At 32.2% G+C, this 72,089-nt stretch overlaps 3 protein-coding genes, 6 long non-coding RNA genes and 1 pseudogene across 21 annotated transcripts in view; 4 read left to right on the top strand and 6 right to left on the bottom strand.

Annotated features, from left to right (window-relative positions):
- LOC112707567 (naringenin 8-dimethylallyltransferase 2, chloroplastic) overlaps positions 1-7,524 on the top strand; it is a 14,457-nt gene extending 6,933 nt beyond the window's left edge. For both annotated transcript variants that reach the window (XM_025759351.3, XM_025759352.3), the window contains 8 exons: positions 973-1,056; positions 1,220-1,309; positions 2,251-2,352; positions 3,879-3,974; positions 5,681-5,752; positions 5,841-5,936; positions 6,279-6,386; positions 7,123-7,524. In XM_025759351.3, coding sequence (XP_025615136.1) covers positions 973-1,056; positions 1,220-1,309; positions 2,251-2,352; positions 3,879-3,974; positions 5,681-5,752; positions 5,841-5,936; positions 6,279-6,386; positions 7,123-7,164 — 690 coding nt within the window. In that variant the 3' untranslated portion in view covers positions 7,165-7,524. The remainder of the gene's footprint in view (positions 1-972; positions 1,057-1,219; positions 1,310-2,250; positions 2,353-3,878; positions 3,975-5,680; positions 5,753-5,840; positions 5,937-6,278; positions 6,387-7,122) is intronic.
- Positions 7,525-15,944: 8,420 nt separating this feature from the next.
- On the top strand, positions 15,945-21,089 carry LOC140174861 (uncharacterized). 2 transcript variants are annotated; one of them, XR_011864869.1, is made up of 2 exons: positions 15,945-16,034; positions 20,453-21,089. It is a non-coding gene; the product is annotated as an uncharacterized lncRNA (long non-coding RNA). The 2 variants fall into 2 exon arrangements; XR_011864870.1 differs by lacking the exon at positions 15,945-16,034 and adding an exon at positions 17,273-17,654.
- A 758-nt stretch (positions 21,090-21,847) lies between these two features.
- On the bottom strand, positions 21,848-23,307 carry LOC112707565 (uncharacterized). Its single transcript, XR_003156106.2, has 2 exons — positions 23,054-23,307; positions 21,848-22,373 (listed from the first exon to the last, which is right to left on the bottom strand). It is a non-coding gene; the product is annotated as an uncharacterized lncRNA (long non-coding RNA).
- Positions 23,308-27,770: 4,463 nt separating this feature from the next.
- On the top strand, positions 27,771-30,543 carry LOC112707564 (uncharacterized). The gene is made up of 2 exons (XR_003156105.2): positions 27,771-28,342; positions 30,071-30,543. It is a non-coding gene; the product is annotated as an uncharacterized lncRNA (long non-coding RNA).
- Positions 30,032-32,073, bottom strand: LOC114924328 (uncharacterized). The gene is made up of 4 exons (XR_011864868.1): positions 31,687-32,073; positions 31,441-31,480; positions 30,568-31,359; positions 30,032-30,258 (listed from the first exon to the last, which is right to left on the bottom strand). It is a non-coding gene; the product is annotated as an uncharacterized lncRNA (long non-coding RNA).
- Positions 32,074-41,685: 9,612 nt separating this feature from the next.
- LOC112707563 (serrate RNA effector molecule) lies at positions 41,686-49,575 on the top strand. Its single transcript, XM_025759348.3, has 12 exons — positions 41,686-42,461; positions 44,239-44,363; positions 44,927-44,978; positions 45,598-45,672; positions 45,780-45,854; positions 45,968-46,015; positions 46,196-46,264; positions 46,357-47,157; positions 47,244-47,289; positions 48,153-48,418; positions 48,537-48,716; positions 49,104-49,575. Exons 1-12 carry the CDS (start codon positions 41,998-42,000, stop codon positions 49,162-49,164), a joined length of 2,262 nt encoding a protein of 753 aa, XP_025615133.1. The 5' UTR covers positions 41,686-41,997; the 3' UTR covers positions 49,165-49,575.
- A 1,723-nt stretch (positions 49,576-51,298) lies between these two features.
- LOC112707562 (uncharacterized) lies at positions 51,299-51,791 on the bottom strand. Its single transcript, XR_003156104.2, has 3 exons — positions 51,654-51,791; positions 51,437-51,495; positions 51,299-51,345 (listed from the first exon to the last, which is right to left on the bottom strand). It is a non-coding gene; the product is annotated as an uncharacterized lncRNA (long non-coding RNA).
- A 2,252-nt stretch (positions 51,792-54,043) lies between these two features.
- Positions 54,044-63,130, bottom strand: LOC112707560 (uncharacterized). 11 transcript variants are annotated; one of them, XR_011864865.1, is made up of 9 exons: positions 62,349-63,130; positions 61,258-61,425; positions 61,062-61,160; positions 60,761-60,859; positions 59,152-59,283; positions 58,680-58,817; positions 56,934-57,006; positions 56,275-56,451; positions 54,044-54,506 (listed from the first exon to the last, which is right to left on the bottom strand). XR_011864865.1 is itself a non-coding variant. In XM_025759339.3 (8 exons), exons 1-8 carry the CDS (start codon positions 62,847-62,849, stop codon positions 54,138-54,140), a joined length of 1,701 nt encoding a protein of 566 aa, XP_025615124.1. In that variant the 5' UTR covers positions 62,850-63,130; the 3' UTR covers positions 54,044-54,137. The 11 variants fall into 11 exon arrangements, 8 of the variants coding, with proteins under 8 accessions (XP_025615124.1, XP_025615125.1, XP_025615127.1 ...); XR_011864866.1 differs by lacking the exon at positions 56,934-57,006 and having other exon boundaries at positions 56,275-56,446; XM_025759339.3 differs by lacking the exon at positions 56,934-57,006 and having other exon boundaries at positions 58,680-58,835.
- A 111-nt stretch (positions 63,131-63,241) lies between these two features.
- Positions 63,242-68,833, bottom strand: LOC112705383 (mediator of RNA polymerase II transcription subunit 33A-like; annotated as a pseudogene).
- LOC140174616 (uncharacterized) lies at positions 64,504-66,792 on the bottom strand. The gene is made up of 3 exons (XR_011864353.1): positions 66,651-66,792; positions 66,504-66,558; positions 64,504-64,574 (listed from the first exon to the last, which is right to left on the bottom strand). It is a non-coding gene; the product is annotated as an uncharacterized lncRNA (long non-coding RNA).
- Positions 68,834-72,089: the final 3,256 nt, after the last annotated feature.

Raw genomic sequence — 72,089 nt, 5'->3', positions numbered from 1 at the left:
AAAATTAGTTTTAGTCGGTTTATATATATATATATATATATATATATATATATATATAATTGTTTTAACTCATTGGTGAAACAATCAGCGTAAATTGTTTAATAGTCTTGGTTGGTTTGATTGTTAGGCCAAAATCGATTCAAACAATTGAATCGACTGACATGATTGGTATGATTAGACTGTGGAACTGGTAGCCCAATGTTTTAAAAGAAGAAGACACTATTTTGTAAAACCAGTTTTATTTTATTTGAAACCAAAATCAAATCACAACACTGGTTTTTATAATTTTGTTTATAAGAAAAAGCGTGGTTTCAATTCAGTTTTTTACTTTTAAAAACCTATTTCTTTAAAATGGCTTGGTTCCGTTTTAGTTCACTTAGTTAAACTCAGTATTTTTTAGTACCCCGAACGTATAGTCATAAATAAAGTAATATTTTAAGAGTAAACACTTAATTTGGTCTTTGTCTATTTTTATCAAGACCAAAGTGATTTTTGTCTAAAAAAAATGACATTTCGATTTTCAACTTTTTTATTTTGGGATAATACAATTTTTTTGTTAAAAAATCTGTTAAATAATAACAAAATATTAATTTTGTGGGAGGTTTTATTTGTATTTTATGAGAATTTTAAATTTTCACAAAATTCTTTTCAACAATATAACCAATTACAACCACTATTACTGCCTTCTTCATCCTCATTATTATTATTATCACTCATACCTTTATTATTTTATTACTTTATCATCATTATTATCTCTTCTACCATCATCATCATTAATATCAATATTATCAATATTAAAGTTCTCATTTTTCATTTTTTATTCGATATTATTTTTTTCCTTTAAAATATATTTGTACTACAATTACTTTTTTCCGGCATCATTTTCATTAATATTTTAACCTTATTGCTTGTCGCGTTGCATATTTTGTTTTCTTATTATTTATTTTTACCTTTGTTATAAATTTTTTGTAGATTAATAAACCAGATCTTCCTTTGGCAACTGGAGAATATTCCTTCACATTTGGAGTTATACTTGTGGCATTATTCCTACTTACGGTATCTTATGGATCATCACTTTCAACAACTTATTATTATTTCTCATAAATCATATATATATTCGTTGTTAGTACATTAAAAAATGATTCAAAGATTGAATAAAATAATCTTTCAAAAAGATATTATTACGGAGAGAAGGCTTATTCTTTATGCTTTTGTGCAGAGTCTTGGACTTGCATGGATGGTAGGATCAAAGCCATTAATTTGGAGTATTATTGTTGCTGCAGGCCTAATGGCTGTATATTCAATTAATGTGAGTTTCTTTAAAAAGTTTTTAAAAAAATTGTTTTTAAATTTTATGTTCTGCTTATAAATATAAGTAACGGATTAAGGAGTAAGGACCATGAATCCCAAGTATTTAATAAATACTACTTATACATATGATAATAAGACATATGTCTTTATAGTTTATTTAGTTAACTACTTATTAAAGTTAGAATTTTCTTTTAAGAGTTTGTGTGGGTTCAAATCTCATCTCCACCAATTTTTAAATCATATAATTTTACATCTTTTTTGTCTTTTCTTAGTTTTTGCATTATTTTTAAAAATTTTAAAAATCAATTTTTAAAATACTTGTTGTCCCAATTTATTAATATAAATTCTTTTTAAAATAATATTGAGATAGATATTCTTTAATTTAATGAATTTAATTAATAAATATTATGCTTATAAAGATTTCTAAGGAATTTACAAATTGAATTTTTATTATATTTATTGAATAATTTTTTTTTAATCAAATTACTTTGATGCCCTCTATAAACCCTTGAAAATATGCTTTTCCACTATGTTATTGATCTCCTTTCTTGTTTTAGTCAAAGTTGTATCCAACCCATAATTGAGAAACAATGTTAATTATTTTTTCGAAGCATGTTAGAGAATATTAAAATATTTGTCTATTAATTAAATTAATATTGATTGATATTTTTTAATAATAAAATATTAAGTATTTATTATTTAATTATTTCTATAAATAAGTAATACCTTAATTTACATAAAAAAAACTACCACGTAACACAAATAACATTTTAATATCTAATTTATTCTTAAGTTATTATGATGAATTCTACTAGAGTCAATGGCAAATTTCTTTCATATGATATTATAATATATTTTTTTTATCATAATTTTATGTATTTCTTTTTCTAAAAAGAATCTTATATATGTATTTATGTATTTTATATCTATATTTTTCAGTTGCCTTTATTAAGATGGAAGAGATCTGCAATTCTCTCAGTACTATCTAATGCAATGTCTATGATGGCATCATTTCATATGGGACCTTTTCTGCACATGAAGGTATTCTCTTATAAACTATAATTTTTAGAGAGTAAATTTTGATTCAATTTTTTTTAAATATTATTAAACAGATGGGATTTTTCATCTTAAAATTTGTGATTTTACTGTAAACTAATTTTTTTTCAATTTTTCTCAATGACTAAAAGTTTTTAAAATAATGAAAAAATTTAGAGATACTTTGATTTTTTATATGGACATTAAATAATTATCTAAATATTTTTATAAAATTCAAATCAAACATTCGTAAATAATTTGCTAAATATAAAAGTTATTTGAAATTTATAAAAAATATGATATTTTTATCATATTTTTAAATTATTTAAGATATTATTTGTTATTTATATTTTCGAAGTTATTTTTGTTAATAATATGAATTTTGAAGTATCATTTGATAGTTTACTCATAACGCAACTTGGGTTTGATAGTAATATGATAATATCTATCTATTATTTATTTCGTATTACATAATATTAACTATACAATTAAAATATATCACATAATACTCTTTAATATAATTGAGAGAGAGATTGCCACAATGTTATTGCTACAATACCAGAAGATGATGCCTGTGGTATTTTGGAGGATTTTTTTTTTTTTCTTTTTTGTGGTCATAGGAGGACTGTTCTTAGACCTTTACGGATTTTTGTTTGGGCCTTAAACTTCATCCTCAAATCCAGGTAAAATGAAATAACAGAAAAAAGAAAAAGGGTTTTTTGGACATTAAAAATGGAGGTTCCACGACCACTATAATAAAAAAAGGTTCCTATTTTTTTTTGGTTTCCAAAAAAGAAGTTCCTATTTACTTACGGTGACAGTTAGTCTTTAATCTGTTGGGTTGAAGAATGCCGTAAAAAAATTTTTTTTTCTATTTATGAAATATAAACAAAATAAATTTGGATGTGTTTACAAATACTTTAATAAATTCTTGACTAAAAAAAAATACTTTAATAAATTAGTTCAATTTTAATACAATAATATAAAAAAGTATACATTATGAAGTTGGGTTAATGTATTTAATTAAATATTTAAGCAATAGGAACCGTAAGTATTTTTACAATTATATTAAGTGTATATTAAAATTAACTACTAAAATTATTTATTAATGTAAAATACATATTAAAAATTACTTAAATTACATATGTATGTATAGGTGACTGATTTGGTAACTAATATTTAGTATACAAGTAGTATTTTTATTATTTTTATTAATGTGATAACATTATTCGATATTTTGTGTAATTATACTAATAATACATAAAAATAAAATCTTTAATACATTATTCAATTGCTTCTTTAAATATGAATTCATACTTCGAAGTTGCTATCACATATTAAATATTGGAACACATAATTATTAAATAGATAACGTCTTTAACCAAAATTGTAGGTTGTCTTAATAGTTCATCATAACATAAACTTTAGTTGCTTTTAATATGGGTTCTAAAGACTATTCATTTAGTTTTGATTAATGCAATTTTCATGAAGTCTAATGCAATTTTTTTTTTTCAAATACATGCGATGCTCAGACCTTTGTGCTCAAGAAGGCAGCTACATTTCCAAGATCTATGCTTCTTAGTTGTTTCGTCGTAGGTTGTCTCTACACAGTAATATCAATATCAAAGGTAAAATTTCCTACAACAGAAATACTAGTATTTTTAATAATATAAAATTACTTTTAATAGTATGAAATTATTTATTTTTTTATTTACTGATTAAGTGTTAGCAAAATTTTAATAAAAATATTACTTCTAGACTTTTTCTTTTTATAATTAAATCCAACAAAATCAGATTATACATACGTCTATATATATATGGTGAATTATATGGTAAAGATGTAAGTTTATAGATTTTTCTTTTTATGGGATGAAGGAGAGATTGAAAAAGGTAGGACCCACACTTTGAATAACAATAAAATAATCAAAAATAACTATAAAAGAAATTTATTTTCACTCAATATGTATAGTAGAGTGCCCCTGTATATATTTCACCTTTGTTCTTCAATTTCTTTTTCCTTTTCGTACACACTTTTTGTCTACATTTCTTTTTTCTTTTTTTTTTGCCTACATTTTCTTCTTCTCCCTTCTCCTTGTTTTTCTTGTGCATCTTTTTCTGTTCTTCCCTTCCTCTCTTCTTCTTTTTTTTTCCGTTATGTTTTTCTTTTTTTCTCTTTCTCCAAAAAGAACAAGAATAATAAGATGAGAAATAAAAAAATGTAAACAAAAAAAAGCAAAAACAAAAAAGAAAAAAACTGTAACAGTAGAAGAAAAGTTTTTGTATTTTTGTAGAAAAAATTATGTATCTCGCAATTAAAACTTTTTGCGTTTTTTTTTTATTTTTTTTATAAAAGTTTACAACTTTTGTTTCAATATTTTTTGTTTCTCCTCCATAACAATAAATACAAAATTTTTGAAAAAAAATATATATAATTTTATAAATAAACTAACACATCAATTCTGTATTTTTTTTTTCCTTATCGCTCCTTTTTCCTCCTCTTTTTCTGTATGTTTTTTTTTTAGTCCATGTAATTATTTTGTTTGATATTTTTGTTTCTCCTCTTATATTTTGTCTATGTAACTATTTTATATTTAACTTCACAAATTTTTGTGTATAGCTTTATATATTTTTTTTATTTCTTTTATAAAATTTTTCTACTTTTTTATTTTTTATTTCTCATATTTGAGAATGAAAAAAATACATAACTTTATAAATAATAATACGATTTTTTTCTTTTTTCTGAGCTTCTTTTGTATCTTGAAGAAGTAAAAAAAAAAAAGAATAAATGCAACAGCAATGAGAAAAGTGTGTAATTTATATGTATTTTGTGTGGATTATTTTTGTTTAGTCAGTCAACAACTAAGTTAACTTGGATGGAGACATAGACAAAAACATTATATTTAAAGACACTGAATTAATGTATTTTTTATTCATCTTGATAGGAAGACACATAGATACTAAGAGGTGACACAACTTATTTTTTATTTTTTTATTATTTTTGTTAATTTGTTATAATTATATTTTTTATTATTATATTTTTCTTTTTAAATTTTTTGAATGAAAAAAATGAGAATAAATTAAATTTTTATAATTTATTTTAATTTATCACCAAATAAAATACAAAAATACTAATTTTTATATTTTTATCCTTTATATTTTATTTTCAGTGTCTTATCTTATCTTATTCTTAAAACCAAATACAGTCTAAGTTAACTTGGCTATTATAAAAAAATATTTGTGTATGTAACAATAATCTTAAAAATAATTAACTTTAATACTTTTTTATTGGAAGTGTTAGTTTATACACAAGATTTAACACTTTGGTGAGAAACAGGATTTAGCGGATGTTGAAGGAGACAAGGCAGCAGGCTTGAAAACTTTGGCAATACGCTTGGGTGTTAAGCGGGTAATTATTTTTCTTACCTTTTATTTTCTAAATATGAGGTTTTGGTATATTATATATCCAGATTTATTCATTATTTATCTTTTTCTAGGTATTCTGGTTATGTATATCACTTATTCAAATGGCTTATGGAATTGCTATTACAATGGGAGCATTATCTCCTGTTTTATGGAGCAAAATTGTTACGGTAATGTGATATTTGCATATATATTATAATTAATTATTGGTGTGTAGTAATAAAAAATGTGCCTCAAAAGTTTATAGTTTGCTTCTCTCTTCACAAATTTTTACATAGAAAAACTAATGAAAATTCACAATGTATGTTAATCTATTCCAAAAGTTTCAATAATACATTCAGTATAGTCTTTTGTTATGATAATCTTAGAAAAAGTTCATATAATGATATCAATTCGAATAACTATTTTGGGGTACGGTTTAGACTATTTCTATAGAAAATAAGGCATTTTACTCTAATTCTTTTATTCAATTTATCAATATTTTAAATTTGTGGTAATTTTTAACTTATTAGGTTCTGACACATGTCATCATGGTTTTATACGTTTGGAATCACGCTGTTAATTCAGTAGATTTATCAAGCAAAGATTCGTTACAATCCTTTCATATGTTTATGTTTAAGGTAAGCAATAATTTACTTAGAGCATGTTTTGAATGTTAGCTAGGAATTAGAATTCATTCAAATGTTAACTTTTTTTTTTCATTTTGGAATAAAAATAAATTATTTAAATTTTTTTGAGAAGTTTAATTCTCTTTTTTTTTATTTGTAAATTAGACCAAAAGGTTTGATTTTTAACTTCATTCACACACTATAAATTTAAATTTTATTCTATTAATATATTAAATTCATTCTAATCATGGAATTGAATTTTAAATAAAAATAAATTCTTTTTTTAAAAGAAATAAATTTTTTTTCTTATGTTAAATAATTTTTAAACAAATTCTTAGTAAAACAATACGAAGTATTATTTTCTGGACAAATGCACTTTACTTGTTATTGAATTTTGTACGATAAGTTAATTATGTAAATGGAGTAGCTCCATTTTTTCCCATGTTAAAAAATTAAAAATTGTTTGTGTTTAATCTAATAAAACCAAAAGCTAGTTTTAAAATTAACTTAAAATATATATTTTATACAAATATACATATATATTATTTTATTATTTCAATTCAACTACTCTAGCTGAATTTCGGTTAAATTTCTAAATTTTTTAACTTTTATACTGATCTGATTTTCGGAACTTTGGATATTTGTTCCTTGACTTAATTATTTCAATTATTTCTTAATTAAGCGATGCTGTATGGATAAAACTATTATGCTTTATGAGATTTATCGTTTTCATATTTTTTTGTTGCAGCTTGTAACTGTGGAATGTGTCCTTGTACTATTTGTTCGTTGAAGAAGTAGTGAGATTGTGGGTTTAATAAATGGTGCAGCATTATCCATACGTTTCAACTAGATGAATCTTCGTGCAAGTTTATTATATATATTTGTGCAAGTTTATTATATATATTTACCACGTGGTTGCTCTTACCGGCAGAAATAAAAATGTATTGGTATAATAAATATATGACTTAATGAGAAACTGACATGTGAATTATATAATTTAGGGTAAGTTACTCAAATAAAATTATTACAACTTTATATTATCATATTACAACTTTTTCAAATTCGATCAAGACGTAATTGTAATTTTTTACATATCTATGTACACTGTTATTGATAGCAGTAATTTCAAAGTCAACGTATTGGTAGTCAAGGTTTACATTTAAAATGGTGCATGTAGAAACCATTATAGATAACAACGGTTTCTGATGAACTGTGGCAATGCATAAACTATTATAGGCAGTAGCAGTTTACGTGAGGTTTATGCATATGTGAGGTGCTTATATATACTCTTTCAAGACAATGAGGTAATAGTAGAGTGTCATTTTTTATAAATGGATGGTGAAGAAAGTTTCCTATCTCTAGTACATTGCTCTGGAAAAATTCAAAAAAGCAAAAGGCATGGCGTTAAATTTAAAGATAGAGAACCGCTGAGTATTTTTATCCGATCATCGAATACATTGATCGATACAAAAAGCAGCATATTACAGAAGCTGGAGGTGTGCGGGACAAAGTGAGTAAAAAAGTTGTTTTACAAGATTCCTATTGCTATTGTGTCAACCGGTATGAAGTATGAAACATTTGCGATAGGCTCCGATGAAGATATGCAGGTCTTGTTTCCCTGTAAGTGAAGTTTTTTCGAAGTTAGAATACACGAATTGTTTGCGAAGTTGGAAGATGGCGTCGGCAACTTTTGGGCATCAACGCCAAATTCTCAGTCGACGGCGATGGGGTGCCTCAACGTCGATGCTTGTAGTTGCACCTGCTTGTATTTTGGTTGATCCTCCATGTATTGCAGTTGGTATTGCCAGTTCACCTTCGCGTGTTCCTGATTTTGCATTTGAGTCTCGACCGGATCGAGTTGAAAATGCGATGCGAGATGATGATTCGGACAAGGAGCCAGTCGACATTATTGGGGACAATGATGACGATACTCCGAGCAAACCACCTATATCCCATAGGCCATCGAGTTCCGGCACACAGCAACATCCTCCACATTTGTCAACCTTGAACTTAGAAGCCATAGGCTGACAGCTAGATGTCGATGCAACCTTGAACTTAGGGTAGAATTCTACTGGCCAACAATGAAACAAGATTGCATCAACAAAGTCAAAAGATGTGATAGCTGCCAAAAATATTCCTCAACAATACACAACCCAGTTAAGTTGTTACACAACTCGGAGGTAAGTTGGCCTTTCTACAAATGGGGGCTAGATATACTCGGACCATTCCCAAAAGTCCCCGTCCAGGAAAATTTTTGCTAGTAGCAATTGATTACTTTTCAAAATGGATAGAGGCAATACCATTAGCCAAAATAGGAGTAGACAAAATTAAGTCATTTATCTGGAAGAATATTATTTGTCGTTTCAATTTACCACATGCTATTATTACTGATAATGGTCGGCAGTTCACCGACCAAAGCTTGGCAACATTTTTACAGCGTTCAAGGTTAAACACCATTTCTTCTCGGTGGAACATCCCCAAATGAATGGACTTGCCGAGGCCGCAAATAAGGTCATTCTCAATACCCTACGAAGAAAGCTCGGCGATGCCAAAGGAGAATGGGCCGACCTCATTCCTGAAGTCCTATGGAGTTACAATACTACAAAACAACCTACTACACAGGAAACACCTTTCCGATTGGTCTTTGGGTCGGACGCAATGATTCCAGTAGAAATCGCCATGGCTTCCAGACGAGCCGAACATACAACAACAGACGAGAATGATAAAACATGACAAACAAAATTGGACACAGTAGAAGAAGATAGAGACAAAGCAGAAACGAGACACAGAGCAATGCAGGCCATAATCAAAAGAAAGTACAACAAGAAAGTGAAACCAAGAGTGTTCGCCGAGGAAGACCTTGTCCTCCAGCGAACAGAAGAGGCCAAAAAACCACCATCCCATGGAAAGCTTGCTGCAACATTGGAAGGACCATACCGAGTATCACGAGTACTCGGAAAGGGAGCATATGCACTTCAAACATTACAAGGAGTTAATATCCCTGGTAACTGGAATGTTTTTTTATTAAAAAGTTATTTTGTTTAAAATGATATAGGCAAGGGGAGGCACTCTTTTTCCTACTCACAAGGTTCTTTCCATCATGGGTTTTTCTTGGATAGGTTTTAATAAGGTCCCCCACCCCATATCATTTGCATGTACAATTTCCATCTATCAATAATATAAACAGAAATTCACTACCTTATTTCTACAAATCAAATTGCCAGACAGAGCAAATCAAACAAAAGCTGTTATACGTGCCAAACTATAAATAACAATACAAGTCATTCAAATAGTTTTGCGAAATGAGTCAACTACAATATGCAATACTATTCAGTTACAAACCAAAAGCAAAAAGCCAAATGATAGAAAAACTAATCTCCTTTCTCGACTGAAACACTCTCATCCTGCTTCTCGGCCAAACTATCATCATCAACCAGTTCACCATTATTTATAATTTTTGTTACATCCAACCTACTAACATCGGCATCAGGAGCAACAATACCTATATGAGCAACAGCTCGGTCAAAACCAAGCGTAAACGCAGCTAACACTTCCTCCTCCAACTCTGGGATCCTTGCCTTCATTTTTTCATTCTCAATAACACTAGCTTCCAAATAATCTCTTACCTTCTTTGACTCGGCTTCTGAATTCTTTAACTTCTTTTTCAAATTCCTCACCTCGGCCATAAGCTTCTCCATTTTTTGTGTCTTTCTCCTACGAAGACTCTTTTACCTTCTTAATTGCAGCAGCATTATCCCCCTCCAAAATGGTGTCAAGTTCAGACGTGCAACCAATAGACAATAAACGAGTCCCAATAACCTAACCAACAACACAACAATCAAAAATTGCAGAAAATAAAAACCCACAAGCAAACAACCAGCATAAGACATGCAAATTAACCTGCAGGTAGCGAGCCACACTTATCTTACCAGCCTAGTGAATAGTCTTAACATCTGCATCAACCTGCATGACCTCATCAGCAACAGCCATGAATGGAAAACCAGCTGACCATATAGAGTTTCTCGGACCTTCCTTATAACCATACAGAACAATTTGGCTCTGGTATACTGCATCGATCTCTTCGGCAATAAAAACATCAACATTTTCCTTCGGATCGGTCAAGTCAACAACCCTAGATGAAGCCTCACCTCTTTTCCTTTTCAAAGGAACCTCCTGGTTAGCAACAGAATGAGCACTAACAATCTCACTCTCCTTCACTATATTAGTAGACGACCATTCCCTCTCCTTTCTATTGGCTTTAGATATAAAAGCCTTCAAATTAGCCGTCGTTAAGGTCGGAACTTTCTCACTTGAAAAAAGACATCATAAGAAAAACTATATCAGACAAAATAATGTAGATCTTTCGAACTCAAACACGCAATATACAAACCTATATTACCTAAATACTCCTCTATCGCCTCCCTATCTCCTTCAAGCTTCAACAAACTAGATATTGACAACAACTCTGACGAAGCCATCACCGACACTAGAAAATCTAAAATGTAATCTTCACTCTTTACCCTATTCACACAGTCTAATATTTGCTTCGGCTCAGAGCACCAGAAAATAAGGAACCTCTCATTCATCAACGAGTCCAAGAAAAATGGATAAAATTCCTCATCAATCTGTACTTTCACAAATATTTCCTTAAAGTCCTTAAATGAGGACTTATACAAACTAAAGTTACTCTGACCCAGGTAGCTACTGAAATTCACCCAACTTCCCTTCCATACACCTTTTGTCTGGAACAAAGAAAAAAACAACACTAACAATGGATAACACTCTAGGTATTCCATCAGACACTCGAAAGCTCGGACAAAAGCCCACGAGTTAGGATGTAACTATGTTGGCACACAGTTTAGTTGAGCCAAAATCCCACATTCCAAGTTAGAGAAGGGGAGCCTCATCCCCAGTTCTGTCAACATGCAAGTATAAAGATAAAAATAAGCCCAGTCAGATCGCCGTTCAAACACCCTGTCACCTTCTCCACAAGGCAAAAATTTCACTTCCAAACTCTCTCCACTTCTTATCCACCTAGCTTCATTTAACTGAGAAACAACCTTGACAGTACTAAAAATAGACACACGGCTTTTCACGTCACTGTCAACCCAATCATAAGGATCTCCCTCATCTATTACAACCATCGCTTTCTTGCCCATTATCCGACAGAAAAAAAAAAGATGCAAGTACAAACAAAAATCAAACTACTAACATTTCTTACTCATGATTCTCCTTTCAGTAAACGGTACAACTTTAAGGAAGACAAACAGTTTTTAGAAAGCAATGGAAGTTACTAAGACACTAACACTTTCACCTTCCACTACCCGAGTGTTTCTCCGTCCCAAACAACAAACAAAATAAAAACAAACAAATTTTAAACCCATCGACGGCCCACTACCAAAAGGCCAAAAGGCCCATCGACAGCCCACTACCAAGAGGATCGCTTGGAATGGTTGAGTGAAAAGATGGAATATTATCTTTTGTAAATTTATTGGTGACTGAAAAGTATTTTGATTGGATAGTATTTTGATGTTATATGTGAGTGATAAATCCATATTTTACGATTATTTTTTTAGTGGATTTATCAACTTACCTTACATTTATTCTTTAAAATTGCATGTTTTTATGAATCTCTTTCTAATTGTGCTTAATTGTTAAAAACATGCTTTCGTGCCCTAAATTGTCAAATTAATTCCACTTTTATTTCATTCGATGTCTTGATATATTTGTTGAGTGATTTCAGGACTAATAGGCAAGGATGGCTTGAAGAAGTAGAAGAAAAGCATGTAAAGTGAAAGAATTCATGATGAAATGAAATATTTGCGAAACTGTCAATCCTAACCTCTTCGTACTAAATTTAATTTTTCTTAATAATTTAAATATTAAATTAAATTATTTAATATGAGTTGGCAACAAAAAAGACACATCACTCACAATGATAGTGCCAACATGGACCATAGCCCCACGTGTGCACTAAAAGTAACGACGACACACGCCGATGTCTGGAAGGGTGACTGTGTCTATCGAAGTAATCAAATAGTGTGTACACGTGACTCATTAAATAATTTACGTATAATTGTGACTAGCATGTTCAAGTGTATTTTTGTCTATTCTTCTTATAAAATAAATTATTAAACTCAAATTAAAAAAGTATTTTAAGTATCCTTTTCAATTTTTTTATTTGAAAAATTATCCTTTTTAAATAAAATGGAATATAACTAACCTTAAGTAAAAAATTAATTCTAGTTTAAATAGAATTAAATTTCTTCAAATTTTGAATGTCAACTTTATGAAGTCTCTTATAGATTTAAGTAATATAAAATATATATTTATTGGAAAAGTATGAGGAGCCAATGAAATATTTATACAATGTGTACAATGGAGGTTTATGGAGTATTAGAGATATAATCATTAGTGTTACATTTTTCCACCAGCTGAAACTTTTGGGATGAATGGTATCATGACATGGTATTAAAGCGCTAGATCCGAAAGGTCAAGAGTTTGATCCTTGGTGAACCCAAAAATTAAACAAATTTTTCGAGAAGATGTTTATTATCCCTTGTACTCGGATGGTTATTCTAAATAGTATAGGGGATGTTCATTTCATAATTCAATAGCCATTGTACACATTGTACAAATAGTCCATTGTCTCCCTAGCGGGATCCATAAGATTTTTTTATGATTCAGGACTATTTATTATAAACCATAATAAAATCGTATTAGTAAATAAGAAAAATAGAATCTAATCTAATCATTATCCCTGGCAATGACAGATCCAAAAAATGTTGTTAGTGGGGTAATGCATATATAATATGATAATAATTTTTATAATTATATTTTATTATTGTAAAATATAATTAGTTTTCCAATTGTCTAACGAATAAATTTAATCACTAAAATAGTAAGTTAAATAGATTTTATATTTTCTTTCAATTGTCAATATAATCAAATATTTTGCTTTTTATATATATATTATTGAATAACTAATTAAAAATTTATCTCTCATATAATTACGAAATTGATTTTTTATAATATTTATAGCTGAAGAGGTTTCTTCAATTAATATTGTTATTACTGGCAAAACTAAAATTAATTTAAAAAAATACCAATAAAAAAAAAGATTTTTTTTGAGTCTATGTAAATTTTTTTAAAAAACTAAGCCATTTGATTTCAGACAATATTTTTTTGTTTTATTTTTAATATATTCTTTTTTTGGGCTTTTCTTCAACAATTAAATAGATTTTAAAATTTTGCTACAAATTTTGATATAGATAATTTATAAGAAAAATTCTTAGGTAATATTTATTTACTTAAACATACTAAAAATCTAAATTTATTTTTAAATATTAAAATAATTTAGATATTATTTTTTATTAATATAAAACGAATTAAATATATTTTTCATCGATAATTTTTAATCTTTTATAATAAAAAAATATTTAATGGAGTCAAATTTTGGCTCTTCATTATATTTATTTAATTTTTTTAATTTGTTAAGCACCGAATTAAGAAATAAAAAATGATTTTATTTTGACTATTTATAGTCTATCAACTTTTAATGATAATAGATTTATCTACTAAAATTGAATTGATGTGTTTTTTATTGGTATTTTTATATATTCATTATTGATTAATGTTTATGTTTCGAGTTTTTTTTTTCATTTCTAGACACTGAAAAGTGTGTGAACCAAGAAAAAAAAATTTAGTGGGGCCAAATTTATTTCTTAAGTGGGAGAAAATATATTTTTTATGTATTCTATGTGAAATTTTATAAAAATTCAATGGGAGCACTTGTCCCCACATGGTTGAATATAAATCTGCCCCTGATTCCTGGTTTTGCCTGTTCGCCACTGAATTATCAAAACAGTGTGCTAAAAGGGTTATAAAATCCACCATCTTCATCCCTAAAATTTGATCACGGTTACATCAAAAAAACAAACTCAAATTACGTTTGCAATCAAAATATAACTTAGTCATTTCTTACGATTTGCATCACTGTGCGAATTTTCAAAAATTACTTTAATCTTATTGAATTTCTTTCATGGCGTAGATTCATGAGTTTCATTTTTTTAGGGTTTTTAAAGGATATTTTTTATCCTTATTAATTGATTCATATAAAAAATATATTAGGTGATTCACTCCATATAAATTTTTGTTGAATTTAACTTAATTACTATTCTTGTTTTTATTTTTTCGTCGCTAAATTAACAAATCAGTGTGGCAAAAAAGTTTTAAAATATACTATTTTTGCCTATAAAATTTCATCTCTGTTAGGTCAAAAAATTTAAAGTGAAATCACATTTACAGTCAAAATATATCTTAAGCATTTCTTACGATTTGTATCGTTGTGCGAATTTTTACAAGGTACTTAAATTTTATTAAATTTTTTTCATGGCTTAGATTAATGAGTTTGATTTTTTTTTCTAGATTTTTAAAGAATATTTCTTAACCTTATTAATTGATTCATATAAAAATATATATGTTAATTGATTCACTTCATATAAATTTTTATTGAATCTAACCTAACTACTATCTTTTTTTTGTTTTTCACCACTAAATTGTGCCAAAAGGGTTTTAAAACCTACCATTTTTGCCTTTAAAATTTCATCACTGCTGGGTCAAAAGAATCAAACTCAAATAACATTTACAGTCAAAATATATCCTAGCTATTTCTTATAATTTGCATTATCGTACGAATTTTCACAAAGTACTTTAATCTTATTGAATTTCTTTCATTGTTTAGATTCTTGAGTTTAATTTTTTTCTTTCTAGTTTTTTAAAGGATATTTCTCATCTTTATTAATTGATTTATAAAAAAAATATTAACTAATTCACTCCATATAAATTTTCATTGAATCTAATCTAATCAATATCTCTATTTTTGGTTTTTCGCTACTGAATTATCAAATCAGCGTGCTAAAAGGATTTTAAAATCCACCATTTTCGCCTCTAAAATTTTATCACTGTTGGATCAAAAAAATCAAACTCAAATCACGTTTACAGTCAAAATATATCCTAGTCATTTATTACGATTTGAGTCAAATTTTTTATTGATAATTTTTAATCTTTTATAATTAAAAAATATTTAATGGAGTCAAATTTTGGCTCTTCATTATATTTATTTAATTTTTTTCATTTGTTAAATACCAAATTAACAAATAAAAAATAATTTTATTTTAACTATCTATAGTCTATCAACTTTTAATGATAATAGATTTATCTACTAAAATTGAATTGATGTATTTTATATTGATGTTTTTATATATTTATTATTTATTAATGTTTATGTTTCGAGTTTTTTTTTCATTTCTATACACTAAAAAGTGTGTGAACCAAGAAAAAAAATTTAATGGGGTCAAATTTATTTCTTAAGTGGTGGCAAATATATTTTTCTTTATGTATTCTATATGAAATTTTATAAAAATTCAACGGGGCACTTGCTCCCACATGGTTGAATATAAATCCAGCCCTGATCCCTGGTTTTGCTTTTCCACCGCTGGATTATTAAAACAGTGTGCTAAAAGGGTTATAAAACCCACCATTTTCATCTCTAAAATTTCATCACTGTTACATCAAAAAAATAAACTCAAATAACGTTTGCAATCAAAATATAGTTTAGCTATTTATTACGATTTGCATCATTGTGCGAATTTTCACAAGGTACTTTAATCTTATTGAATTTCTTTCATGGCGTAGATTCATGAGTTTTATTTTTTTTCAGGGTTTTTAAAGGATATTTTTTTATCCTTGTTAATTGATTCATATAAAAAATATATTAGGTGATTCACTCCTCCATATAAATTTTTGTTGAATTTAACCTACTATTCCTATTTTTTGTTTTTCCGTTGCTAAATTTTCAAATAAGTGTGGCAAAAAAGTTTTAAAATTCACTATTTTTGCCTATAAAATTTCATCTCTGTTAAGTTAAAAAATTCAAACTGAAATCACATTTACAGTCAAAATATATCTTAAGCATTTCTTATGATTTGTATCATTGTGCGAATTTTTACAAGGTACTTGAATTTTATTAAATTTTTTTCATGGCTTAGATTCATGAGTTTGATTTTTTTTCTAGGTTTTTAAAGAATATTTCTTAATCTTATTAATTGATTCATATAAAAAATATATGTTAATTGATTCACTCCATATAAATTCTTATTGAATCTAACCTAATTACTATCTCTTTTTTGTTTTTCACCACTGAATTGTGCCAAAAGAGTTTTAAAACCTACCATTTTTGCCTTTAAAATTTTATCACTGCTGGGTCAAAAGAATCAAACTCAAATCACATTTACAGTCAAAATATATCCTAGCTATTTCTTACGATTTGCATCATCGTACGAATTTTCACAAAGTACTTTAATTTTATTGAATTTCTTTCATGGTTTAGATTCTTGAGTTTAATTTTTTTTTCTTTCTGGTTTTGTAAAGGATATTTCTCATCTTTATTAATTGATTCATAAAAAAAATATTAACTAATTCACTCCATATAAATTTTTATTGAATATAATCTAATCAATATCTCTGTTTTTAGTTTTTCGCTACTGAATTATCAAATCAGCATGCTAAAAGGGTTTTAAAACCCACCATTTTCGCCTCTAAAATTTCATCACTGTTGGTCAAAAAAAATCAAACTCAAATTACATTTACAGTCAAAATATATCCTAGTCATTTTTTACGATTTTGGTCAAATTTTTCATCAATAATTTTTAATTTTTATAATAAAAAAATATTTAATGGAGTCAAATTTTAACTCTTCATTATATTTATTTAATTTTTTTTAATTTGTTAAGCACCGAAATAACAAATAAAAAATAATTTTATTTTAACTATCTATAGTCTATCAACTTTTAATGATAATAGATTTATCTACTAAAATTGAATTGATGTGTTTTATATTGGTGTTTTTATATATTTATTATTCATTAATGTTTATATTTCGAGTTTTTTTTCATTTCTATACACTGAAAAGTGTGTGAACCAAGAAAAAAATTTAGTGGGGTCAAATATATTTTTTTATGTATTCTATGTAAAATTTTATAAAAATTCAATGGGGCACTTGCCCCCACATGGTTGAATATAAATCCGGCCCTGATCCCTGGTTTTGCTTTTTCGCCGCTGGATTATTAAAACAGTGTGCTAAAAGGGTTATAAAACCCTCCATCTCATCTCTAAAATTTCATCACTGTTACATCAAAAAATAAACTCACATAACATTTGCAATTAAAATATAGCTTAGCCATTTCTTACGATTTGCATTATTGTGCGATTTTTCACAAGGTACTTTAATCTTATTAAATTTCTTTCATGGCGTAGATTCATGAGTTTCATTTTTTTAGGGTTTTTAAAGGATATTTTTCATCCTTGTTAATTGATTTATATAAAAAATATATTAGATGATTCACTCCATATAAATTTTTGTTGAATTTAACCTAATCACTATTCCTATTTTTGTTTTTCTGTCGCTAAATTATCAAATTAGTGTGGCAAAAAGGTTTTAAAATTCACTATTTTTGCCTATAAAATTTCATTTCTGTTAGGTTAAAAAATTCAAACTGAAATCACATTTACAGTCAAAATATATCTTAAGCATTTCTTACGATTCGTATTATTATGCGAATTTTTACAAGGTACTTGAATTTTATTAAATTTTTTTCATGGTTTAGATTCATGAGTTTGATTTTTTTTCTAGGGTTTTAAAGAATATTTCTTAACCTTATTAATTTATTCATATAAAAAAAATATGTTAATTGATTCACTCCATATAAATTTTTATTGAATCTAACCTAACCACTATCTCATTTTTGTTTTTCACCACTGAATTATGCCAAAAGAGTTTTAAAACCTACCTTTTTTGCCTTTAAAATTTTATCACTGTTGGGTCAAAAGAATCAAACTCAAATCATATTTACAGTCAAAATATATTCTAGCTATTTCTTACGATTTGCATCGTCGTATGCATTTTCACAAGGTACTTTATTTAATCTTATTGAATTTCTTTCATGGTTTAGATTCTTGAGTTTAATTTTTTTTCTTTCTGGTTTTTTAAAGGATATTTCTCATCTTTATTAATTGATTCATAAAAAAAAATTAACTAATTCACTCCATATAAATTTTCATTAAATCTAATCTAATCAATATATCTGTTTTTGGTTTTTCGCTACTAAATTATCAAATCAGCATGCTAAAAGGGTTTTAAAACCCACCATTTTCGCCTCTAAAATTTCATCACTGTTGGGTCAAAAAAATCAAATTCAAATCACGTTTACAGTCAAAATCTATCCTAGCCATTTCTTACGATTTGCATCGTTGTGTGAATTTTTAGAAGATACCTTAATCTTATTGAATTTCTTTCATGGTCTTGATTCATGAGTTCGATTTTTTTTTCTTTCTGAATTTTTAAAGGATATTTCTTATCCTTATTAATTGATTCATATAAAAAAATATATTAATTGATTTACTCCATATAAATTTTCATTAAATATAACATAATCACTATCCCTGTTTTGTTTTTCCGCCATTGAATTATCAAATTAGCGTGCCAAAAGGGTTTTAAAACCCACGGTTTTTGCCTCTATATTTCATCATTGTTGGGTAAAAAAAAAAATCAAATTAAAATCATGTTTACAGTCAAAATATATCTTAAACATTTTTTACGATTTGCATCATTGTGTGAATTTTCATAAGGTACCTTAATCTTATTGAATTTCTTTCATAGTATTGATTCATGAGTTCGATTTATTTTCTTTTTGGGGTTTTAAAAGGATATTTCTTATCCTTATTAATTGATTCATATAAAAAATATATTAATTAATTGATTCACTCCATATAAATTTTCATCGAATCTAACCTAATCACTATTCCTGTTTTTGTTTTTTCGCCACTAAATTATCAAAACGGTGTGCCAAAGCCCAAAAGGGTTATAAAATCCACTATTTTTCCCTCTAAAAATTCATCACTCTCGGAACAAAAAATTAAACTCAAATCCCGTTTACACTCAAAATGTATCTTAGCCATTTCTTACGATTTGTATCCTTGTGCAAATTTTCGCAAGATACTTTAACCTTATTAAATTTCTTTCATGGCTTAGATTCATGAGTTCGATTTTTTTTTAAGTTTCTAAAGGATATTTCTTATCCTCATTAACTGATTCATATAAAAATATATATTAATTGATTAACTACATTAAATTTTTATTGAATCTAACCTAATCACTATCCTTATTTTTGTTTTTTCGCCACTGAATTATCAAATCAGTGTACCCAAAAAGTTTTAAAACCCACTATTTTTGCCTCTAAAATTTTATCACTGTTAGGTAAAAAAAATTAAATTCAAATCACGTTTACATTCAAAATATATCTTAGCCATATCTTACTATTTGTGTGGTTGAACAAATTTTCACAAAGTACTTTAATTTTATTAAATTCATTTCATAGCTTTGATTCATGAGTTCAAATTTTTTTTTGGGTTTTTTATGGATATTTCTTATCCTTATTACAAAAATAGTGAGTAATCACCTTTCTAAAAGACTCGATTATTTTTCACTACAAATTGTCTCCTTTTGATGACTAGAACTTCGCTATTCTCTATCGGCCATCTTTGTTGGTTGATCATGATTTGTTGAAAAAACAAAATCCTTAATCAATATAAATTGCCTAGTTCACAAATTTATGTTAATGTCTATTTTGATGACGATACCCTTTGTGGTGTTTGAATTTCATTAAGAGTTTTATCAGACCAACAAATTTTGAGCAATAGTCTGCAGTTGTAAAAAGCTAAGACACCTCTTGAATAGGAATTTATAGATATGCTTGCTACTTATATTTTAGCTAGAGTAATCCGTAGTCGTATATAGAAAATACTCGTTTGTCTATAATTCATAACTTCAGAAAGATCGATCGAGTGAAACCAAATTTTAGAATTACTAGAATCAATGCTATATATGCGATCAACAAAACAAGACACTTGTTCCAAGTTATTCCCATTTATTAATTTATTTACTAGAGAAATTATTTTATGCACCAATATACTGCAAATAGTTTTAAAATTTTGAGTAATATTGATGCTAGTTCTTGTAGGAAACCTTGCCAAATGAAAAAAGGGAAGAAAATGACACAGAAAGACACCACATCAAATGAGAAACAACAAGAAAAGTTACGTCCTGAAATCTCCAAGAGGGAGAAGAAAATGAAGACAAATAATAAAAGAGCTCTTGCAAAGAAAAAACCTCATTGGTCTTCAAAGTTTCCATCTCTTTGCCGCTTCAGTGAAAGTAATAACAATGTTGAAGGTGAAACCAGCAATTTGCCTCCGAACACCGAGTCAAAAGATATATTGGATTCAAAGTGTGAAGGAGATGGAAAATTACAAAAAGACTGATAACTAGGAGAGGGACGACAAGGAAATATAACTTATCAATCTTTTCTCTCTTAGTATTTTTTCTTGTAGTTTGAAATCTTTACCTAATTATTCTATCCATATTTCTATCTAATGGTGAGATGATGTACAAACAAAATTTGTGGCGAATAATTATAATTTCTATGCTACAATTGTAGGAAGAAAGGTCACTTTAAATTTGACTGTCCTAAAATGTCAGACTCCACAAATCTGTAGTCTAGGAAGACTGTGCAAATAACATCTTTGCACATTTATCCTAATAGTGAACTACCTCTCAAATTACATAAGAGTTGAACTTAAATATTTTAAGTTGAACCAGTATTTATCGTCTACGCACTTCCTTTCTGAACTCTTATCTCAGATTCTATTTTAATCGAACTTAGGCAGCGTTTGATTTGAGAGACATAGACACAGTGGTACACGATGACACATGTCTGCTGTTTGATTTGGTGAGATACAGATTTTCGAAGGACACGGAAGGACGACACAGAGACATTAAATTTGTGTACCTCCAATTTGGTGAGACACTAAGACACAACTTGTGAGACACTAATTTTTTACTCTTTTACCCTTATTGAAATTTTAAAATTTGTCCTCTTATCTCCCCAAACCTTTCTTTTTTCTCTTCCTCTTTTAGATTCTATAACTAAATTTATCTTTCTATTTTCTTCAAAAAAAATTGTACATTTAATTTTTATTTATTTAAATTTTGATTAATCTTTAATAAATTCTGAGCTTTAGTTTTTTATTTTTTTCAAAAAAAAATATATATTTAATATTTGAATGATAATTTAAGATGATATTAGAAGAAATAAAAAATATTAAAAGAAATAAAAATTCAATGGTGATGACATGTAGTGTTTCGGATAATGGATGTACAGTAATAATAGTAAAACTTGTGGTAGAATGAAGGGTAATTCAGTCTTTTTAAAATATGTGTGTCTTGTTCTTTATTTTTACCTAACACAATACATAGACACAAATATTTTATGTCCATGTCTTTAATGTCTATGTCTTTGTGTCTATGTCTCATCATATATATCAACCAAACGAAGCCTTAAAAACAGGCTCATAACTTGAACAAACTGACATATATTTCCACTGCATATAAGTCAAAGACTTGAGATGGTTTCTAAGTTCATTTTCAAATAGAAAGATTTAAAGCACGATTAAATTCTCCATCTCGTACACTTTTTGCAGCTTCATCCCTCAAGTTGAGTTTTTCTAGTCATCTTTGTCTTCTTCATACAACTTCTCATCAAGCTAGTGTTCTGTGCCTCTATGTTTCTCACTCTCTCAGCTCTGATTTACTTTTCTTTTGTGGTCCAATTCTCATTAGACTCACTCTAACTCTCCTTCAAACAAAACTTAGTGGCCCAGAGAAGCTTTGTTCATCATCCTCACCAGATTGAACTTGCAAAGTCTTCACATTTGAATTGCCTCACCATTTCTATTCTTTGATATAGAGGAATCACGCTGAACCATACTTTGTAAATCCCACTTATTTAACCTTCACTATAAAAATCCTCCCTTCAATCTTCAACCATACATCCCCTTGTACTTTTCTTATCAAACACATATCTATAAGAACATTTTCCTGAGCTGAAAGAGTAATAATCTTCCTATGTTAAATCATAGCATCTTACGATATTCCTATACATTCTAGCCAGACTCTTATACAAACATAAACATAAACACTAATTGTTCTTTCTTCTTCCTAGACAGATCAATATCATTTATTCTTCCTGTCAAACAGAACAGACTGAACATCTTCTTGGAGATATTCCGCACCAAAATCCCAACATGATGAAAGATTAGTGTTCTACCCTTTTAAAATTGATCTACAAATTCTTTGAATTAGAAAGGCAATGGCAAATCGATAGCTACAAGGGTGAACCAGCATTACACATTTGCGATATAAGCATTGCCTAATTAAACTTCATTTTCAAGTCGCAAAGTTAAAATCTCACCTTCAAATTTGAAACACAAATAATGGAGAGCGAGCATTGCCTAATGAATTCAAAAATGATGCATAAAAAAGAAAACCATCCAATTTAAGAGTGTGATTTTATAAATCAACAGAGAGTGTTATTTTACCCAACCCACGGACAAAACCCATTCGTGCTTCAAAAAATTTCATTTATGAAACCAGATCGTTTTTCTTTTAATTCTCAAAATATCCAAATTCATAAATTGTTGCCATATTCATAAATCTCAAACAAAAGCAATTCACCTTGTAACCATTGGAGCAACTGTGGAAGAAGGGCAAAATAGACACTTACCGAGAGCAAAAAGAGTTTCTGACGAGAAGAAATCGAAGAGATGCGCAACAACAACAGGAACAAAGGCTCAGCATAACAGAGCTTCTGGTTAGGGAAGCATTGAGAAGGTGGTTTTGAGATTTGCGGGTTTAGGTTTTCATTTTCAGAGGATTAACAACTTATTATGAGATTTATAGAACTCCTGCAGATTAGAAACAAAAACCCCGCTAAATTGATCTCGAGAAGGGAAAAAGGGATTCTCTTGGTAATTTTATTGGAACTTATAAAAATAGAGAAAGTCTAGGACAGATTTTGTGGCTTTTAACTATTAATTAATTATTAATTATATTTTTAATGATATAAAATTATTTAATTTTTTTTTATGGTTAAGTGATTGTTAGAATTTCACAAAGAAAAAATTTAAGGACCAACAGATTTTGTAGTTTTTAGTCATTAATTAATCATTAATAATATTTTAATGGTATAAAATTACATCTAATGGTATAAAATTATTTAATTTTTTTATTTAGTCAAGTACCTACTAGAATTTAATAAAAATACTGATTTTCTAGCACTCCTGTTTAACAAAAATACTATCCCCTAACACTCTTCAAACAAAAAGCCATGCTAAATAACCCCAGCAAAATAGAATATTTTTCGTGGTTAGTCTTATAAATTATTTTTTTTGTCAAAAGTGGTGTGATAAGAATGACAAGGTAGATATCCATTTATGATAGTCAGTCTAATATTTTTAAGAAAGAATATATTTAATAAAATTTAAAAAAATTATATATATATATATAAGAGGTTAAACCTCTGTTAATTATATACCATAATAACATATAAAATTTTTTTGTGGATCTTAGTTGCAATACATATATAACATTAGTAAATATATAAATTATCTCTATTATTATAGTGAGATAATTATATTAGTGAATATCAATATTAGAGTCTTTTATTTATATTTTTTATTTTATATTTATTATATCTTTTTTATTTATTTATTTTACAACACGTTATCAGTACGAGACTCTGATCAAAATTTAGGAAGACTCAAGATAATAAATTTTTATTATGTCAAAACTTTCTCATCTTGAATTTAATGTTCTTGATATATCTGAAAACAACTATTTATCATGGATACTAGATGCCGAAATCCATCTTGATTCAATTATAATAGTTCCAATTCCAAATTCTACTAACTAAAGTTAAGTGCTTTAAATTTTTAAAAAGTATACTCATGAACTTCATGCTAAACATATCAATTAGATATCATAAATAGTATAGACATAATTCAGAGTATCCATTGAAGTATAAACAGTCTATTTCTCAGTCTCACGAAGACGAACTGCTCTGATACCATAACATTATATCTAAATTTTTAAATTATGATCCTAAATTTTTCTATTTCTGTTGGCTCATATTTAATTAATTGTTTATTTTATTTTTATTAAATTGGAATTTTACAAAATTAGACTTCTTCTAATTTTGAATGTCAATTCTAAAAAATCTTTTATAGATTTAAGTAACAAAAAATATATATTTATTTTTTTATTTCATCCAAATATAATTTATGGGAGAAGATTTTTTTTGTATACTTCAGGATCATTAATTATAAACCATAATAAAATTGTATTAGAAAATAAAAAAGTAGTCAATTTGAATTATACCTCTTTTTATTTGACTCGATTATTTTTTTAAATAGATTTGATATTCATATAAAAAAATATATTAGTTAATTCACCCCATATAAATTTTCATTGAATCTAACCTAATCATTATTCTTAGTTTTGTTTTTCCGCCGCTGAATTATCAAAACAGTGTGCTAAAAATGTTATAAAACTTACCATTTTCGCCCCTAAAATTTTATTATTGCTGGGTCAAAAAAATCAAATTCAAATCACATTTGCAATCAAAATATACCTTAGTCATGTCTTAGTATTTACATTATTGTGCGAATTTTCACAAGATACTTTAATTTTATTGAATTTTTTTCATGACGTAAATTTATGAGTTTAATTTTTTTTTCATAATTTTTAAAGGATATTTTTTATTTTTATTAATTGATTCATATAAAAAATATATTAAGTGATTCACTTCATATAAATTTTTATTGAATCTAACTTAATTACTATTCCTGTTTTTGTTTTTTTGTCGCTAAATTATCAAATCAATGTGCCAAAAGGGTTTTAAAATCCACCATTTTCGTCTATAAAATTTCATCACTGTTAAGTCAAAAATTCAAACTCAGATTACATTTGCCATCAAAATATATCTTAGATATTTCTTATGATTTGCATCATTGTGCGAATTTTTATGAGATACTTTAATTTTATTGAATTTCTTTCATGTCTTAGTTTCATGAGTTCGATTTTTTTTTCTTTTTGGGTTTTTAAAGGATATTTCTTATTCTTATTAATTGATCCACTTCATATAAATTTTCATTGGATCTAGCTTAACTACTATCTCTTTTTTGTTTTTCACCACTAAATTATCAAATTAGTGTGCCAAAAGAATTTTAAAATCTATCATTTTCGCCTCTAAAAATTACAAATTGAGTATGTCTAAAATGAGCACAATAATTATGTGCTTATTGGATGTGTCATGTTTATATAGGCCGTTGGATTTTATTAGATGAAAATCAAAGGCTAATATAAAAGAAGAGCATTAATGGACTCTAATAAATACAAAATATCCTAATAATAAATAAATGCTTTAAATGACAATACTTTATTACACGAGACTTTAAATGGTAATAAAATCTTTTATTTTTAAATAATTAAATATAAAATATATAAATACAAAATATATGAATATTTTTTATTTATTAAGGTTAATTATTATACAAAAAATTTATATATATATATAATTGGTGTATAAATATCTTTTTTAAAATATTTTTTTTATATAAACTTTATTTAAAATATATTTTGTTAAATCTAAGAGTAAAATATATATTTTTGTAGTTTTAATGTAACAAATTTAATATGTTATTTGATGTAGACTGCATTTATTCACAAGAAGGGCTATGAAAAGGGTGAGAGGGAAGCTCAATAGACAAAGGATTAGCACACAATGAACGGTCTTCATGTTAATAATTAATTTTAATGAAGAAAAAATATTTATATTTTTTGTATTTATATCTTTTATATTTTTAATTATCTAAATTTGATTAGTTTAGGTCTTACTAATATAAATAAATATATAATGTGATAAGTATGTATTTAAAATTATATTATTTATTCCGTTTAAAAAAAATTGAAAAGAATAAAAAGGTTAATATTTTCATGTATTATATATAATGTTTTAAATAAATTATATTTTTAAAATATTTTGTTAAAAAAATTATATTATATAATAATATCTTTAATAAAATTAGTTAGTTAATAAATTTTTATTATAATAATCTAATTATTTGTCAAATAATATAAAATAAAATTTTAATTATTTATATTTTTATGTTACAGTTTAAAATAACATTTTGATATAATTTTTAATATTATAAAAATTTCTTACATAATAATTAATCTTAATGAATAAAAAATACTCATATATTTTGTATTTATATATTTTATATTTAATTATTTAAAAATAAAGATTTTGTTGTCATTTAAAGTCTTGTGTATTAAAATATTGTCATTTAAAATATTTATTTATGTATTAACATATTCTGTATTTATTAGAGTCTATCAATACTCTTCTTTTATATTAGCCTTTGATTTTCATCTAATAAAATTTAATGGTCTATATAAACATGGCACATCCAATAAGCACATAATTGTTGTGCTCATTTTAGACATACCCCTAAAAGTTCATCACTACTAGGTCAAAAGAATCAAATTCAAATTATATTTACAGTCAAAATATATCCTAACTATTTCTTACGATTTGCATCGTCGTGCGAATTTTCACAAGATACTTTAATCTTATTGAATTTCTTTCGTGGCTTAGATTCCTGACATTGATTTTTTTTTTCTTTCTGGTTTTTTTAAAAGGATATTTCTAATCCTTATTAATTGATTCATAAAAAAAATATATTGATTCATTCCATTTAAATTTTTATGAAATCTAACCTAATCAATGTCCCTGTTTTTATTTTTTCACCGCTGGATTATCAAATCAACATGCTAAAAGAGTTTTAAAATTTACCATTTTTGTCTCTAAAATTTCATCACTGTTAAATCAAAAAATCAAACTCAAATTACGTTTACAGTCAAAATATATCTTAGACATTTTTTATAATTTACATCGTTGTTAAATTTTCACAAGATATTTTAATCTTATTGAATTTCTTTTATGACTTAGATTTATGAGTTCGATTTTTTTCTAGATTTTTAAAGGATATTTCTTATCCTTATTAACTGATTCATGTAAAAATATATATTGATTCACTACATATAATTTTTTATTGAATCTAACCTAATCATTATTCCTATTTTTGTTTTTTCACCACTAAATTATCAATTCAGTGCACCAAAAGAGTTTTAAAACCCACAATTTTTACTTCCAAAATTTTATCACTATTGGGTAAAAAAAAATCAAACTCAAATCACGTTTACAGCTAAAATATATCTTAGCATTTTTTTATGATTTGTGTGGTTGTGCAAATTTTCACAAAATATTTTAATCTTGTTGAATTTCTCTTATTGCTTTGATTCATGATTTTGATTTTTTTTTAGGTTTTTATTGAATATTTCTAGTCCTTATTATAAAAAATAGTGAGTAATCACCTTTTGAAAAGATTCAATTTATTTTTACTATAAATCACTACAAGAGAAACGGGACTTAGCAGCGGAAAATTGTTGCCAAAACGCCGTAAATCTACTGAGTTGGTGCGGTTCTTATTGCGGAATCAAGCTCCGCTCCAATTGATTGGATTTGGTTGCTGTTTACAGTCCCAACCGCAGCAAATAACCTTGGGAGAGGGGGGTTTGTTTCATTAATACCCCCAACCAAAATATTTCGACGCCATTAACCTTCACCCTTTTTGCGTGAACCCCAGCAGAGCAAAGGCACCAATCACTGGTCTCCTTCCTCCGCTGTTGTGACTCTCCCCTCTGTCAGTTCCAGCTACTACGTCCGTGTCGTCATTCTTCCCCGTCACTGATCTCCTCTCCCTGTCGTGTAGCTCCCGCCCGCGCGCGAAGGTAAAGTGAAATGGGTCGTCCAAGTCTTCTCCTTCCTCTGTGCACATCCGTGACGTCGGTGGCGGTCCCCAACCATCCATCCTGGTGTCGTTGTCGGCAGCTTTCCCCCTTGCCCTTGTCCTGTTGTGAGTTGCCGATCGCCCCCTCTCCCCTCTCTCTGGTTCGTCCTTCTCTCTTGTCCCAATTTAATTTGAGTGGCTGTTCATAAATTAATTTTGCATCAATTTCATCTTTGTGCTTTTTGAATTTTGATTCGAACAACGTTGATCAATTTACTTTGCCCAAAATTTCCTTCCCCAATTTAACATTCTGATTTACTTTTCCCCGAATTTTTGAACCCCTAAGTTTTGATTACTTTTTTATTGCTTTTAAAATCATATAAAAATCCGTAGCAATCATAATTTTTAATGAACAAACATCAACAGATGTTGAACACTAGTGATTTTAAAAAAAAATTCAAGTCGAATAAACTATTTCAAAAAACTTGTAGTTGCCCAAAAAAATCTATCCAAAACTATAAAAACTAAAAGTTTTGACTATCATTCAGCAGGAATCTATACTTTTCATATGAACTTTTGGCATCAAAAGCATGTGAGGAACGATCCTCAAGGATAACGTAGGCATTGAATCCCTGAAGTTTTGGCTCTTAATTGATACCATGTGGCACTACTCTTTCACATGCATCCAACAAAGATGATAGTCAACACAATTTGTACCCTCAATTCTCTTGGCTCCATGTAACACTACTCTTTCACATGCATCCAACAAAGATGATAGTCAACACAACATTTTATCTTTGCGATGTTTTTTTTATTTATTTTTACACAAAATTACTTAAATTATTCTAATGAGTTTCCAAATACTCGGTTTTGACTTAGGCGGGGTTTGGTAAAGCTTTTTGCTTGTGCTTTTTAAAAGCACAAGCACGTCATTTTGCGTTTGGTAAATTAAAAAGCTCAAGTGCTTGTGCTTGCGGCTTTTAAAAGTTAGGGGTGCTTTTGAAAGCACCTAGGAGGAAGCTTTTCAAAGCTGATTTATGCTTACCAAATTTTTTTCATTTTCCCGCACATATTTCCCGCTATTATATTGCCATTAAAATCTTCATACATTTCTAACTTCTCTTCCTAACCTTCATAAAATCTAACACAATCTTCATATATTTTTTATTTTTCAACCTAATCTTCACAAATTTCAACACAAATACATCTCTATCACATATTAGGTATGAACTTCTATCTATTTATATTATTTTTTTTGCGTTAATTTTGTATTTTTTCAGTAGATCTATTATCTTTGTTTGTTTTTTTCTGTTCTTTGAAACGGGGAGAGGTTGATGAAAACCAATCATAAAATTTTTTTTGCATGAGCATTAGTCCAAATTATAATAACAACATGTATATACATATGTAAATATAGATATATAATCATAAGAGTAGTTTATTTGAGATATGTGTCCCATTTTTTTATGATCTGTAAAGGTGAGCCTGACATGTTAACCTTTTGAACATGTTAACCTTCAACACATCTAAATCGTACCAATAAGTAGGTAGAGTTAATGGAATAAAACCGGTTTTGCAACTTTTGTCTTGTATCCAAGTTGTTAGCATGTACTTTAATTTTACCACAATTTTTATTTATGTTCTTCACTAGTCTCCTCTTGGCCTGACAGTGACACCATCTCCTAAAAAATCGTTTATCTTTGATTCTTGCATCTCCTCTTTATTTCTATGCTCAATATATTACTATTATTACTATTATTATTACTTGAAAGACACTTATTCCAAGTTATTCACATTTATTAATTTATTTACTAGAGGATTTATTTTATGCACCAATATACTGCAAATAGTTTTCAAATTTTGAATAATATTGATGCTATTTCTTGTAGGAGACCTTGCCAAATGAAAAAAGGGAAGAAAATGACAAAGAAAGACACCATATCAAATGAGAAACAACAAGAAAAGTTACGTCCTGAAATCTCCAAGAGGGAGAAGAAAATGAAGACAAGTGATAAAGGCTCTCGTGCAAAGAAAAAACCTCATTGGTCTTCAAAGTTTCCATCTCTCTGCCATTTCACTGAAAGTAATAACAATGCCGACGGTGAAACCATCAAATTGCCTCCAAACACCGAGTCAAAAGATATATTGAATTCAAAGTGTGAAGGAGATGGAAAATTACTAAAGGAGAGGGATGACAAGGAAATATAACTTCTTATCAATCTTTTCTCTCTTCGTATTTTTTCTTGTAGTTTGGAATCTTTACATAATTATTCTATCCATATTTCTATCTAATGGTGAGATGATGTTCAAACAAAATTTGTGGTGAATAATTATAATTTCTAAGTTCATTTTCAAAAAGAAAGATTTAAAGCACGATTAAATTTACCATGTCGAACACTTTTCGCACCTTCATCCCACATGTTGAGTTTTTCTAGTCATCTTTGTCTTCTTCATACAACTTCTCATCAAGCTAGTGTTCTGTGCCTCTATGTTTCTCACTCTCTTAACCTCTGATTTACTTTTCTTTTGTGGTCCAATTCTCATTAAACTCACTCTAACTCTCCTTCAAACAAAACTTAGTGTCCCAGAGAAGCTTTGTTCATCATCCTCACCAGATTGAACTTGCAAAGTCTTCACATTTGAATTGCCTCACCATTTCTATTCTTTGATATAGAGGAATCACGCTGAACCATACTTTGTAAATCCCACTTATTTAACCTTCACCATAAAAATCCTCCCTTCAATCTTCAACCATACATCCCCTTGTATTTTTCTTATCAAACACATATTTATAAGAACATTTTCCTGAGCTGAAAGAGTAATAATCTTCCTATGTTAAATCATAGCATCTTACGATATTCCTATACATTCTAGCCAGACTCTTATACAAACATAAACATAAACACTAATTGTTCTTTCTTCTTCCTAGACAGATCAATATCATTTATTCTCCCTGTCAAACAGAACAGATTGAACATCTCCTTCTTGGGGATATTCCGCACCAAAATCCCAACATGATGAAAGATTAATGTTCTACCCTTTTAAAATTGATCTACAAATTCTTTGAAATAGAAAGCAAATGGCAAATTGATAGCTACAAGGGTGAACCAGCGTTACATATTTGCGATATAAGTAACACTTACCTGTGTATCATGGACAAGGATACCATCAATTCTTCCTTATTTTGAAACAAAATATGCAAATGTCAGAGAATAAGCATTGCCAACTTCATTTTCAAGTCGCAAAGTTAAAATCTCACCTTCAAATTTGAAACACAAATACTGGAGAGCGAGCATTGCCTAATGAATTCAAAAAGGATGCATAAAAAAGAAAACCATCCAATTTAAGAGTGTGACTTTATGAATCAACAGAGGGTGTTATTTTACCCAACACACGGACAAAACCCATTCGTGCTTCAAAAAATTTCAGATTTATGAAACCAGATCGTTTTTCTTTTAATTCTCAAAATATACAAATTCATAAACCTCAAACAAAAGTAATTCACCTTGTCACCTTTGGAGCAACTGTGGAAGAAGGGCAAAATAGACACTTATCGAGAGCTAAAAGAACGACATGAACAGCAAGCAGGAGCGTCATCTACGCAACCAGTTGCAGCAGCAGCCAGCGAACAGAGTTTCTGACGAGAAGAAATCGAAGAGACGCACAACAACAACACGAACAAAGGCTCAGCAAAACAGAGCTTCTGGTTAGGGAAGCATTGAGAAGGTGATGTTGAGACTTGCGGGTTTAGGTTTTCATTTTCAGAGGATTAAGAACTTATTATGGGATTTATAGAACTCCTGCAGATTAGAAACAAAAACCCCTCTAAATTGATCTCCAAAAAGCGAGAAGGGAAAAAGGGATTCTCTTAGTAATTTTACACGGACTCCCCGGCAAAATAGAATCTTTTTCGTAGTGAGTCTTTTAAATTAACATTTTTTTTGTCAAAAGAACTGTTGTGATAAGGATTGTTGTGATAAAGATGACAAGGTAAATGTTCATTCACTATTTTTAAAAGGAAAAAACTAACAAAAGTATCATGAAATTTACGAATTTTATGACCTATAAACTAAGAAAATTAATAATGTACCCATGAAAGATGAATTTTATATGAGAAAAGTATCCAAATTCAATTTTTTTGTTATTTTTTTAATAAAATTTTTAAATTACCCTCATTCTCAACCTCATCTCACTTTTTCAACTTTTCATAACTCAACTTGTACCTTTAAAACCTTTGTCATGGAGTCCAAAACTACCTATAATAGACCAGGCCAAAATCAATGGGGTGGTAGTGGTAGAAGATTTCGATCGATTCCTCGAAGATAAATTTAGTATGGTGAGCTCTTTTCTATTTTTTTCGCCAATCCCTGCACACAAAGAAAGCTCTCAAATTAAGACAAAAAAAAGAAAAAACAAATGAAACAATTAAAAACTGTTTCTTTATGATTCTTTCTCTGATTCTTCATCGGTATTGATTGTGAAGGATTACCATGTGTTCATAACACGCAGTGGAAGAAAAGAAAGTAATCCTAAAGATCTATTTTGTGTTTAAACTTTATTCCAATAATATATAGATCAGATCTAAATATCTTTAGACGCTTTAGTAAAAACTTTATTCTTCGATTGTACGAAGACTCTATACGTATCCACACCGAGACCAACATTTGCTGTCAACTCCTTGACCAATGGACATCTGATCTAAATTGAGAAACCTCTTTGCAACTCTTTGCACACCATACAATTCTTCTCCAAGAATTAGCCTCACATATATTTATGTGCATAGAGGTAAAGGAATAAAACCCTCGTGACTTTCCTGTACTCTTGACGTACATATATATAGTATAAGATTTGTTACTGATTTTAAATTTGATTCTCAATTCAAATTTAAATCATATCTTGAAATTCCAAATCTGAATCATTCAAATTTTATGAATCATATCATAACTCAATTTGAAAACAGAATCAATTAGAATCTCATCCAAATTTAGAAATAGAATAACTAATTATTCTCAAATCTCATTTAATATTCTCAATTATCATTATTATAATTTGTTACCATTATTATAATGAACTGTGAATGACCTAAGAAACTCATTTCTTCATTCATTCAATTCCCTTGGCCAATGTTTTATTCATCTCATTATAATCATAGAGCTCAAACTCTTTACCGAGAGTTGACGAATTTCTTATTAACTGATCATTAATTCTACAAGTATTTAATCATACCCAATATCCATTCAACTAGCACCCTAGGATATTAGGTGTCCGGAATAAAAGTATAATAAATACGTTGTTAATTACTATGATAATCGCAGGTCAAAGGTAACTCTATTACTATGTTCATCTTGAGAATATCCTATTGACAAATATGCGGTAATTATAACCATTAGAAATTCTCAGAGTAAGTCAGTTCAATGGTCATATCCCTATATGCACCATCTATATATATAATTTAATAAATGAGATCTATTAATCTTCATCCAACGAAGACCATTATATATATATATTGATTGATCTTTCCGGATTATTAATGTCCTTTTTAATAATCCTATGACCAAGAACAATTTAGATTAAATTATAAAAGATTTATCTCTCAATATTATGATCACTATCACAATGATAAATCTCTAAATTTAATTAAGGACCTTATTATATTAACATTTTAATATAATAACAATAACAAATTATTTGACACATATTGATTGGATTGTGGTCATACTATTTATTCCCAACAGATTGATTCTTTTGTTAATCTCGACGCTACAATCCTCTGTTGCGTTATTATCCAAAATTTTCACCATAAAAGATTCATTTCATCTGTTGTAGGAGTAGTTTTGGATTCCATGACAAGTTTTAAAGGTACATGTTGAGTTATGGAAGATAAAAAAAGTGAGTTGAGGTTGAGGGTGGGGATAGTTTGAAAATTTTATTAAAAAAATCAACAAAAAATTAGGGTTTTGATATTTTTGTCATACGGAACTCATCTTCCATGGGTACATCGTTAATTTCCTTAGTTTATGGGTACTTTTGTCAGCGTTCGTAAATTTCATGGGTACTTTTGGTAATTTTTCCTTCTCCAAAATATATATATATATATATATATATATATATATATATATATATATATATATATATATATAACACTAGTAAATATATGTATTAACTCTATTATTATAGTGAGATAATTATAATAGTGAATATTAATATTAGAATTTTTTATTTTAAATTTATTATTTATTTATTTATTTATGTTACAACATATTATCAGCATGAGATTCCGAACAAAATTTAAGAAGACTTAAGGTAATAAATTTTTATTATGTCAAAGTTCTCTCATCTTAAATTTAATACTCTTGATATATCTGGAAATAACTATTTATCATAGATACTAGATATATGTTTGATCAATTTATATACAGTAGTTTTAATTCCTTAGCGTGTCTCACGAAGTTCGGGAAGTATTTCTTGTAAACTCCTCTCTAAACCTCTCCTAGGTGATAACTTCATCTCCATTCCCTTATTGCAGCAGACGGTGAGCTCCCTACCACCAGTGTTGTGCTTCACTATTCAACTGAAATGCAACAAATTCTACTAACTGATCTTCCAGTATATGTTGTGCTTGCATTGCCCTTTTTATCGTCTCGAACCAATAATCGGATTCCATAGAATTAGTTGAACCCTTGAAAATCGAGGGGGTTGACCTTTAGAAAGATTGGCAATGTCATCGGACCTCTTTCAGCTGAGTTTTCTCCAGCTCCACTACCATTTCCATTCGTTCTCTCCATGGCCTGGTTAGTAGCCACAGTATCCGCGTGCATAGTGTTCACAAGAGTGGTCATAGCAGCGAAGAGCGTGGCTTGGTTATCATCGTTGCGTCTCCCTCATTCTCTCCCTGCATACGGGTTCAACCATGTATACGAGTCGTCGTTCGAGTCCTGTCCACACCAAACAAGTGATATCAAGGTAATCAGTCTTAATATCTCAAGTTAAGTGCTTCAAATTTTCAAAAATATACTCATAAACTTCATGCTAAACACATCAATTAGATATCCTAACAAGTACAGACACAATTTAAAGTATGCATTGAAGCATAAATAATCCATCCCTCAAACTCACGAGGACGAACCGTTCTGATACTATAATATTATATCTAAATTTTTAAATTAAGATTCTAAATTTTTCTACCCACGACGGCTCATGTTTAATAAATTGTTTATTTAATTTTCATTAAATTGGAGTTTTACAAAATTAGATTCCTTCAAATTTTGAATGTCAACTCTATGAAATTTTTTATAGATTTAAATAACAATATATATATATATATATATATATATATATATATATATATATATATTTCATCCAAATATAATTTACGGGAAAAAAAATTTATACATTCATGACCATTTATTATAAACCATAATAAAATTGTATTAGAAAATAAAAAAGTAGTCTACTTAAATTATACCTCTTTTTATTTGATTCAATTATTTTTTTAAATAGATTTAATATTCATATAAAAAAATATATTAATTGATTCACTCTATATAAATTTTCATTGAATTAATCTAATTATTATTCTTGGTTTTGTTTTTTCGCCGCTGAATTATCAAAACAACATGCCAAAAAAGTTATAAAATCCACCATTTTCGCCCCTAAAATTTTATCATTGTTGGATCAAAAAATTAAACTCAAATCATGTTTGCAATCAAAATATACCTTAGCCATTTTGTAGTATTTACATCATTGTGCGACTTTTTACAAAGTACTTTAATCTTATTGAATTTTTTTCATGGAGTAGATTCATGAGTTTATTTTTTTTAAAGGATATTTTTTATCCTTATTAATTGATTCATATAAAAAATACATTAAGTGATTCACTCCATATAAATTCTTATTGAATCTAACTTAATTACTATTCTTGTTTTTGTTTTTTCGTCGCTAAATTATTAAATTAGTGTGCCAAAAAGATTTTAAAATCCACCATTTTTGCCTATAAAATTTTATCACTGTTAGGTCAAAAATTCAAACTCAAATCACATTTACTGTCAAAATATATCTTAGACATTTTTTACAATTTGTATCTTTGCGCAAATTTTTACAAGGTGCTTTAATTTTTTTGAAATTTTTTTGTGACTTAGTTTCATGAGTTTGATTTTTTTTTTCTTTCTGGGTTTTTAAAGGATATTTCTTATCCTTATTAATTAATTCACTCCATATAAATTTTTATTCAATCTAGTCTAACTACTATCTCTTTTTTGTTTTTCACCACGGAATTATCAAATTAGTGTGCCAAAAAGATTTTAAAATCTACCATTTTCATCTCTAAAAATTATTACTATTGAGTCAAAAGAATCAAACTCAAATTACGTTTACAGTTAAAATATATCTTAGCTATTTGTAACGATTTGTATCGTCATATGAATTTTCATAAGGTACTTTAATTTTATTGATTTTTTTTATGGCTTAGATTCTTGACTTTAATTTTTTTCTGATTTTTTAAAAGATATTTTTTATTTTTATTAATTAATTCATAAAAAAATATATTAATTGATTCACTCCATTTAAATTTTTATTAAATCTAATTTAATCATTATTCCTATTTTTATTTTTTCGTCGCTAAATTATTAAAACTGTGTGTCAAAAGAGTTATAATAAGTACTATTTTCGTTCCTAAACTTTTATTACCGCTGGATCAAAAAATAAACTTAAATTCCGTTTGCAATCAAAATATATATAGATGTGGCATTCGAACTATATATATTCCCTGCTATACTAGATATAAAAAAACACAGATGCTTGTTACGTTTGAAGTATATCGCCGTTTTCAACTTTTAATTTGTTTTTGTTTTATTTTTTAAAAAACTTTTGTTTCCAGTTTTTTATTTATTTTCTTTTAAATTTTTTGTGGCTGAAAATCTGGAGCATATTAAAAAAATTAGATGGGCTGAGAAATTTAAAAAATTATAAAATGAGGCATTTTTGAAAACCATTATAATTTATAAATTACGTTTTATCATGGTTTAATAATTTAGTTTAATTAATTAAAATTAAAAAATAATTTATCACAAATAAATTACGTTTTATCTTAACTCAGTCTGCAAAATTAAAGTTGGCCAAAGAATATTACACATGGCCAAAGAATATTCACACACACATATATATAAAAACAAAATTCTGTCTTTTCATAAACTTCTAAGAGGACTAAAAAAATAAGTTATGTGGAGAGAAAGCAAAGTACATATATATACATCACTGTACAACAAAATAATCCAGTAACCATTTCGCTTCAAGAGTCCATACGCCTAACGAGATACCTCTCGACCTGCATCTGAAAAATAATAACATAGTATGGGCTGAGAACCAGAGGTTCTCAGCATGGTAAATGTGCCACACACATAATATATAAGGTCCTGGGAATGTCCGAGGCAATCCTAGAACACCGACACTCAGATTATAGAGCTTATAGTATTAAACAGAAGCCATAAAATGTGATTTTCTAAGAGTATCTAAACCTAACTTAACTTAATCTTAAATCTAACTCCCATGCTGCCATTCCTCTATACTTCCATCTCCGTCAGCATTTCATAGACAAATAAATAGATAAAAGCAAACACAATAAGGTTACAAGTACTGCAGATAGCAAATATACAGTTAATATAGTAAAGGCACTTAGGCAAACCTAGTTAGAGCACAAACAAGTAATTTAAGTAATATGCACATGATGCATGTCTGTCCTATGGCTAATGAACTCATCTATCGGTTATACAGCCAACCCAACAAGTCCGGTTTGCTAAACCATTGGACTGTCCTCCGACGTGCATCCCCATGAGTCTATGCATAGCTTTTTTCTCATATATATATCAAATCGCTCAATGGGGGTACTATTCCCGGGAATTTATAAGTGTCCAATCACCCTTACGTCATAGGGTCAACAGAGTATCGAGTTTTCAACTTGGTACACGTGGTGGCACGCCACGGTACTTTATCCAGATAATCTCCTATCTCAGATAATTTAATCATTCAAGCCAAGTATCATACATGATCATTCATTTGATTATCAAGCCAAGTAACATACATGATCAGCCGTAACATTTCATAATCAATTCATCACTTTTCAACTTTACTTCATCTCCAAGTTATCCCCATTTCCTAACTTCATTTGATTATCAGGTTTAACACTATTATTAATGACTAAAGAAATGAAAATAGAGGTTTAGAAGCCTGAAGTGCGGTTTAAAATTCTGAAAACCATGTTTGCTGAAATAGGGGCCACGCGTACGCGTGGGAATGTAAAAATGCAGCTCGCACGTGCGCCCCTTTGTCATACGTACGCGTATACAAATTTTTCATGTTACGCGTACACGTGGGCCACGCGTACACGTGGACATGCTTACTAGCTCATTACGTATAGGCATAGAACCAATCGCGTACGCATCGTCAAAATTTCATGCCATACGTACCCATAAGCCACACGTATGCGTGGATGTGCATTTTTAAAAAAAATCAGATTCAGTAGCAAGATGCAAAATTGAAGAAGGAAATCAGTTTTGAGTTCAAATATTCCAACACCCATAATTTCTTCAATTTAAAATATTTTTCACCCATTCTTCGAATGACATAAACTTTATGAACCCAACTTTTATTTAAAACAAGTTGGAATCAATTTGGAGTTCTGGAAGCCAAGTTATAACTCGCCGAAGTTCGGTCCAAAACCAAAATTTTGCAAACAATTCCAAATCTCATTTTCATTCAATAATTCCATTCCTTTCACCACTAAACCTGCATTCTTTAATACAATATACCCCCTTTCTCATTATTTTAACAATCAACACAATAACTATACCTCAAATTAATAATAATACACTTACAGTATTCAAATCCATCAACCAAAATCAACCAAGAACCATAATTTACAAATCCTAAGCTTATAACACAATAGGGCCTTCCTTATCATCACAACAGCCACCACAACAAATATACCTCAAATCAATATTTCTCCAAACCATCAATTAATCAACCAACACCAAGCCAAACATGTTTTCTCACAATATACTAACAATATATATATGCACATGCATTTCAATCTATCCTACAGTCATATACCCTAAGTTTTCACATAACATTATATATTAAATGCAAGAAACATAAACCATACCTTAGCTGATTTCTTCATAATGATCAAGGCAACTTATTAAAACCAATCACATCCCCAAAAATCTCAACAAAACTCTAGTGTTTAGCTTCCTCCAAGTTCCAATATCCACAATTTCAAGTTCCAATTATTTATTCACAACCTAATACACATTCATAACACATATATACCCAATTTAATTCCCAAAACACAAATTCATAATATTTAGTTAGAATTATTATATCCTCACCTTACCCAAGCTTCACATAAGCAAGAGTGAACGTTTTCCTCAAACTAATTGGATCCTAAAACATCAAAAAGTAAAGAAATTCAACACTTGTATAATACTTTCAAAAATTGGGGGAAAGGAGTGGCTAAGAGTAATTAATGACTTACCTATGAAAATTCCGATAGAAACGTAGAGCTCGATGCAGTGGTCGCGTGGCTGCAAACGATTCGACAATTGAAACTCAGACGGAGAAGTTACGGGATTTTGAAATCACCGTAAGGGTTGGAAGTGTTTTTTTTCGTTCTTCACTTCCCTTTGCTTGGTGCAATGTGAATAAAGGAAGAAAGGGGAAATGTTTGGATTCGTTTAGTGTCCTTTTGGGCTGGTTTGGGCCTACGGGCCTGGTTCGGCCCGTTTGGTCTAATTTTGGACCGATTTTTTTCAAAATTAGTGTCAAAATTCTTGTTTAGATGAGCTCTATCCTAATTTGATATAATATTTGCAATTTTATTTTTTTTATTAAAAACTAATTTATTGACTAATTATTTACTAATCTAACGGGATTTACATTAGTGATTATTTCAAGTTTTTATAAGAGGAAGATTGTGAGTAAAGACTCACTTTCTTCACTACATACATAACTTTTACATATATATTATATAATATATTAGGAGTGCGGATAGGGTAGGATAGGATATACCCTAAACCCGTACCCTACCCGCAGTGGGTAGGATACACAACCCTACCCGAATAGATTGGTCTGGGTTGGGTACCCGCGGGTAGAGTATACATTGCCAGCTCTTCTTTGATCCCAAAACAAAGAAGAAAAATTGATATAGGTAGGGAAATGAAAGAAACTATGTCATCCACCATGAAAGTGTCAACATCTAAAGTGGAGAAACGTATAACCCCAAAAGCTATAAACAATGAAACTTGCAATCCAATAGATTCTAAGTGACACAAGATGATTAACAGCTTCAAATATCTTCTTATGGATGATCATGATTGCAAGCACAATTTGTTTTATTGCCTGAACCAACCAAAACACTCCATCAAGTACCTTCCATGGAGCCTGAATTATAGAACTGTTGAACACTAAACTGGAAGCAACAATGAAAAGTGCAGCCAAAACAGATGTTGCAATGAGAGTTAGCTTGAACCATAAGGTTGTTATTTTGGTGAAATTCCTGTTGTTTCTGATAAGGGGCTTGTTGAGCTCATTATTATGGTGGTTATTGTGGCCGTTGGAAGTGATGCTGTTGCTGCTGTTGTTGTTGCCATTTGAAAATAACCTTTGGTAAAGCTTTATTATGGCAAACACATAGAAGGTGAACAAGAGAAGAACATCAATAGCAGAAAACAAAGCTCTTTGAGGACATGGTGAAAGGAACACATACTTAAGCGAGATCCTGGCAGCGACACCAACCTCTCACAGCAGCGATTACACTGTGAACGAAAACGACTACCTCACCTCAACAACTGGCGACGCCACGCCGGAGCAGCTGGCTCCGAAATTCGCCAACTCTTTCCTCTCGGAAACATGGATCCTGATGCGGCGCAACTTCATCAACATCCGAAGACCCCAGAGCTGTTCTTGTCGCGCCTCATGGTACTTACCATCATGGGCTTCGTGATGGCCACATTGTTCCACAACCCCAAACAGAATCTCCAGGGAATCACCAACCGCCTTAACTTCTTCATTTTCACCGTCTGCCTCTTCTTCTTCTTCTCCTCAAACGATGTCGTCCCTGCCTTCATCCAAGAATGCTTCATCTTCATCAGAGAAACCTCTCACAATGCCTATAGAACCTCTTCCTATACCATCGCCGGCTTAATCACTCACATGCCTTTTCTTCTCCTCCAAGCTTTCATTTACGCCGCGATTGTTTTGGTAATGGCGTCGTTTGAAGTATAAGGACCAATTTGTCCATTAACAATTTGTTTCCCATCCACATCATTAACTAAAATGGACAGCTCAGTCTCTACCTTCCAGATCAGCATTTTTCATTACCGTTTTGAGCTCAAACTCGACAAAAAGGTATAATTATCATGCATTTTATAAAGTGAGAAATTTAAATGTATTTTTTAATTTTAAAAGACAAAAATATCCATATTTAAAAAAATTAAAAACTTATTTGTCCTTTAGTCTAAATTTTTTAGCCCAATATTACTCTTAATTTTTTCGGCTGCGAAAATGGGATGAGACGATGATTCGAGGCAAAGCAGGGCGGCCCGCTTCACATTCTAATAGGCGTGAACAGAAAACACTGCACGCATATAACATTATCAGACACACAGCACACAACCACTCTCAATATACAAAATCTGCTCATAACGAAACGCAGACACATTAGAGAAAACATAAGGGGCAAGCTAGATTTTGATTATACAGGCAGAACCACTTCTCCTCCTTCACTTTTCTTATTTCCCCTTTCGGTTAGGGTTTTCGAATTTCCATGGCAGAAGTCATCAACATGCCCTCCGATTCCGTCGACAAATCCCCTTCCTCCTCTGCTCCACCTCCGCCTCCTCCACCTCCTCCTGCTCCTCCCTCTTCCTCCACTTCCGCCTCTGCCTCCGTTTCCGCGCCCGCCAATGACGATCTACCACCTCCACCTCCCCCGCCGCCGCATTCCTCCACCCGGAGGAGGGACAGGGACAGGAGGGATGATAGGGATTTTGATCGCCACTCTCACCGTCGTGGTGGCGCTGGCGGTGCCGGCGACTACTACGACCGGAACATGTCTCCCCCGCCGCCCCCTCCCAGGGACAGGGATAGAGACAGGGACTTCAAGCGCCGTCGCAGCCCCAGCCCTCCCCACCGCGACCGCCGCTATTCTCCCGCCTCGCGTCGCTCCCCTCCGCCGTATAAGCGATCCAGGAGGGGTAGTCCTCGTGGTGGTTATGGTCCCGATGACAGGTGATGCAATTTCGTTTCTTGTTTCTTTAATTTCTTGTTTTCCCTTTTCTTAGTCTATTATTTTGGGTTGTTGAACTGCGTTAACATGAAATCGTAACTTGCTAGGATTTCAGCTTCAAATTGTTTGTTTAGGGGATTTGGTATCTAGTCTCTATTATGTTATTTGTTATTGCAGATCTGTTATATTTGAAATTTGGGCCATTGGTTAAAGACCTTAGTATTATTTGCGGTAGCAAATCTTTATCGCTTTTCATTTTCATTTTCATTTTCATTTTTTTGAACCATTTTGTTTTGTATGTCTGGATGGTTCGTTTGCCTTAAAAACCCAAGAGGGGGGAGTTTTAAGGGTTTATTTGTGAGCTGGGTTTTGGAGCGATGGGGAAGGGAAGGGAAAGCTGGTTTTGGAGCTATGGGAAGGAGAGGGAAGGCTTGCAGTGAAAATGTTATATTACATACAAACTCTCTATTTCACTCTCTTATCCTCCAAACTCACAAACAACCTTTAAGTCATTATGGAGGAAGTTTTATCAGAGTCAAATGTTAATGGTCCATTTCACCTTAGGTGGTCTGCATAATAAATTACTATTAATGTGCGTACCATTTGTTTTATTTTCTATTTTTCATATTCATTTTTTAAAAGAAGTATTTGGTTAGATTTTGAAGGAAACATGCTCATGAAAATATTTTCAGAGAGATGGCTAAATTTGAAGATGCTCAGACTCGGTTCACAGTTTTAGCATCTTCTTTGTTATTCGTGGGGAACATTCAGTTCAAAATGTGGTGGCATAGTGGTAAAGGTGATAAGCTTCCTTTTCTTAATTTCGTTGGTCTGGGTTTGAACCGGGGCAATTCTGAACCATATTTATTTCTTTTCCATTCCATGCGCCACACAGTCACAGCCTGCGTAATTTAATTAAAAATAAAATCCCCAAGTTGCATGGCACTAGATTTGAACTTGAGTCCACCCACATCTATACAATAATAACTGCATTCAATTCTGAAACAGGCATACCAAATGTATTTGGCCGCTTTTTTGTTCTAAACAGAATCTACTTTCATAAATATCTCGCATGCATTTCCTAAAATTTAAAAATCTGAAATTGGAAATTCTTTTCTTCAAAAAACAGCTAAACACAAGTTTTAATTTTTAAGCTTGGGCTGAGTTTCAAGTTTTAAGCATGGGCTGGTTTTGGTGCAAATCTACCAAACAAAAACTCTAATTGACAGAGGAGATTGGTGAAAGTGTGAATGAGTGTAAAAACAGGGAAGTTCATGAATGAGTGCTGCCACAAGAGAGAGATAAAGTATAGGAGAGGGGAATGATTTACTACCTAAAAGTTGGTAGAATTTCATTACCCGCAGTTTTTTTAACTTTCTTGCTATTTTTTTCCTTCCGTGTGTGTGTGCGTGTGTGTGTACACTGTACAAGAGATAGAGGGGGAGGGGGGGGGGATAGAGATGGAGGGAGAGATTGAGAGAAGGGAATATGGATTGTAATTGTAGCTCAACTTTGTGCACATGAATTATTATATATGGAGAATTTGCTGCTGCATATTTCGATCATATTAGTTTTCATATAGGACATGGTATGATATTGGTTTATTCTGTTGTAATGGAAAAGTCCTTTTGATTGCATGGTTAACATGTTTGTCTTTCTTTGTTCTAGTTGTATCGCTACTTTGCTCCTATAGTTCTCTATCATCCGTTTGTTAATCTATGTTATTCAGAACATTTTGTCGTTAATTTTATTTTTTGAATTTACAATCTGATTATGCAGGTTTGGGTATGATTATTATGGCGGCTACGAAAGGGGCGTGGGTGGAAGATCTGGTTATGCTGATGATAAGTCTTATGGCAGGTTTGGACACCGTCCTGCTGGGGGATATCAAAATGGGATTTCTGGTATGTTAGTAGAAGCTAATACATAGGGCTTTTCCTATATTACACAATCTTATTTTATGTGTAGTATTATTTCCTGTCTTTCTTCCCCGATTTATGTAATTATAAATATCATAACTCTTTTCCTCTTGCATTCTGACAAGCAAATATGTACATATAGTAACTTCTTAGAGATGTTGAAAGATTGAAAAGCTACGCCTCATAGGATTTTATGGTTTCTTCATTGCATGTTATCTGTTGTGTATTTGTGATGTTATTACTTCCGATTTTGTAAGTACATGGGATGAGTACAGAGCAAGGTGAGGCAAGACCAATTCAATCCTTAAAGCATAAAATATACATCATTCCTGATTTTGCAACTCATTTTAATCAAGACTAATAATGTGGATCAAGAAAACATAAAGATAATCTGATAAATATTCTGTCAAAATTTTGGTACCGTAAATATCATGTTCTACAAAAGTGATCATACACGGTATGATATAATTCAACTTCCAACCTTATATTTTTGGGGTGAAGCCTACTCACTGTTTGTATGTTGTTTGTTGGTGCTTTGCTCTTTGCAGATATGGAAACCAATCGTAGTTATGCAGACATGCCAAGTGGTGGTGCACAAAGGTCAGCTTCGTAATGTGCCCTTTTTAACTACATCATAAATGAATAAAAATCATCTGCTACGTGTCTGTGTTTCTTGTTCAACATAGATGAGGAATTTTATGAGTGGAATGTACTTGAGTAAGGAAGTATAGCAAACCTCCAAATGCTCTAACAAGGCATGCGTTTTCAGGAAATTGAACTTTCATTTTAAAGGTTTTGCATAATCTTTATTCTGTGACGGCCCTAGTGGTCGCTGCAAATTCTAATAATATAGGACTGCTTAGCTGCAAAAACAGATGTAATTACAAAGATCAATACCATTAACAAAGGAAATTTAAGAAAGAAGCTATGCTGTTTGAAGTCAAACAAAATAGAAATATTGCACAAACCTGCAACATAATACATAAAAGATGTCATTGTTGTGAATCCTGTGAAGCATAGCTGTCCACATAAAAGATGTCCTACGGAGAAATGTCAATAGGTTTGTCAAGATGGAAAGAGGTGGTATTTGAGGAATGAGTTAGAAATTGGAATTTCTTTTCAAGTTCAACCTATGGAGGTTGGCTGAAAAATTATCATATGTTGTATGTTGTGTGTGTGACACGCATTTGTTTAAATGTTGTTAACGCATTTGTTCCAGAGAAGGGTTGATGTCCTATAAGCAATTCATCCAGGAGCTTGAGGATGATATACTGCCAGCCGAGGCAGAGCGTAGGTTAGTCCTTGAAAGTTGTGTCCTCTGCATAATTATAACATAAGAATTTGGAGATATTCATTGACAAATGAGTTTTTGAATTGAATTTCCTTTTCTTTATTGGGAAGATATCAAGAGTACAGATCAGAATACATTTCTACCCAAAAGCGAGCTTATTTCAATGCACATAAGGATGAGGACTGGTTTGTTTCCTTTTCCGTTTAATATTCATTGTTCAATTTTTAAATGTTTATGAAATTGCTACTGTTCTGTTCTAGAAATCTTATGTTTTCCAATTTTTTACCTTTTGGTATAGGTTGAAAGATAAATATCATCCAACAAATTTACTCGCAGTCATCGAAAGGTGAGGTTTTTCATGGATATTGCAGACTATTGAAGAACTGAACATGTCCTCTCAAAATTGACTGATCATTTTCTTTCTCTTTCTTTTCCCCATTGAGGGATGGTTTCTCAATGGGCAAGTGGATTAAATGCGTTGAGACATTCAATTTTTAACAAACCTGTCTGGTTCATCATCTTTTAGGAGGAATGAAAATGCTCGACAGCTGGCAAAGAATTTTTTACTGGATCTGCAGAGTGGGACATTGGAACTGTATGCAATTATTATATCTCTCTTTCACGTGCCTGTCATTTGCATGGTGTCAATTCTTCCCATAATGTATATTTTGTTTGAAATCAATGCAGAAATCCTGGTTTAAATGCCTCCTCATCCAGCAAATCAGGACCAGCAAGTGAACCAAATTCAGAGGAGGAAACAGAGACTGGAGGTAAAAGAAGAAGACATGGTAGGGGATCTGATAAAGAAAATGATTTCTCAGCTGCTCCAAAGGCTCACCCTGTCAGTTCTGATCTTAGACGGATACAAACTGATATTCAACAAGCACAAGCACTTGTTCGTAAGCTTGACACAGAAAAAGGAATTGAAGACAATATTTTATGCAGCAGTAATCACAATAAAAATGATGACAAAGTTCACAGTGGCTCTGTAGGACCCATAATAATTATTCGGGGCCTGACATCTGTTAAAGGTTTAGAGGGTGTTGAGCTTTTGGACACACTTATTACATATCTATGGCGGATTCATGGTGTAGACTATTATGGTATGACTGAGACTAATGAGGCCAAGGGTTTTAGGCATGTGAGGGCAGAAGGAAATGGGCATGAAGAAACAGGCAGGTCAGGATCTGAATGGGAGAAGAAACTTGATTCATTTTGGCAGGGAAGGCTGAATGGTCAGGATCCCTTGGAAGTTATGACTGCTAAGGAGAAGATAGATGCTGCTGCAGTTGAGGTGTTGGATCCCTATGTGCGGAAAATTAGGGATGAAAAGTATGGATGGAAATATGGTTGTGGAGCTAAGAGCTGCACAAAGCTTTTTCATGCAGCAGAATTTGTGCACAAACATCTGAAGCTAAAACACCCAGAACTTGTTATGGAACAAACTTCAAAAGTGCGTGAGGATCTCTATTTTCAAAATTACATGAAGTAAGTTACTGAAGTTTCTGATGTTTTAAGGTTATAGTTGCAAGTGTTGGTGGAATATTACTGATAGTGTCCTTACTATGTTGTAGTGATCCAGATGCTCCTGGTGGAACGCCTATCATGCAGCAACCTCAGGTGGACTTATTTTTTTTCTTTCTCTGTTCAGTTTTTTACTTAAACTTTTTTTCCTAAAATACCCTTCACATATAATTCATAAAAAATATAGTTATATCTAAGACTTGAACACAAGACCACCTATTTAGAGTCTAAGGTACTTACCATCCTAAATAATTTCATTTGTTATTATTACTATTTGATAAATAAAATGGTACCAATAGGCACATTAGTGCCTATTTGTATCTAGATATATTGATTTATAAACTTAGTGATGATTAATAAGAGATGGAGGGAGTATTACGTAAGTTATTGCGTATCTTATAAAAACATCATTATGGTGTGTTGTGAAATCTTGATGGTGTTGAAGATTTGTATTTATATTTATATTTCCATAAAGTGAGGTTGATAACTAATCTTACTGATAAACAGCACATTGGAGAGTAGCTCCTTCATGAACAGGAAGGAATTCATCGATAATAAAATATTTAAGCATAAATTTAGTGTTGTGTAGATAATAGCTGCTCTCCCAAACATTTCCCTCTTCCTCTCAATTCACCTTACCTTGCAACTACTTTCCCTCTTATAGTCACTCATTTCTAATCACTGAATTACCTCTCATTTACTTGCTATTTTAAAGTTATAATATTCTCTCTATAGTTCACTCTGTTGTCCACCCATGTGGGTTGATCATCTACATCATATCCCCTTCCAAGTAGCTTACACACTAATAATAGGCGACTATCAGAAGTGTTGGGAATTTTCTCTGTCTATATTTCATATAATCTGATGTTAGCAAACTTTAAGAATATAGTGGTAAAGGTTGGAGTTGTATTTGTAAACAATATCATATTCTTATGGACAATCTTTTGTTGTATTTGTAGAAGGACAGACCTTTAAAGCGAAGATTGGGATTGGAAGGCCGGTTGAGAGACGATCGTGGTAATCGTCGAGATCATGATCGGAATGACAGGATAAATGATGGAGATAGGCCTGAGAGTTCCCCCAGCCGGGAGAGGCAATCTAAAGCACTCGAGATGGGGAATCATGATGAAGCCATGTATGATACATTTGCTGGTCCTGGCGTACCTCCATTTGCTTCTGATATGCCGCCGCCTCCACCAGTGTTGATGCCTGTTCCTGGTGCTGGGTATGATTTTCAGTTTGATTATCTTTTCCCTTAATGTGTTCTTGATGCATTCTTTTGAAGTTTTGACTACTGAACACTTTTCCTATAGTGCTCACTAGCATAATTTGCAACTTTACAGGCCTTTGGGACCCTTTGTTCCTGCTCCACCAGAAGTTGCAATGCAGATGTTAAGAGAACAAGGAGGACCATCATACGATGCCCCGGGTAGGAAGATGCGCGCCGGCCATCCTATGGGTGGACCAGCACCAATAATTGCTGTTCCTCCAGCTTTCAGACAAGATCCTCGGCGGATGCGCAGGTAAATCTGCAGTATTTTCCCCCTTGCCGAAATATTTTAATATTTCCCCTATCTAATCTTTTTTCAAGTCCTCTCAAATGTGAGCTCTTATGTCTTTTAACCTGGCCCGATCATGCTCATTATTCTCACTTAAATTTAGTCCTTGGTGTCTATACTCCGATCAGTTGGAATAGCAACTTGAAGTTATTTATTTATTAATATTAATATTTTAACTGTTATTGGGTTATTCCTTCGCTTCAACTCCAAACTCGAAAAAACCCTTAGGGGACAGAAAGTTAGAAGGAATGCCTATATCAGTTGTCTATATTTGCTCAAAACTCAACCGATGTGACCAAATACTTGTTTGTTCTCCTTGTGTGGTATTCTTACCGGGCATTGGTGCTACAGCTATCAAGATCTTGATGCGCCGGAGGACGAGGTCACTGTGATAGACTATCGGAGTTTATGAGTGTCATCTGTTCCCTCTGAGATGGAGTTGGCAGGCAGACTAAACTGTTGAAAGATCTGATCGTGTACTTTGCTTTTTCGGCTAGAGTAACTGTTTGTCATTAATAATTGGATCAGGCTACTCTCTTCTGTGAATTTATCTGCTGAAAGAATTTAATCTCTTGTTTTGCGGAAATTTGTGCCCTGCTGCTGAAGTGACTTAAATTATTTTATCTGCGCTTTTGATGAGGATTAAGGATTTATAATATTGTTCTAGAGTTTAGATGTTTATTTCTTGAACGATATTATCCTGCTTTTTATGAATAGTTCGATACTTGTAAAATTGTTTTTCCATAGTTAAAATCTTTAGTGTGCGGTTTTATTTGTACATTCGCAATTTAAATCTGAGTTCTATATCCAGTTTAGAAAGAAATACCGTTTTATTTTATTTTTTTTGCTTGTTACTATTTTTGTATTAGTCTTTAGTTTAGTATTAATTTTTGGGACAAATGTTTATTTTTTAATAGAGGTGGACTAGTTTAGTTTGGTTAATTTTAAAGTTAGTAAATTTTATTATTACTTAACTAATTCATATAATGTTATACAGGTTTATAAGAATGAGAAGGAATGTACAATCCTAACCATTAGATCAGTTTGAGTAGTGGAACCAAATTTCAAACATTTTGTTCAAAATACTTGTATTTCTTAGGGTTAAGTATGATTTTAGTCTTCATGGTTTATGTTTAAAATTTTATTCGTTTTTAAGTTTTTTCTTTTTTTATATACAAAATCAATTCTAAGATTTAACTTAGTTTTAAAATTATTTTTTTTATTCATTTTTTAAAATTTTGAACTAAATTGTTCCTAACAAAATTATAAAATTAAAGAAAAAAAAATAAAAGACATTTTTGTCCTTGACCCTTTTTTCGCAGACATTTTCGTCCTCAAGCAATGGAAAATACATTAAAGTTTCTGACCCTTGAAAAACGTGGACATTTATGTCCTTCTGTTAAATTCGGCCGTTTGCACTGAACGGAAAAGGCTGAGCTGGCAGAGGTGGTGCTGAGGTGGCACGTAACGGAGGCCAAGTGGCATGGAGCATTTCGTAACAGGACGTATAAGTCTCTAGGGACGGAGTATTTCGTAACAGGACGTATAAGTCCCTGAAGACGAAAACGACGTCATTTCGTCTCCTCTCCCATCTGCCCTTTTCTTCTTCCTTGGTCCCTTTTCCCTTCCATTCTTCTTCCTCAGCCCCTGTCTCCATCACCGCTGCACAGCCGCGCCTCCGTCAGCCACCATCAACGCCGGCGACCTTCTCCTTCCTCTCTTTTCGCGTCTTCTTCCCTTTCTCACTCTCTTGCTCCCATTAGTGTCTCGCTCTTGCCAGCCTTCACCAAAGGTCAATTTGTCAAAAAACATTCCATGTGTCGAGGGATAACACTGGAGGGTCTAGACAAAGAATATAAAAATAAAGCTGAAGCAAAAGATATACTTCAAAAAGTAGTTATAGTTCTCTATCATTATCTAGTTGTTGTGCTTGTGCATTTGTTGCTGCCTTATCAGCTTCTTCCAAAACAAAGTTCTTCAATGAATCAACATCCCTTGAACCTAGCAATTCAAAAAACATGTAAACTTAAAATTCGATCTATTAATGCTCCCTCAAACGTTGGTTAACACATGAGGTGAGAGTGCAATGGGGAATAGATAATACAGGCATCCAGCAAGTAAAACAAATAAATAATTAAGTGGATAAATCAGTTAATAATTGATGGTGAAAATAGCCATGATGTTTTTCATTGTGTTAAAGAATACCTTTCTTCACTCATGGCTGCTTAGATAATTAGATAAAGTAGTAAAGAATCACACATAAATTATATCCAATAATCCAAGACCATTCAAAAATATTTTTCTCCATTCACGCACTTGTGTCTTGACAGTGTTGATACTCAATTAACTGTCAAATGCAATTCAAAATTTTACAAGAACAAAACATATCAATTATTGAACTCATAAATGTAGAAGCAGAGTGCAGAATAGACTCAAACATAGCATGAGATTTTAAGAAACATGCGACACTACATTATAAGCATATGCCACAAAGCTCCTTTGATGATCACCGCAATCCACTTCCCCAATCTTTATTTCATCAGTTCCTTCAATTGCTTTTCCCAAATCATCCCACAACGTTCCCAAGTTCTTACTGTAATAATAAGCATCATCATTTTACAGCTTAGAAATCATTCTTAGCTCAACAATATAAAAGTAGTTAAGTGAATGAATGAATCAATTACCAATGCTTGCACCAGGAAACGCAGAACTTGACAAACCACGCAGTGTCCTTCTCCTTGATCTATGAAGGGGAAAAAGTCAAAAAACATTCCATGTGAATCTCATTGAAATTTTCACTCCCCATGAGAAGAAAAGCAACATCCCAAAGGTCAATTTCAACGATTTTCTCGCAAAACAAACAAAAACAACATGGGAAAAAAAGAGGGAAAAAGAGTTCACCTTTACAATTATGCAAATTGAGGACCCTCAAGCATGTGAAACCATTGGCAATGACGTCGAGGTCAGAATCGGTGACGCTGGGATAGAACGACCGCGAAACGGACTGGGCAAGGTCCAATTCGAGCAAGCATGTGAAACCATCGCCAGGATCGAACGAAGTTCATCGTCAGTGAGAGTGTCATTTATGCAGAGGTTCGAGGATCCCGATTCGACACTGTTCATTATTGTTGGTGCGGAGGAAAACCCTAACCCCTCGAGACTTGAGACTAATTTTTACAGAGAGGCGGCGGCGCGGCGGTAGTGAGTCGCCGAGAAGGTTGTCGCGGACGAACGATGGGTGGAAGGAGGGTGAAGAGAGAGAGACTAATGGGAGTAAGGGAGTGAGAAAGGGAAGAAGAGGTGAAAAGAGAGGAAGGAGGAGGTCGCCGGCGTTGATAGTGGTTGATGGAGGCGCAGCTGTGCGGCGGTGATGGAGGCAGGGGCTGAGGAAGAAGAGGAAGGAAAAAGGGATGAAGGAAGAAGAAAAGGGCAGATGGGGAGGAGACGAAACGGCGTCGTTTTCATCTCCAGGGACTTATACGTCCTGTTACGAAATGCTCCGTCTCCAGGGACTTATACGTCCTGTTACAAAATGCTCCATGCCACCTGACCTCCGTTACGTGCCACCTCAGCGCCACCTCTGCCAGTTCAGCCTTTTTCGTTCAGTGCAAACGGCTGAATTCAACGGAAGGATATAAATGTCCACGTTTTTTAGGGATCAGGGGCTTTAATGTATTTTCCATTGCTTGAGGACGAAAATGTCCCCGAAAAAAAAGGTTAGGGACGAAAATGTCCTTTACTCAGAAAAAAAAAGAAGAAAAAGAAGTCAGGGACAGAGAAGAGAAGCAGTCACTCATTGGAAAGAGAGAGAAGAGAAGTGGTCACTGGAAAAGAGAGAGAGAAGCATGGGGAAGAGGAAGGTGGTGACGATGCTGACAAGAGAGAGAAGGAAGGTGGCGACGATGCCGATGAGGGAGATGTCTTCGCTGCTCCTTGCCGCTGTTCATGCTACTTGTCTCTGCTCTTCATCATTCACATTCTTGTTGTTTTGCAGTCTTTTTTTTTTTTTGCTCTTCATCACTCGTCACTCGACTTTACTTTTGTTCGTTTTACTTCTACTTCATTTCACTTTTGAATTAGGGTTTTAATTCTATTTTATTTTTAATTTTGTTGATTCTTTGACATTTGAAATGCAAATTTGTTAATTTTTTGGTACTGATTTCTACTTCTATTTTTTGTTTATTACATTATTTTTTCTTGCTGTCTTGTTGTCTTATTGTTGGTGTTTCTTGTTTATTTCTTCTGCTTCTGTTTTAAAACTTTTATTGTTGTTGTTGATGCTGCGAAAATTCTTTGTTGCTTAGGAAGCAAAAGTATAAATTTTGGATGAAGAAGAAGAAAAAAAAAGAGAAACCAAGCATTTTGGTGAAGAAAGTTGTTGGAGAAAGGTTGAATGGTATTTTGGTTAGATGGACGATTTTAAAACCAAGTTGAATCTTAGAGACAATTTTGTATGAAAAAAAAGGTTTAAGACGAATAAAACTTTTAGCGTCAATTATAGAGACCAAAATCATAATTAATCCAATTTCTTATTACTTCTTTGTTATACCTTTCAACAATTATTGTGGTTTAGGTGCAAATTAGTCATAAATAAAAGATTCTATCCAAAATTACCATTTTAATAACGCATATTGTTACTGTTTAATCACAAATATTTCTTATATTCCAACAAGACAGATTTAATACATACCTAAAACTAATTTGCTTCTCTCAAATAACAATTTTTTGCTTCTCATTGTTGTTGTACTTCCTTCTTCCTCCTATGCGATGAAGAGGGTGCAAGTGAAAGGCGGCACGGGGCGAGGTGGTAGTGGCTACAGGTGGAGGTGGGGAGAGTTAAGGTGGCTATAGATACAGGTGGGGTGAGATAGTATATTGCTCATACGAACTCATCTTTTATGAATATAATAACATCAATTCTTTTTTCTCCAGGATTAATTTGTCAAAACTTCATGATCATATATGGTAGTTTATTTAATATGAAACAAGTATACTTACACTTTCTAGTAAAAAAAAATCGAAATCTTTAAATCTGGATGTATTATTTTCTTGTTTGTGATGGTATAGTATAAATCAGTATACAAGAAAAGAGTTTCTATCAGAGAATGTTAACCGATTTAGAAAAGAATTATGTAGTAGAGAAAATCAAGAGGGGACTGTTTCTATTTATAAGCTACTGATGAAATGGAAACTAAAGCGTTTTGGCATGGAGTGAACATTCATAACTACCAGATCGAATAGGTGGCCACTATGTGCAGTAAGAAAAAAGATGCCAAAGAAAAAGGGAAAAAGAGTGCAAATCAGGCATATGTACAGTTATATTGCTTGGGAAAATGATACGAATACAGTTACATTAGTAACAATAGGTTAATCCATACTTCCTGGTCAAATTCCTATCCCACAATATTTTGACCATAATATACTACCGCCACTACAAAGCAGCAAACCACCAGCCTCAATTCTGTTTTTTAGTATCACCCTATCAACCAACAAACTCTCCGTTGGAGATTGATAACTGTATTCACGAATGTCATGATAACCTGATCTCATATTTGGTGACTTTAATACATTCTTTTCAAACATCTTTATGTATTGTTGGATGTCATCTGCCAATCCAGAACTCTCAGGTGATTTCTGTGAAAATGAGAAGCGAGATTTGCAACTTGATTCCGGGGAGCCAGCAGTATCAATGACGGTACATAGTTGTGAAACGTCATAGTTTCTACTAATCAATTGTCCATGAGAAGCTGATTCCTGTGTCATGTGTAAAAGTTTCTTTTAGGAACGTGTTTGGACACCACATAATATCTAATAGTAATAATGTCCAGAAAGTTCACACAAATGACCCTAATCAATTGCACTTAGTTTGTGGAAAAAGTAAATGTAGAAGACAATTCCACTGCTAAACAACTTTTGCACTTAGAATTTTGCCCCAAAGAAAAATAAATCCTAGTGATAGAATGGAGGGGTAGTAATAGAGTAACAAGAAGGATCAACAAATTTTGTTTACCAATTTGGAAAAGGTATACAATAGGGTGTGGTGTCAAGAGAAGTCTTATGAAAGATTTTGAAAAAGAAGAGAGGAAGGATTGCATAATATATTTGTATAATTAAGGATATATAAGATAAAGTTACATCTAGTGTGAAAACTCAAGTGATGTAATAGAGGAATTTTTCATTGGTATAGGACTACAAAAGAGTCGTGTCTCTAAATTCACATCTGTTCACATTGGCTTTGGAACTGCTTTCGGAACATATCTAAGAACCAGTCCTAAGGTGCATATTTTTTTGCCAATGATATCGTCCTTGTGAGGAGAAAATTTAGAAGTTCGTACGTAAGCGGTAGTAAAACAACACATGGAAGTAAGTTCGGGACAAGGAGGGAAAACACTAACGCAAATGGAAATTGGAGAAAGCATCCTACCACAAGAGAATTAAATATCTTGAGTTTATTATACAAGATAATAGAGAAATCAAGGATATAGAACATAGGATTCAAATGGGCTGGTCAAAGTGGTGAAGTACGTTTGGTTGAAGGATAAATTTTATCGCACTGTCATTAGACCAGCTATGTTATATGGAAGAGATTGTTGGGACGGCAAAAGATAAGCATGGACATAAACTTAGTGTGGTAGAGATGAGAATGCTTAGATGGATGAGCAGCCAAACATGTATGGACAAAATAAGAAACCACAATATAAGAGAAAATGTTGGAGAAGCACTTATAATGGTTTGGACATGCGGAAGAAGATCATAAGGGTGCATTAGATGGAGGATAGACAGGTGACGAAAGGTAAAGTAAGACCCAAAAAGACCATACACGAGGTGGTAAAAGGATACTTCTTTGTAAATGATCTCACTGCAAACATGATACATGTGAGAGCACAATAATACCGTTTGATTCATGTAGTCGACCCCATCTAGTGGGATAAGTGGGATAAGGTTTTGTTGTTGTATAGATAAACAAGACTAAAGCCCAAACCAAACAGTTACACAAGAATCAACCTGGCGTAACTTACCTGCGATGAACTTTAAGGACATGAACGGGGAGAACTCTATCAAAAACGACTAACCCCAAACTAAGAGTATACCTCTGTTTGCACAACCCGCACACTCATGGCTCACCTATTAGTTTCCTTGTAAATGTGTCTTAACAATAACAGAACAATTCATGTTCATATATTGCCTAACCCCCCAATTGGGAGGTGCAATCACAAGCTACCCTTTTAAACTAATGAGAGCACTAAAACAGACTTGTCTCAAATTAAAGAAAATTTCTCGTTATAAATATGAAATAATTACATTGATATTATTTATTTGTGTACTCTAATTAAAAGAATCAAGCTTAAAAAAAGTATTATATTTTCTCTTTTTGATGGAATGATTCAGTATATAAGAAAATAGTTTCTATTAGAGAATTTGTTAACCGATTCAGAAAAGAATTATGCAGTGAAACAAATCAAGAGGGGACTGTTTTTATTGAAGAAGCTACTGATGAAATAGAAACTAAAGGATGACTTGCCTGGAGTAAACATTCATAACTATCAGATGGAATAGGGGGCCCCACGGAAGTGACGGGAGGATCATCTTGTGATGAGAAGTCTGAACTATCAAATGTTGATAGCGAAACACACTCATCAAAATAAGCCTTTGCATCTTCTGCAAGACGTTTTGACATCCGCCTTCTTTCTATGCTATTCTGTCACCAACTTACCATATTAAACAATGCAATATCAAAAAAAAAAATTAAACAAAAGCACCATATCAAAGGCATTAATTCACAATCCCAAAAATCTATCACAACCACTACAACATTATCTTCACCCATTTCAGAGAGCAACCTGATTAATTAGTTAAATAAAAAATGCTTAGCATCAAGTCACATGTATCCAACAAGCAAATGTTTGACTCAGATGTGTCATTCATGTTTGAAGTTCACATGTATGGAAATCTTGTATTCAAAATTAATTAGTAAGTGTTGAGATTATAGTATGATTTGATAAGATTCCTTCATATATCAATTATAGATATAGACACAAATGGTCAGCAGCTTCAATAACATGTAAGCTATCAAACCACCAACTGACCCTTTTGTCCACTCCCCATGAGTTTCTAAAAGAATAAGGAAGCTCGGATGGTATTCCTTTTTTATATCTATAATCAGGGATGGAAAGGCTTTACCACCAGCCCCTCTGTGATTCCATGCTAAAATTTGCTTATTAGTTGTGTGCCTTGTTGTGGCAGTCAATGGAACCTGCAATTTTGGATAATTGACGGTCTTTTAAAACTTTCTCATAAATGATGTATTCAACACATGATTTAGCTCAGAAATTGCCATCCCATAAGCAAACAGATAAGGATATGACAAATTTAGTTACCCAGGCAGATGCTTTTGTAGTAGAGTTGAAATTGATTTTGCAGGCAGACATGCTAGAGAATGTGAAAACAAAGTTAGATAACTTGTACATGGTGCTGGTTCTATGTGCAATACTGCAATGCACTCGCAATTCGACCATTATCCGTGATCAGATCCTAACTGATCAGACGGTTCCTAATATGGAAGATTTGATTACTCACCTTCTCAGACTTCCTCCACCCAAAATCTATTCATCTTCAAATTTAGTAGAACCAACTACCATGGTGACTTTGTGGTGGATGATTTGTGGAGATCGAAGAGGACATGATGGTTGAGGGGGCTGTGGACGCAAACGATTTGTGGTTGCTAATGCTCCTACTGCAAACGACCATGGTATACCTAGGACACATGTTATTCTTTCATGAATTTCTCGAGAAAGCAATGAATGTTGTTCAGACAAGACTCCATCATGCGGAAGAGAAAAAGATTGAGGTTCGTTCTGGCAAATAGCATATTGCTACTTCTAAAGCAAAATTCCAAGAGCACATTCAATTAAGGGCAGGAAACAGGATCAATCTCCTATCTTGCAACAGTAATAAACCAAGTTCTAGGATAATTGATTTCTGTGCCTCTGACCACATGGCTGCTAGTGAATCCCTTTCCTCTCTCTTTCTACACCTGTCTTACCAACATTTATCACTTTAACAGATGGTTATGGAGTTATTGCCAAAGAACCCGGCCATGTTTCGCTTATTGAACCCATGTCTTTATAAATAATTTTATACGTGACTCTACTTCAGGCTTCAAGTATTTTGTTACTTTCATCTACATTTTATCCAGTTGTACTTGGTTATTTTTAATAAAAGAATGTTCATAACTTTTTCTATATTTACTTCTGTCGCCACTGAAATTTAAACATAATCTGGCAATACCGTTAAGGTTCTCCGCAGTGACAATGCCAAAGAATATTTACTTCTGTTCTCACTAGGTTTGTAAATTTTAATGATCAATTGGCTAATATTCTTATAAAATCTTAGAGGTCCTCGTACCGACTACATTTGTAACAAGCTTGGTGCATCTGATGCATATGCTCCAGCTTCAGGCGGAGTGTTGAGAATATAGTATGATTTGATACGATTCTTCATATATCAATTATAGATATGTAGATATTTGTAGATATCAATTAGGACTTGTTTTCTTATATTAGAGATTGCCATTATGCAAAAAGTGTATATATGAGGACCATAGGCTAAAGAGGTTTTCCTCAAGCATTCACAGAAGATTACTCCTTCAAGTATAACAAAATGTCAAACATCTGTCTATTAATTAAACCCAACCCCCCCCCCCCCCCAAAACCAAAAAAAAAAAAGAAAAAGAAACATAATTAAAGGATGAAGCATATGCTTGATATAGGTTTTAAAACAAGACAATCATCAAGCTTTCACACTAGTACTTTCTGCTTTTGGAAAGCTTTCCTCTCTAGATACGTATTTGTAAAGAATACAGATCCATGTACAACATAAAACATACTATGGAAAGGTGCATAAAAAAAATAATATAAAAGAACATACCTTTCTTGTTGGATGAGACTTCTGCACATTAGGGGTCTTTGGATAAGGTAAAACTTCTTTCAAGATTCTGTCCAGTTCCTGTCCACAATGTTCTTCAACAGCCAGGTTTGCTCTAAGATTTCTAGCTCGCTCCTGGGACTGCATGTATGACAAGGTCTACTAAATAGAGTTCATGTGAGGAGAAAGGAGAGTAGAATGCAGATAGAGAATACAACTGAACAAGGACGAATGTACATAGCAGCATCACCAGGAGAAAGAATCGGCTTCTTTTGAGAATTTCCATTAAAGCATAAAAGGAAATTTTAAAATGAGAGAGAAAAAAACAAAAAATCATATATCATCAATAATAAGAATCATCCACAATAGGGAAAATCAAAACTTTTAGAAATACAGGGCAAGGGCTTGCTCTAGTTTCTTGGAGGGGGAAGGAGCTAACCGTACTATATGTACAAACCATAAAGGGGATAATCACCTCTTCAAGCTTTTGGGCATACTCTCTTCTGATCTCAAAAACCAATTCTTCCGCATCCGGGTTTACCAAGCAAGGAGGAATATCAGCTATGTTGGTAACAGCAATAGCAGTGGCATTACTCCTTTGGATAGCCTAAATTTCCAAAAAGCCGAAAGCAGGTTGGCATTAAACATACTTTTGCAATAATTGTAGTGATTTAAAAGTTGGACAAACATGCATTAACATTTCAATAAGAGTCAACTATTTAGATGTTATGATGCACAACCAGAAATGCCTAGTAGACATGAAACAGTAATCAAGGAATAAATTGAGCAAGTCTCGTGAGAAATAAAATAAATTTAACAGGTTGAAGGGTTTTTGCTCAAGTGCTTATAGATGAAAGGGTTTTTGCTCAAGTGCTTATAGATGAAAGCTTTATGAACATTTCTCTTACCCAGCCCTATGGTGGAAAGAGGTGGAAAGTTACCAAGGGAATTGTACCAGCTGTTGAAGCTGGAAAGTGTGACCTGCACACATAACAAGGGGCATTGGTAGTGCTGGTAGTCAGTTAGTACCTAAATGGAAGTAGAGTCTGATGGCTTTGGCAGAATTTTAGTAGGAAAGATGGTAAGAGATTTGCAGTCCAACAAAGAACCAATGGTGTTTCCTTTTATCTAGTGTTTCCTTTCTATTTCTGAACATTGAAGGTAGTGAGAATGAAAAATTAATGTGATATACTGTTTTCATATTAATATCATTTTCAAGCGGGAAGATTCTAAAAGTTTGTGAAAGGAGGTACAAGAGGAAGTAAAAGGGGGATTCAGTGGGAAAAGAAACAGATGCGTCATAGATAAGGGTAGCATTTCAGGAGAATAATCCTATGTTCGTGGATTTGGATCCTCTAAAGTTTGAATTTCACTTTAGAGAGTAAAGTGTGATCTTCTACCCTTGAATAGTTTCTCTTTCATATTTATTCTTGGTCCCACCTATGAAATCAATGGTGAGAGATCACACTTTACTCTCTAAAGTGAAATTCAAACTTTAGAGAATCCAAATCCTACGTTCGTACATGGCCGCATCGGGTCATGACAGGTTGCCAATATGGCGAGGCAGCTATAAGGAAATAGAATGGAGCAAAGCATGACAAAGCTATCACTTTTGTGGAAGCAAGATTTTTTGCAAGTGTTTGAAAGAGCTTGTGATGAAAGTCAAAGGAGAGCATTTGTGATGTTCTCAACCAAGAATGCCATTACCACCTTCTTTAGTGAAAAACTGAATGAAGTAAAGCAGAAGTCTTCCACATAGAACAAGCAAATATATGCAGTTGTTACAAGTTTTATGCTAATGGTAAAAGTTTATCCTCTAAAGAAAGAGTTTGCAATTCATTCAGATCATAAAGTTCTTAAATGCATCTAGAAAACAAAACTTATGATGAGAGGAAGAATACAAAGATTTAAGATAACATGAGATCATGCCTGCAATAAACAAGAAATGACAGAAGACAAAAATGTATGCAAATTTCACATAAAGTTGCATAATGTATCAATATTGCTTAAATAAATTCAACGTTTCAAATAGAACCAGCAGACTTATAGTCGGTATGGACAAATCAGGATATCATGAAATTTACACTCTCAAGATCAGTCTGAATCTCAGAAATAGCACGCCTCACTTCAGAGCGAACTGTCTCGTATACATCACTGGTTACCAGCGGACCTCCTTGTACTGACTGCAGGAGCATAGAACAACCAAAATTGTACAAAAGTTATCAGTAAGGAAGAACTAGTATCTCTTCTTAGCATGAGTTCAGATCTTCTAGACATAGGACATATGCATCTATAACAATAAAGATGAAGGTTTTCTTCTCTTTGTTTTCAGGCAGACATGAACATGGATAACTAGGAAAGAGTAGAAAATTTCCTATCACACACCATCTTTTCACTAACAGCTTTGATAATTTTCACATCAGATCCATATCCAGAGCTCACCATAGAAACTGCATCTGCACACCTCTGAGTTTCCAAGCTAGACTGCCATACAAACATAATAATTAATCAGCACTGAACAATAAGATAACACCTCCTCATCTTGGCATCACATATACAACAGCAAGGGTGGAAAAAATACCAAAGTTGCAGCAAAAGAGTCAGAAACCTTGGTAGATGAATGCTGACTAGACCACCTGCGCAGATCTCTCACTTGATCCACCATACCACTATCACTTCCAAACAAACCACCTTTTCTATTACTCTCAACAAACCTCAGATCACTGCTATCTAAAGCATCAGTTTCGCTCTACACAAAAAACAGATGCAAATAAGTCTACTTCCTTTCATATCCTTCTTCCATATCCCACATGGGTGCAGGAAAACGGTAAAATAAAATAAAGCAAATAACATTAACCTCCCTTGAAGTCCAGTGAAATTCAATGTGAATCCCATTTTTAAAAAATATATATTGAACTCCCAAAAAATTCCGGTATAAACAACATCCATCTATTTTATAAAATTTGACATTATACACCATATGAAAATAACATTAACCTTCCCTGAAAAGAGATTTTTAAGTAAGGCCGGTGTAACCTAAACAAAAAGAGGCAGCAACAACAATGAAACAGTTAAGCCTAGTAACCTTGTCCCACTAGGTAGTTTGAGTTACATAGATCAAAAAGCTAAAAAGCGCGAAGGTGCCCTATTATATATCATATCTAACTTTTAACCATATATATATAAAATCTCATTTAATACATCTCCCTCTGTCTTTAGCTACAAAAATGCCTACCATTTAATCCACTTTCCCTAAAATGAGTAAAATCGAACCTCCAACTGGCGAAATCTCTCTCTAAAATAATTCCTAATCCTATATAGTGTAGTTTAACGTGTCCACACATCCATCTAAGCATCTTTGTCTCCACAACATTAAGCTTATGTTGGTGTTTCCCTCTTACCACCAACAATCCAACATTCAGTCGTAAAATTTACCATTAAGATTTCCCGGTACCCTTTCGGTTACGGATAAAACCTGAAGCACTCCTCCATTTCAATCACCCGGCTTGTACCCTATGATTTACATATCCCTCAGCCTGCCCATCATTTTGATTCAAATGATTCAACACATGTTGCTCTATTGGATTTGATTACATGATAAAAGAGCTTTAGAACTATAGTAGTAGATTCCAGATTCACAGCCACTCCACTCCAACAAAATAATTGCATTACCTCAGAAGTTGAATAACTCCATGGCCGCCTCGAAGCCGGACATTGAGAAGCCGATCGAGTGCGGCGACCCGCATCCGATCTCGACAAGCTCCGACCCGTTGATGAGGACCACGACCCTCCTTTGGCATCAACATTTCGCGTCACGTGACGGCCACGTGCACCGAAGGCCTTGTTATTGGGATCGGAAGCAGATGGTGTGGGTCTGTCGAAATCGGAGGCTTCTAGAAGAACTGAGCTGGGCGGCGGTTGGGCGTCGTCGTTACCGGACGGTAATGAAGGGGTGGCGCTGCAGAAGAGAGGGTTGTCTCTCTTGTTGAGGAATTCAGTGGAAATGTCCGAACTGCCCCTGGAAAACGCGCTTACGCTCCTTGACCTTCGAATGGGGGCTTTGGTTCGTGATTCCTGGCGGGAGGATCTGGCAGAAGTTGCGGAGATGGAATTTGAATGGTTTTGGTTTCGGTTTCCTCTTCTGGAGGATGATTTGAATGCTGCAACGGCCATGAGAGACACAGAGAGATAATGCACCGAAAAGAAGAGCAAAATCTTATTTTATTCTTCCATTTTTTGTTTTGAAGGCCTTCTTAGCAGGGTTTAAGGAATAAATTTTCATAATAGTCCTAAAATTCGTGTAAATATTTAATGTAGTTTTTTAAGATTTCAATTTTTTTATTAAGATCTCAATATTTTTATATTAGTCCTTAAGATAGAATTTGGAATATTTATAGTGGTTTTCAGACATATTTTTAGTGATGAGTCATCATTGGAATATTTACATAGTGTTATTTTTGTCAGGCTAAATGACTCCAACTACTAGCTTAATTGGCACATTTTCAATTTATACCCACATTGATCCTTCTCTCTATATTTAATCCTAAATTCCAAAATCCAAATTCCTAATCTTTTTCTCCGATAGCTCCCAGTAGCTGAATCACAAACCCAAACACATAAGCTCGCCAAGTAGCTGAATCACATCCGAGCGATATCTTACCATCAAGTGCACTTGCCAGAAACTCTATATGGATGCCTAATATGTGTGGACGTCGCTTTGAAGCAGATGAAGATAAATCAACCCCCAGGCAAAAGCCCCACAAAGTACTGCAAAGTAAGCAAGTGCATATCCACCAAGCATTGCAGCCATTCTATCTGATTTCTCTTCCATCTGAGATCGGTGAACAGATATAAATCATGAAGGAAGAGTTTCTTTCATTAGTAGTTGAACCAGTATTAACCCTCCTGATAACCACACTAGAGAAGCTGCTAGGGAAGCTGCAAGCTTCAGTTGGATCATTGATGCAGCAAATGAAACCTGTCCATATTTTGTGCCACCTTTGGTTACTTTCAACTTTTCTAATTTTTTCTTTGGAAGGCCACTGGATACAATTTCCTTCACCGAGTGCATCAAGATTGAGAGAATCTCTTTAGACACGTAGATAGAGAATTTCAGGAGCTACATGGCAAATCCCTCCACATAAATGGGATTTAAATGCATGGCCAAGGAGAGCTCCAACACTACCATTGGATGATAAAGGATAGCTGTTCATACCAAGGGTAACTGTGAAGCAGCTTTTAAGGAGTTGGACAACTGCGTCAGTGTTATGGAGGAAAACAGTTCTTAATGCTGAGAAGATAAGGAAGTCAGTCTATAACACCCTACCACACTGAGCTTTACGCTTAAGCTGTAAAATAGAGGTGGTGTGGTATTACGACCTCTAAAACATAATGTATACATATAACATCAGAAAGGTTTATAATATACAAGGAGTCTTGAAGAATAGATGAAACAAAAGTCGCGAAATAAAAGCGCAATGCTCAAGAAACGAGTTAACTTGCGTGCGAAGAAAACTATAACTATCTAACATAAGATAAAAAAAAAGTAGGAATAGGGTGCCAAAGATACAAAATAACAAGCCCTTAACTCAGCCTGCGAAGTCAAGGCTGGCCGAAAAAAATTTACACACACACACACACACACACATATATATATATATATATATATATATATATATATATATATATATATATATATATATATATATACATATCCAAAATCCAAATGTACATAAACAAAATCCTGTCTCTCCATAAACCTCTAAGAGGATCAAAAAGTACAAGTTATGCAGAGAGAAAACTAAGTACGTATATATACATCACTATACAACAAAATAACCTGATGACCACTTCGCTTCTGGAGCTCAGACGCCTAAGGAGGTGCCTCTCGACCTGCATCTGAAAAACAACAACATAGTATGGGGTGAGAACCAGAGGTTCTCAGTATGGTAAGGTGTCACACATATAATATATAAGGTCCTGGGAATGCCAGAGGCAATCCTAGAACGCCGATACTCAGGTTATAAAGCTTAAAGTATTAAACAGAAGCCATAAAAGGTGGTTTTCTAAGAATATCTAAGCCTAACTTAACTTAATCTTAAGTCTAAGTCCCATACTGCCATTCCTCCATACCCCCACCTCCGTCAGTATTTCACAGACAGATAAACAGATAAAGGCAAGCACAAGAAAGTTACAAATACTGCAGATGCACAAACAAGTAATTCAAGTAGTATGCATATGATGCATGCCTGTCCTATGGCTGATGAGGCTCATCTATCGATTATCCAGCTAACCTGACAAGTCCGAAAACCTTAGACTGTCCCTCGACATGCATCCCCAAGAGTCTATGCATAGCTTTTTCTCAAATAATCAATATTACTCAATCGGGGTTAACATTCCCGGGAATTTATAAGGCCCAGTCACCCTTACGTCGTAGGGTCAACAGAGTATCGAGTTTTTAACCTAGTACACGTGGTGGCAAGCCACGGTACTTTACCCAGGGAATCTCGTATCTCAAACCATTTAATCATTCAGGCCAAATATCATACATGAACATTCATTTAATTATCAAGCTAAGTATCATATGTGATTATCCATAACATTTCATAATCAATTCATCACTTTTCAGCTTTACTTCATCTCCAAGTTATCCCCACTTCCTAGCTTCATCTGATTATCAGGTTTAATATTACTGTCTAGGGCTAAAGGAATGAAAATAGAGGTTTAGAAGCTTGAAGTGCGGTTTAAAATTCTAAAAAACCATGTTTGCTGAAATAGGGGCCACGTGTACGCGTGGCTCACGCATGCGCATGGTCGCGCGCGTGTCCCCTTGTCATGCGTACTCGTAGGTGAGTATCTCATGTCACGCATACGCGTGAGCCATGCCTACGCGTGGATATCCATGCTGGCTCATTACGCGTACGCATAGGGCTTTTCGTGTACGCACAGTCAAATTGCATGCCACGCGTATGCGTGGACGTGCGTCTTTCCAAAAAAATTAGATCAACCAGAGAGCTGCATAAACAAGGAAAACTCACCTGCATAATTACATATTACACTCCAAAACTTCCGACGAGCATAACTTGATCGTTTTAAATTATTTTTCTTCCGTTCTTCAAACGGCATAAACTTCACGAAACCAATTTTCACTTTAAAACAAGTCGGAAACAAATTGAAGGTCCTGAAGCAAAGTTATGCCTCGCCGAAGTTCGGCCAAAAACCAACTTTTACTAAATTCTTCAAACCTTATTTTCATTCAAGATTTTCCATTCCATGCATTACCAAACCTATCAACACCAACACAATACACCAATAACAATACTCAAATAAACTCTACTCACCTCATCAACCACCATTTAATAATATTACACAATTTCATGTCCATCATGCTTCCTTCAATACACTTGTAACCATATGATCAATAATTTAAATCACCAACACAATCTCCACCACATAATCAAATCACCAAACCAAAGCAAACATGTTCATCAATCAAATTACTAAAACATTAATTATACACATGCATTCCAACTTATCCTATGGTCATCTAGTCTAAGTTTTCACAAAACATTATATATTAAATGCAAGAAACCTAAACCATACCTTGGCCGATTTCCATGTAGCGACCAAAGCAATTTAATTAAAACCAAGACAACCCCTCAAAAGCTCAATAAACTCTAGGCTCAACTTCCTCCAAATTCCAATATTTACAATTTCAAGCTCCAATTATTTATTCACAACCTAATACATATTTATAACATATATATACTCAATTTAATTTCCAAAACACAAATTCAGAATATTTAGATAGAATTATTATATCCTCACCTTACCAAAGCTTCACATAAGCAAGAGTGAACATTTTTCTCAAACTAATTAGATCCTAAAACATCAAAGAGTAAATAAATTCAATATCTCCACTTAATTTTTCCAAAATTGGGGGAAGAGGTGGCTGAGAACAATAAAGCAAGTTACCTATGAAATTGTTTCAGTAGAAACGTAGAGCTCGACGTGGTGGTCGAGTGACCACAAACGGTGCGGCAATCGAAGCTCGAACAGAGGAGTTACGTCAGTTGGAATTCACCGTAAGGGTTACGGGATTCTTTCTTTCCTTTCCCCTGTGTGCTTCAACGCTGCTAAAATGGGGAAGAGAAGGACGTGGGTTCATTTAAAAGGCTGGCCCGGTTGGGCCCACGTTTGGTTTGGACCCAGTTCAACCGGTTCGGCCCGTTCGATCCAATGTTGGACTGATTTCTTCAAAATTAGTGTCAAAATTCTTGTTTCGATGAGCTCTATCCTAATTTAATATAATTTTTACATTTCTAATTTTCTTTATTAAAAATTAATTTATCGACTAATTATCAAGGTTGCGAAAATCGAACCGGTCATCAAACCGGTCAAGTAACTGGTTCAATGGTTTAATAGTTCAACCGTGGTTGAACCGGTTTAGTTAAATATAGAATGAAATTAAAAAAAATTCAATACATAATCATAGTTCACAGAATTCATATGGCATTCAAGTATTCAAGAGAGCAGAATTGAAGAAATAAAAAAATTGAACATTGCAGAATTGAAAAACCCAGAATCCAGACCAATATATCAACTCATAATTCATAGTTCATAGAATTCATATGGCATTCAAGTATTCAACAGAGCAGAATTGAACATTGGAGAATTGAACTAATGGAGATTGAAAAACCCAAAATTGAAAAACCCATAATTGAAGAACCCAGAATTGAAAAATCCAGAATTGAAGAACCCAGAATTGAATAGATTCAAATTTTTGAACATTGCAGAATTGAAAAACCCAGAATTCAGACCAATATATTTCATCATATGGCATTCAAGTATTCAACAGAGCAGAATTGAAGAAATCAAAAAATGAAAAACAAAATTATTCAAGTATTCATTATTGAACAGAGCAGAATTCAAGTATTCAAATTCAAGCTACAACAAATTTATTCACATTTGATTAATCATATAAAAAACAAAATAAAAAAATTAAAAAAATTAAAAAAACAAGAAGAACAGAAGAACTGAAGTCTGAGGAAGTGAGGAACACAAAGCCAGAACCAAAAATGAAAAGTTGAAAACAATGCCAGAAAGTAGAAACCCAGAACTTACCCGCGACGTGAGTGACCCGCGACGTGAATGACCCACAACCTGAGTGAGCAGCGACGGTGACTGGCCCTAGCGCCGGCGTCGGTTTGGATTCACGGAGGTTGTTCTTCGATGGGGAGCGGGAGTGTTCTTACCTCTTGGCTTCTTAGTTCTTGGCGAATGAGGAGCGCTGCTGGAATCTGGAGCTTGGTGGGCGGTGGCAATGGTGGCCTTGGTGGATGAGGGGAGAAGAAAGGGGAGGAGGCTGGGAGCTTCGGGGGTTTGGTGGGTGGCTGATTGATTAGGGTTAGGTTGGTTAAGGTTAGTGGTTAACGCGTTCCCCTTTTTTTTAAAAAAAAAAATAGACAAAACGACGTCGTTTGGCTTCTGAATTTCCAAACCATTGAACTGCAAAAAAACCGGACGGTTCTTCCGGTTCGTCGGTTAACCACCAGTTCGACCGGTTTTTTTCCCGGTTCTTTGCCATTCGGTTTTGGAGGTTACCCGGACCGGCTAGGTAACCGGTTCCCGGTTTTTCCAGTTGAACCGGCCGGTCCGGTCGGTTTTCAGAACCATGCTAATTATTTACTAATTTAACGGGGTTTACACAGTCCAACATTTTGCCGTTTGTGTCCATAAATAACCCACAATTAGCATGCAAGGCCATGGACAACTTGCAGCAAGGGACTCGAGTGTTGGGCAACTAAATTAAGAAAATGTTCCGTAACTCTGTCTAGTTTGTAGGTAGTAAGGCTCACAAAGACAGCCAAGGGCAATGGAAGCATGGCAGGAAAGCTTCCTCCTGCAAGAAGATTAGGGATTTGAATTTTGGAATTTAGGGTTAAATATAGAAGAAGGGACCAATGTGTATAAATTGAAAACGTTCCAGCTAAGCTAGCCATTGGAGCCAGCCAGCATGCCGAAACGATGCCACGTAAGCACTTCGGTGATGACCCATCACCAGAAATATGTTCAGGGGCCACTATGAGTGCCCGGAGCTCTATCTGGAAAACTAATATAGGAAAATTGGGATCTTGAGGACTACAATAAGTATTCATGTGAATCTCAAGGACTATTATGGGAATTTACTCAGGGTTCAAGTGTTCAACTTAGAACATGGACGCTTTTTATTTTTGTTATTAGACTTCAGACAGAGTTTTAAAAGAGTTTATGTATTTTTTTCGTGTAATTACTCTGTCGGTCCTTTTAGTTTCACTGAATTTTCAATTAGGTTTTTATACTTTTTTTTTCGATATCCCTATACCATATTAGATTTTGTAATTAAGTTTCTACCGTGACAAAAACGATAGAATTAACAGAATATTATGTTAAACAAACTGAATATGTCTAACACTTTACTGAATATTCTGTATAATTTAATATAATATTCCGTTAATTTCAACGTTTTTGTCACGGTAGGCACTTACTTACAAAATTTGATATAGTATAAAGATTTAATTGAAAAGGAAAAAAATATAGAGACCTAATTAAAAATTTGGTGAAATTATAAGGACTGAAAGAATAATTAAACCATTTTTTATGTGGAAAAAAACTTTTTAAACACAAATTTGAGAGTTAGATTTGAGTTTCTTATTTTAAATGTGTAAATTAGAGGGTTCGATTTGCTTCACGATAGAAAAAAATTATTTCAACATAAATTGAAAAGTCCGATTTGTATATTATAAAATCTAATTCTCAGATTTTTTTCTATTTCTCCAAATTTGAGGGTTCAATTTGTTACTTAAAATTAAAAAAAAAATCATATTACAGAAAACGGATATGCTACACATCCATGTAATTTTTCATTCAAGTCCATCCAAGCTGGCCCAACACAAAAAAAAAACTCAATTTCATTAAATGAGCGTGTATTCACGTTCCCAAACCCCCCCCAAAACGTTTAACATTCATTCGTGCCTTCATTATGAAACAGCGTTCCTTCTTCAACATCAAAACCGCGACTGGAGAAGTTTAAATTTCTATCAAAATCTCTCAAACCTCCATTGTGTTCTCTACGGAAACTGCTCCTACTCCAAAATCGCCTCAAGCTTTCGAAAAGAAGAAAAAAAACAAACAAAAACAAGAACAGAGACTCCGCAAGGTATGAGGAGAAAAACTATCGTTATTATGTTCATTTAATTTCTCTCAAAACTCGCATTTCTCCTAGTTTGATTTAAGGTTTAGTGGATTGTGTTACTTCGTTTAGTAGATCGGCTTATTCTAAATCCATTTTTATTGTGTAACTAGGGCATACGAATAGAAAATGTGTTGTTATTTTCTTTCTGTGATATATTGATCGGTTCATTGGTGTTGGTCATTTTGATTCACTTGATTGTTAGTGTGTTTAGTTGAGTCATTGTGCATGCAGAAATATTTTTCTTAATGATTAAATATTTTCCACGTTTTATTCATCACATGAATGTTGTTCGGTTCAGTGGAGTTGCTCATTTTGATTCACTTGATTGTTAGTGTGTTCATTGAGTCCTTGTGCATGCAGAAATATTTTTCTTGATGATTGAATGTTTATCACGTTTTATTTAGGACGTGAATGTTGTTCGGTTCAGTAGAGTTGCTCATTTTGATTCACTTGATTGTTAATGTATTCAGTTGAGTCCTTGTGCATGCACAAATATTTTTCTTCATGATTGAATGTTTGTTACATTTTATTCAGCACATGAATGTTGTTCAATTCATTGGTGTTAGTCATTTTAATTCACTTGATTGTTAGTGTGTTTAGTTGAGTCATTGTGCATGCAAAAATATTTTTCTTGATGATTAAATCTTTATCACGTTTTATTCAGCACATGAATGTTGTTCGATTCAGTGGAGTTGCTCATTTTGATTCACTTGATTAAAATGTGCATGCTTGTGCTTGTCAGTATATTGAGTGAATTATTGACCAAATTTTTTTGTCCTTACAGCAAAAATGAATAAGACAATGGTGACAAAGAAGGAGAAGTCATGCTATAACGTAAGCATATGTACAAAATGAGAGACAAAGTGATTTGGGCATCTAAAGCAATAAGACTCCCAAAACTATCTGCTACCCTCTCCAGCCCTTGTTGTAAATTCACATCTGGAGATTTAGATAGTAAATAGGATATACCTTATTTGATTGATTGTAATTAACACTATTTTGTTTAACTTGTTTAAAAAAGCAAACATTGTTTCTTTGAATGTATATATGTGAATATTAATGTAAAGGTTATTGGAAATCTAATGTTAATGTATATATTTGATTTAAGATAGATTAGTCCTTGTCTTGTCAGTCTGAGATGTTAATGTATATATCTGTTGGAATTGTCTAGCTGCTGTTTTGTTTCAGGTTCACAGTGAATGGAAATCAGGGCATTTACCAAACATTAATAGCCATAAAAACCCAAATGAACCGAAATTAACACACTGGATGGACCGAAAAAGTGCATATATCACTATTAAAAAAATATTTCTATCAGTATTCAGTTTCAAAACAGCTTTCTGCATAATGAAACGAACACGTTATTAAGGTGAATCAACTGTATAGTACTAAATGAATGGAACAGTATTCATTATATAAAATCAAATTCAAAAGAACTTTCTGCATAATGAACTGAAGACGTTATTAAGCTTAATCAACTGTATAGTACTAAATGAATGGAACATTATCCATTATATAAATCAAATTCAAAACACTTGTGCCTACAATTTTGAGGTTATAAATTCAATTCAATTCAGAACATCTGCGTACATTCAATTCAATTCAATTTAGCAATTGCATTTCATTCAGTTCAAAAAATCTAAAAGAGTGCTTAGATGGACTTTGAGAGAAATAAATGTATGAATCTAATACAAAAGACTGGACCTTTAAAATTTCATCTGGAGATGTTAAAGAATTTTACTTATTGGGAAGCCTGGAAAAGAATATCAACATAACAAAATTCAATGAGAATAATGTGGCACAACTCATAGAAACTAATTACTTTGATGCCCTTGCTCCTTGTGTGCATATAACAGAGATTATTTGCAATAAACTAGTGAATCACTTGGAATGGAGACTTGGGAGAAAAGATATATATTTGCAATAAACAATTTTCTGTATAACGAACCGAACACGTCATTGTGGTGAAATAATCGTATAATACTAAATGAATCGAACATTATTCATTATATAAAATCAAATTCAAACAACTTTCTGCATAATGAACCTAACACGTCATTATGATTGACAACGATTTGGATGATTACCAGTTAGGTTTGATAATTATGATTGATAGCCAAGTTGTAGAATTTTCATTTCTAGTAATATAATATCCTTTTTGCTTCTATTTTTTTGTGTCA

The sequence above is a fragment of the Arachis hypogaea genome, chromosome 8 (assembly GCF_003086295.3).
Source record: "Arachis hypogaea cultivar Tifrunner chromosome 8, arahy.Tifrunner.gnm2.J5K5, whole genome shotgun sequence".
NCBI classification, from domain to species: domain Eukaryota; kingdom Viridiplantae; phylum Streptophyta; class Magnoliopsida; order Fabales; family Fabaceae; genus Arachis; species Arachis hypogaea.
Note: the sequence above shows the minus strand (reverse complement) of the source record. Positions and strands in the feature narration are given on the sequence as shown.

Bases quoted from the DNA above. Each gene is read 5' to 3' on its own strand.
- LOC112707560 (XM_025759339.3), bottom strand. From the start codon at position 62,849: ATGGCCGTTGCAGCATTCAAATCATCCTCCAGAAGAGGAAACCGAAAC. The intron at 58,836-59,151 runs GTGATTATCCCC...TCTATTTAGTAG, and splicing joins ATGCCCAAAAGCTTGAAGAG to ACCTTGTCATACATGCAGTC. The intron at 56,452-58,679 runs GTATGTTCTTTT...AGTTGGTGACAG, and splicing joins AGTCTCATCCAACAAGAAAG to AATAGCATAGAAAGAAGGCG.
- LOC112707563 (XM_025759348.3), top strand. From the start codon at position 41,998: ATGGCAGAAGTCATCAACATGCCCTCCGATTCCGTCGACAAATCCCCT. The intron at 47,290-48,152 runs GTGGACTTATTT...TTGTATTTGTAG, and splicing joins CTATCATGCAGCAACCTCAG to AAGGACAGACCTTTAAAGCG. The intron at 48,419-48,536 runs GTATGATTTTCA...GCAACTTTACAG, and splicing joins ATGCCTGTTCCTGGTGCTGG to GCCTTTGGGACCCTTTGTTC.